Source organism: Salmo salar, chromosome ssa15 (genome assembly GCF_905237065.1).
Source record: "Salmo salar chromosome ssa15, Ssal_v3.1, whole genome shotgun sequence".
NCBI lineage: Eukaryota > Metazoa > Chordata > Actinopteri > Salmoniformes > Salmonidae > Salmo > Salmo salar.
The window spans coordinates 64,586,875-64,658,963 of record NC_059456.1 but is presented as its reverse complement, the minus strand read 5'-3'; the positions used below and the strand labels follow the sequence as shown (position 1 = coordinate 64,658,963).

The window sequence follows — 72,089 nt, the reverse complement described above, 5'->3', positions numbered from 1 at the left end:
AGCCTTCACTCTTCTGGGAAGGCTTTCCACTAGATGGTGGAACATTGCTGCGGGGAATTGCTTCCATTCAGCCACAAGAGCATTAGTGATGTCCGACACTGATGTTGGGTGATTAGGCTTGGCTTGCAGTCGGTGTTCCAGTTCATCCCAAAGGTGGGGTTGAGGGGGTTGGGGTCAAGGCTCTGCGCAGGCTAGTCAAGTTCTTCCACACCAATCTCCACAAAACATTTCTGCATGGACCTCGCTTTGTGCGCTAGGGCATTGCCATGCTGAAAAAGAAAAGGGCCCTTCCCCAAACTGTTGCCACAAAGTTGGATGCACAGAATCATCTAGAATGTCATTTTGTGCTGTAGTGTTAAGATTTCCCTTCACTGGAACTAAGGGGCCTAGCCCAAACCATGAAAAGCAGGCCAGACCATTAATCCTCCTCCACCAAACTTTACAGTTGGCACTATGCATTCGGGCAGGTAGCGTTCTCCTGGAATCTGCCAAACCCAGATTCGTCCGTTGGACTGCCAGATGGTGAAGCGTGATTCATCACTCCAGAAAATGCATTTCCTCTGCTCCAGAGTCCAATGGCGGCGAGCTTTACACCCCTCCAGCTGACGCATGGCATTGTGCATGGTGATGTTAGGCTTGTGTGCGGCTGCTTGGCTATGGAAACCTTTTTCATGTTATTGTGCTGACGTTGCTTCCAGAGGTAGTTTGGAACTCGGTACTGAGTGTTGCAACAGACGATTTTTATGAGCTACGCACTTCAGGACTCAGTGGTCCCGTTCTGTGAGCTTGTGACCTACCCCTTCGGCTGAGGCGTTGTTGCTCCTAGACATTTGCACTTCACAAAAACAGCACTTACAGTTGACCGTGGCAGCTCTAGCAGGGCATACATTTCACGAACTGACTTGTTGGAAAAGTGGCATCCTATGACAGTGCCACGTTGAGTAAATCTATTCTACTACCAATGTTTGTTTATGGAGATTGCATGGCTGTGTGCTCGATTTTATACACCTGTCAGCAACGGGTATGGTTGACATAGCCAAATCCACTAACTTGAAGGGGTGTCCGCATACATTTGAACATATTGTTTGTCTACCTGACATTCTGTATGTTGGAAGACGTGTGCTGAAAGTTTTGGAAAAATAGGATACAAATCTGAATTTGTTTCCAACCCCCAATTTCACCACTGTAGAATGACCCATATTGTGTGTGTGTGTGTGTGTGTGTGTGTGTGTGTGTGTGTGTGTGTGTGTGTGTGTGTGTGTGTGTGTGTGTGTGTGTGTGTGTGTGTGTGTGTGTGTGTGTGTGTGTGCCTATTTTAGGCTTAGGGGTTTGGAGTTAGGGTTAAGGTTAGGGTTAGGGTTAGGGTTCAGGATTATGTTTGGGGTTAAGGGTTAGGGGAAATAGATTTGAATGGGAATAAAATGTTTTGGTGCCCATGAGGATAGTAAAACAAATGTATGTCTGTGCGACCTCACACGTATGCACACTCAATGAGGCCACCAGAATTCCAAGCCACCAGGGCTGACTTAGAGAGCTCAGCTGTGCTTACTCACACGCACGACTCGGGTTCCCTCCCTTCTCCTGCCATCAATTTTAACTGTAAATTTTAACCATAAATAAGAGCGAAGAATCAAGAGAGCCAAAGCAGTGATGACATGGGGAAGCCCCGCTAAACCCTAGTCAGTCAGCCCAGGCCCTACTCTGCTCCAGGGCTTAGTTCTCCTCCCATGGCCCTCACTCTCCTCCCGCGGCCCGGCGCAGGTGCACTCCCTCTGGGGAGAAAGCCAGACCTGTTCCCTTGGCCTGGAGAGCAACCGCCCGCCCCTCCACTGTAAAAGCCCTTTATCTGTACTTCTTAGAACAGCTGGTTGCAGCTGCATGTGAACACTCCCACAGTAACCCTTTCTTTCCCCCCTCCCTCTCTTCATTCATCCTCACTTTTTCTTTCCCCTTTTCTCGCTTCAGATGAGTCTCTCTCCTCTGTTCAGTAATTCCATCTCTACTTCACTCTTTTCCTACTGTGCGGTCTTTCCTTCTTTCATTCCTTCCCAGACAATGAAAACACCCCCAGCATGTAGCTATGTCCTCTCTCTCTTTCTAGTCTCTATTCTCCCTTTTTTTCCCTCTCTCGCTCTCTCTCTCTTTGGTCTCTCTCGTTCTCTCTCAGCCCCTCCCTCTGTTTCTCTCTCTGGTCGGTCTCTCTCTCACTCTCTGTCAGCCCCTCCCTCTCTCTCCCTCTGTCTCTCTCTCTCTCTCTGGGGCCATTACAGTATGGCAGTCATTAGAAGCAGGGCAGAGGAGCAGTTAAAGCCAAGCGGGCACATTTATGACTTCCTCTGGGAGGAAGTGACTGGTCATCGAAATGCTTGCCCCACCTGTGTTACACAAATACACACACAATGTATGTATGTGTGTGCGTGTGTTTATCGATGCGTGCATGTGTGCACGTGTGTGTGAGTCACTTGTCTCCTCTATGAACCCATCATGCTGAACGGTAGTGGTCCCGGGCTACCGTACTCTACTATGAAGGAACACAAATGCACTTATACTGCAATGCACACAAACACACAAGTACACACACACAAACCCTTGATACACCCCCACACATCCCACATAGACACACTGGATGTGTAAAACAGCTGTCATCTATATCAATGCAAAAATGATTATGGGTGTCTTTGATCCATAATTGGATATACACACGTGCACGCACAAACGCGCATGCGTACACACTAATCCACTAACACACGACACCACACGGTAGCATGACTTTAATTTACTTTAATGGACCGTGAACACATTACTGCTTCACTCATTAGACCCCTCATTCTTTTCTCTTTTTTTTCGGTTTTTCTAATTTACAAGGAAACAATTCTGCTATTCCAACACAGATGTACAGTATGTCTTTTAACAAGATGATGGATGTGGTTATGATGTGGGTATGATGTGGGTGTAGAGATCAAGACCGCCAGATTGAACCCACCACAACAGAGCTGCAATGATGAGGTCCCTTCGACAAACATTCAGTACCGCACACCTGGCACACAGATGAAGGTTACCATCAATACCTTCTCAATAAAGAGTGAACCCATTTCTGGAGTACTGCCCAATGTGACCATACACCCCAGCTTCGATGCTCTCTCATAGACAGTGCCTAAACTAAAACGGTGTCTATCTTATCTGAATTCCCTGACTCTCCCAGCTCCTCTGCCTCCTCTTTCCCTCATAAAGAGAAGAGTAAAGGAGAGCCACTTCAAGCTTCTCCCTTATACTGGGAATCTCCTCTCACCCTCCCCCTTCTCCCCCTGGGCCAGTGGACCCCAGACACTTCCCTGAAGCTTATATCTCCGGAGCAACAGGAGAAAGAACTGACGGGTCACATTAGCTCAAGTGTCTGTTCAGAACCCTCACACCCCTCAGTCCTGCACCGCTCGCTTCCGCTAGCCAACGGGGGGGGGGCAGCTCACCCCCACCCCCATGGTTCATAAAGGGATTAAAATGCTTCGTAGGGTCAGCCCTAAGATCCTTATCACACACACTCTAACCTGGAGATCACTGACTGGAGCACAGCAATTACCTTAGCCCCCCCCCCCCCCCCACTCTCTTTCTCTCTCTCGTCCTCCTGCAGACAATGTTGATGGAGACACTTCAAATCGTTCTCCACCAATGTTTTAAAACACTGTAGAAATAACAATAAGTGTGTCACATTTTCCATAACCTCCAGAGAGAGGTAAAGGGTGAGAGAGAGAGAGAGAGAGAGAGAGAGAGAGAGAGAGAGAGAGAGAGAGATGGATGGGGAGAGAGGGAGATATATAGAGAGGGAGAGAGGGAGAGAGAGAGAGAGAGATGGATGGATGGGGAGAGAGGGAGATATATAGAGAGGGAGGAGAGAGAGAGAGAGAGAGAGAGAGAGAGATGGATGGATGGGGAGAGAGGGAGATATATAGAGAGGGAGAGAGAGAGAGAGAGAGAGAGAGAGAGAGAGAGAGATGGGAGAGAGAGGGGAGAGAGAGGGGAGAGAGGGAGAGGGAGATAGATGGGGAGAGAGGGAGATATATACAGAGAGAGAGGGGGAGATCACTCAACATGTTTATCCTATAAAGAGGAGGAAAGGTTTGATCTCCCGGGTAACGGGTGACTTCCCGCAGCAGACTGATTACCGCGTTAGGAAATATCCTGCCCACTGCTGATGACATCATTGCTCTGTGACGTATTCATACTGCCTGACGGCGTTACAACACAGTTCCACACTAGAACCTTGCCACTCTTAAGACCCATTAACCACAGGATTTGGTGTGTGAGCGTGCGTGTTTGCACCTGTGCGTGTTTCCACCTGTGTGTGTTTGCCCCTGTTAATGTGAGTGTGTGTGTGTGTTTGCGCCTGTGTGCAGCTTCTAGCCCTGAGAGAGCTCTGTGTCTGGGCCGTTGGTTGTGACCTCTATCTCCCTCTTATTATAACACACAGAGAGGAGAGCTGAGGAGGAGTCACTCTTTGTCCATAAACATGAGAGCTGGGTTTCACCTCAAGCTCCACTGCCTGTTATGAAGGAGCACTTCCCGTCTGAACCTCGGGGATTTACAGTACCACCACAGACCCACTGCATGCACGGGGCTCCCTGGAATGTTTCTCGCTGGCCAGACACAGAGCTAACACTCCAACTACCTGTACTCAAATCATCTCCTAGACAAATTATTAACATCAGCAAGAGATTTCTAGCTCAATGAAGCAATGTCTGCCATAAAGTGACAATACATCAGAATTCCACATATTGGAGTTGTATGCATAGATAGACAAGCTGTAATGGAAGCTGTATGTCAGTGGTGCTGGTGCTGTGGTGTCTGTCTCAACACATGTTGAGGAAGTTGGATAAAGGAGTGTACAATAACCAGCTCTACTTCCTCTTGATGTCACCACTCTGAGAGACATAGAACCACGGTCATTTAAAGTTTTCCCCTCTCTTTTCTCCTTTTCTCGTCTTTTTTACGTTCTTTAATTTAACGGCCGCAGCAACCACACCCTCTTCAACCAGCCAAGCCACCTCTTATTATAAGCTTAAGGAGATTCTATGCGCACACACACATGCACGGATGCACACACACACTTACATAAATGTACAAACACAGACAGATATAGACACAGACACAAACACACACACACACACAGACACAACACAAGAATTCCCAGTGTCTGTAAATGATTTGACTAATTTACCCCAATTCCAGAGCGGCATCCTCATTACACATGATGAGCATACTGGCACCTTCATTTAAAGAGCTTGTTGTTTATTTAGTTTAATTATAACCATTCACTTTCCAAATAAAATAGTTGAGAAAGGGAAGTTGTCCAACGTAAGTAGTCCAACTGCCTTCCCAAATAAACCCAAAACTGACACATCAAATTCGTATTTCACACTAAATCGACGTGATATTTCGACACTTGCTTACAGTTGTTGCTTTTACAAGATTCGATTTGGCTGTTTGTGCCAGTTGGAGAATCTGTTAGGCATTACAGCCTTCTGCTAACGCAATCTTCCGCAAGAACAACCAACACACACACACACACACACAGCATCTGGTCACAGGGCAGGATGGGTGGCTCCTGGCTTTCTTACTGTGCTTAATGCACACACACACACACTCCACTCTGCCTTTCAATCTCTTCTCCTCGCCCTCAGTGCTCCAGCACGGCCCATAAAGCAGTGTTCTGAGCCTTGTGTTTATTTGTTTTCCCAGCAGTGTGGTTGGTAACTGTGTCCCTGGCTTTGCTCTGTCGCACATCTGGCCTCTCTCTCTGGGGGTAAACGCTGCTCCATGCTGCCCTCCGTGGAAGACAAGGGCACTGGGCTCATTCTGACTTCCATTCACTAAAACTCAAGCTCCTTGCCTGCTGTGGAGGTATAAGAGACAGATCATGTGATGCATCCACCGCAAGGCACAGTTACCAAGATACAAGAGTAGCTGATGTGAAGGTTGTATACATGCCTATCATCACTATCCTATAATTTTCTCCAAGTCTGTCTCCAATTCAGAGATCGCTCTACTTGCTCATTCCCCCCCCAACCCTTCTCTCTACCTCTCTAACCTCATTCTGCTGTGTTTATGAGCAACCTCAGGGGTAAATTATGTCAGCAGCATACTCCTACACTGAAAATGGCCCATGTTCAGTCTCAGAGAGAGAGAAAGAGGGAGACATGATTTAGAAAGTCTTGTGTTGTTGGCCGCAACATTCCTGGCCTTGAATGTGTGCCGTTCGTCATTTCAGCCAAGCAAGAACACCCGCTGCTCCGTACATCTGGGTCTTTTGACAACTCGCCACATTGTCGAGTCCCACCCGCAGACTGTTTCATCACCACTCACAGCAAGTGTCGGGGACGGTCCAAGAGTGAGGAGACGATGTGCACGGCCAGATGTCAGTCTGTTTGGAGATCTATGGATGAACATAGAATTCTAGGACTTATAGAGCCAAGGGTATGGACCTTGATAAATAGTCCATGTGTTGTGTGGTAGCCTAGCAAAAACTGTGAGGATGCATTATTTTGCTTCTCTGTGGTATATTAGGTGCTTTAACTCGGTATGAAGCATTGAAACAGGTGGGTGGAAAAGAGGACAGCAGCAACGGTATGACTGTAATCACCTGAAGGCAGCAGTAGCTACATGAACCAACTATTATTTTTTTTCACTCTCAGTTAATTATTTCCTGTCCACAGAGGACCTAAAATATGCACTCTGACACAAGTGTGTGTGTGTGCGTGTGCCTGTACTTATGTACGTGCGTGCATGTGAGAAAGTGAGGAAGTGTTGACATGTTCTGTCTGGCGGTTGGGAAGGGTTGAAGCCCTAGAGTAAGGGGGCAGAGTTGGGGGTTGAAGACAGAACAGTAGAGAACACTGTTGGGAGTAAGCTATGACTAAAGTTTGGAGGAGGTCAGTGTATTCTGGTAGGTTTGAAGTTTCACGTTTTTTATGTCACATGCACAAGTAGAGTGAAATGCCTTTCTTGCAAGCTCTGAACCCAACAATGCAGTAATTAATAACAATATAATACTACAAATAACATGAAATAGAAGAAGACAACCGTAAGTAAGCATACTACAGTGCATTCGGAAAGTATTCAGACCCTTTGACCCAGCCTTATTCTAAAATTGATTTTAAAAAATGTCCCTCATCAATTTACACACAATACCCCATAATGACAAAGCAAAACAGGTTTTTACACATTTTTGCAAAAAAAAAAATGTTTATCTAAAATATCACATTTACAGTATTCAGACCCTTTAATCAGTACTTTGTTGATGCAGCCTCGAGTCTTTTTGGGTATGACGCTACAAGCTTGGCACACCTGTATTTGGATGGGGAGCGTCACCGCACAGATATTTTCATGTCTCTCTAGAGATGTTCGATCGGGTTCAAGTCCAGGCTCTGGCTGGGCCACTCAAGGACATTCAGAGACTTGTCCCGAAACCACTCCTGTGTTGTCTTGGCTGTGTGCTTAGGGTCGTAGTCCTGTTGGAAGGTCAACCTTCACCCCAGTCAGGTCCTGAGTGCTCTGAAAGACATTTTTATCAAGGATCTCTCTGTACATTGCTCTGTTCATCTTTCCCTCGATCCTGACTAGTCTCCCAGTTCCTGCCGCTGAAAAACACTCCCACAGCATGATGCTGGCACCACCATGCTTCACCGTAGGGATGGTGCAAGGTTTCCTCCAGATGTGACACTTGACATTGAGGCCAAAGAGTTAAATATTGGATTCATCAGACCAGAGAATCACCATTTAAGAATCATGGAGGCCACTGTGTTCTTCGGGACCTTCAATGCTGCAGAAATGTTTTGGTACCCTTCCACAGACCTGTGCCTCAACACAATCCTGTCTCGGAGCTCTACGGACAATTCCTTCGACCTCATGGCTTGGTTTTGCACTGACATGCACCATCATCTGTGGGACCTCATATACAAATCATGTCCAATCAATTGAATTTACCACAGGTGGAGTCCAATGAAGTTGTAGACACATCTCAAGGATGATAAATAGAAACAGGAAGCACCTAAGCTCAATTTCCAGTCTCATACCAAACAGTCTGAATACTTAAGATATTTCTGTTTTTTATTTTTAATACATTTGCAAAAATGTCTGAAAACCTGTTTTCGCTTTGTCTTTATGAGGTATTGTGTGTAGATTGATGAGGAAAACATTTAATTTGATCCATTTTAGAATAAGGCTGTAACATAACAAAATGTGAAAAAAGTCAAGGGGTCTGAAAACTTCCCGAACGCACTGTTTAAACAGGGTCAGTCAGTTCCAATACCATATTTACAATGTGCAAGGAAAATGGAGTGATATAGATATGTATAGGGGTAAGGTGACTAGGCATCAGGGTATATGATAAACAAAGTAGCAGCAGCGAATATGATGATTGTATGTGAGTGGGTGTGCGGGTGTGTAGAACCAGTATAAAATGTATGTGCATATTATGTGTGTGTGAGCAAATTTTGGAGTGACTGTTTGCGTGTGTGTTGGAGTGTGTGTGCTCGCAAGTGTATAGGGCCCTGTGAGTGTGCATAGAGACAATGTAAAAATAAAATACAAGGGTCAACTCAGTCCGTGTAGCCATTTTGTTAGCTATTTAGTGTGCTATTTTGCAGTCTTATGGCTTGGTTATAGAAGCTGTTCAGGAGCCTGTTAGTGACAGACTTGATCGGTTACCATGCGGAGGCAGAGAACATTCTATGGCTTGGGTGGCTGGAGTCTTTAATGATTTTCCGGGCCTTCCTTTCACAACGCCTGATATAGAGGTCCTGGAGGCAGGGTGCTTGGCCGCACTGATGTACTGGGCTTTCCGCATCACCCTTTATAGTGCCATGCCGATCGAGGACAGTGCTATTTACATACTTCTGGTTTGAGTGTGTGCGTGTGTTTGCATGCTTGTGTGTGTTTTGTTATATGGTGGTGCAAGCAGTGGTGGAAAAGTACCTAGTTATCATACTTGAGTAAAAGTAAAGATACCTCCATAGAAAATGACTCAAGTAAAAGTGAAAGTCACCCAGTAAAATACTACTTGAGTAAAAGTATTGGGTTTTAAATATACCTAAGTATCAAAAGTAAAAGTATAAATCATTTCAAATTCCTTATATTAAGCAAACCAGACGGCACCATTTTCTTGTTTTTTTATTTACGGATAGCCAGGGGCACACTCCAACAGTTAAACATCATTTACAAATGAAGCATTTGTGTTTAGTGATTCCGCTAGATCAGAGGCAGTAGGTAGGACCAGGGATGTTTGCTTTATAAGTGTGTGAATTGGACCCTTGTCCTGTCCTGCTAAGCATTCAAAATGTAAGTACTTTTGAGTGTCAAGGAAAATGAATGGAGTAAAAAGTACATTATTTTCTTTAGGAATGTGGTGAAGTAAAATCCAAAGTTGTCAAATATACTGCTCAAAAAAATAAAGGGAACACTTAAACAACACAATGTAACTCCAAGTCAATCACACTTCTGTGAAATCAAACTGTCCACTTAGGAAGCAACACTGATTGACAATAGATTTCACATGCTGTCTCAGCCTCCAGTATTTATGCTGCAGTAGTTTATGTGTCGGGGGGCTAGGGTCAGTCTGTTACATCTGGAGTATTTATCTTGTCTTATCCGGTGTCCTGTGTGTATTTAAATATGCTCTCTCTAATTCTCTCTTTCTCTCTTTCTGTCTTTCTCTCGGAGGACCTGAGCCCTAGGACCATGCCTCAGGACTACCTGGTATGATGACTCCTTGCTGTCCCCAGTCCACCTGGCCGTGCTGCTGCTCCAGTTTCAACTGTTCTGCCTGCGGCTATGGAACCCTGACCTGTTCACCGGACGTGCTTGTTGCACCCTCGACAACTACTATGATTATTATTATTTGACCATGCTGGTCATTTATGAACATTTTAACATTTTAACATCTTGACCATGTTCTGTTATAATATCCACCCTGCACAGCCAGAAGAGGACTGGCCACCCCTCATAGCCTGGTTCCTCTCTAGGTTTCTTCCTAGGTTTTTGGCCTTTCTAGGGAGTTTTTCCTAGGGAGTTTTTCCTAGCCACTGTGCTTCTTTCACATGCTTTGCTTGCTGTTTGGGGTTTTAGGCTGGGTTTCTGTACAGCACTTTGAGAATATCAGCTGATGTACGAAGGGCTATATAAAAATAAATTTGATTTGATTTGATTTGTGCAAATGGAATAGACAACAGGTGGAAATTATAGGCAATTAGCAAGACACCCCCAATAAAGGAGTGGTTCTGTAGGTGGTAACCACAGACCACTTCTCAGTTCCTATGCTTCCTGGCTGATGTTTTGGTCACTTTTGAATGCTGCCGGTGCTTTCACTCTAGTGGTAGCATGAGACGGAGTCTACAACCCACACAAGTGGCTCAGGTAGTGCAGCTCATCCAGGATGGCACATCAATGCGAGCTGTGGCAAGAAGGTTTGCTGTGTCCAGAGCATGGAGGCGCTACCAGGAGACAGGCCAGTACATCAGGAGACGTGGAGGAGGCCGTAGGAGGGCAACAACCCAGCAGCAGGACCGCTACCTCCACCTTTGTGCAAGGAGGAGCAGGAGGAACACTGCCAGAGCCCTGCAAAATGACCTCCAGCAGGCCACAAATGTGCATGTGTCTGCTCAAACGGTCAGAAACAGACTCCATGAGGGTGGTATGAGAGCCCGACGTCCACAGGTGGGGGTTGTGCTTACAGCCCAACACCGTGCAGGACATTTGGCATTTGCCAGAGATCACCAAGATTGGCAAATTCGCCACTGGCGCCCTGTGCTCTTCACAGATGAAAGCAGGTTCACACTGAGCACATGTGACAGACGTGACAGTCTGAGATGCCGTGGAGAACGTTCTGCTGCCTGCAACATCCTCCAGCATGACCGGTTTGGCGGTGGGTCAGTCATGGTGTGGGGTGGCATTTCTTTGGGGGGCCGCACAGCCCGCCACCTCATCAGGAGCATGCCCAGGCGTTGTAGGGAGGTCATACAGGCACGTGGAGGCCACACACACTACTGAGCCTCATTTTGACTTGTTTTAAGGACATTACATCAAAGTTGGATCAGCCTGTAGTGTGGTTTTCCACTTTAATTTTGAGTGTGACTCCAAATCCAGACCTCCATGGGTTGATAAATTGGATTTCCATTGATTATTTTTGTGTGATTTTGTTGTCAGTACATTCAACTATGTAAAGAAAAAAGTATTTAATAAGATTATTTCATTCATTCAGATCTAGGATGTGTTATTTTAGTGTTCCCTTTATTTTTTTGAGCAGTGTATAAATAGTAAAGTACAGATACCCCAAAAAATGATTTAAGTATTACTTTAAAGTATTTTTACTTAATTACTTTACACTACTGGGTGCATGGGGTTGATGTGAGAGCGACAGAGCTGTGGGAATAGAGGGGTGTGGGGACGGGGTCTGTTGGACTTTGAGGAGATAGAGTTTCTGTGCACAGCTGCTTTGGCCTGTAGATGGAGAGAAACATCTGTATTAATCTCAGTCCCAGGGGCAGCCCACTGAGCACAGGAATGAGAGAAGGAGCTGGGACTGGGTGAGAGAGTGTGTGTGCCTGCGTGCCATTTCAATCCTATTCCACATCCATCCTATTCCAACATTATCACTTCAGCACCACGTAATTGACCAACACTCCCACCCCATGTACCCCAAATCTGTATTTCTCTTCTTCTTTTTTTTTCATTTTGGTACATGAGAAAATTGATTTCCACCCACCTACCACCTGCTGTCCCTACTGCCACATTTACCTACCACATTCACATACAACGTTCCATATTCCTTAAAGCACAATGTAACATACATCAACACCAGTGATGTGATGCTAAGATATAAAATACATCAGAATCCCATGACTCCAACATGACTGTGGCGTGACAGCGAACGTTTCCGAGCATGCATTTGTGTGTTTGTGTATGTGTACAGCAGTGGAGTGACACAATGCTATCTCAATGCCAAACCCTCTAATAAATCCAAACAAATTGGCCAATTAGAGGATGTTTTTTTTCTCTCCAGGCCCACCTATTACCTAACCTCGCAAAGCAGCCTGATCTCGCGGGCTTCTATATACGGAAGCTTGTGAGAACAGGCCGCTTTGCGAGGCTACTTATTACCTGACACACCATAAAAACTAGACAATGGGCTGCCAACTCTGTGCCACCACCCAGGGGGCGGTGTGAGGGTGAGGGGGATGGCAGGGGGCAGATGGTGCCCTGTGGTGTCACCATGGTAACGGATTGGATAATTACCTATTGTTTGCTCTCATCAAGTCTCACACCCACACACAGGTCTAATATGAATCTAATCAACAAACAAGTTGTTTTATCTCATTAAAATGTGTTCTACGCATCTAGCCCTGGAGTTTTATTTCAGAGAACTTCAGAATTGTATTTAAATGTTTAAAAATGCTTTAGATTTCATTTGTTATTATGGGTTAAGAAAGGATGTAATTCAAATGCATCTACAGTATAAACACTAATCAAATGTATACTTATACTGCAAGTAAACGTTGAATGCTTTGTGTACATATTGACCCCAGGTCTATTGTTCCCAGGCTGACGTTCGAGCCAGCGGAGAGCAAGGAAACCAGAGGACTCAAATGATTGTTGTTGCTTTCTATTTCAAGTCCATTTAGTGATGTGTTTCAGACATCTGGTGCGGATTAACAGCAACAGAACATTTGGACAATTTAAACAGACTGCAGCGATACACCTTTTTTTTAAATAAGCTGGCATATTCTCACATATAAGTTTGTTCACGTTGGAGCCAAACTCAACACTTTATTTGATTTTACAACAGCCCCCCTCTAAGTGTGCAGAGCAGCTGACTTCCAGCAGGACTATTAGATACCCAGGGACCTATCAGTATGGCTCTAGTTACTGAGATGATATAAAGCAAAGCACCGTTTCATTTGTCTTTATCCACACATTGATACACTAACAAACACACATGCACCCACGCTCGACGCAGGAAGGCAGCACGCATGCAGACACACACACACACACACACACACACACACACACACACACACACACACACACACACACACACACACACACACACACACACACACACACACACACACACACACACACACACACACACACACACACACTTCCTCACCGCCTCAGGCTAGGGTAATCCATGCAGGATTGCATGACAACGGAGCAGAGCAGGAAGCCATGACTAACACACCTGATAACACATTACTGTAAGACAATAAAACCCAGTCGTGGAAAACAGGCCATGCAGGTGATGGCACTGTTTAATGATCTGAGAGATGCACATGGTAGACATGCAAGTCATCCTGCTGCCCTGTGGTGCGTGAGACCGAGCGGGTTATCTGTGTATGTGTGTGTGTGTGTGTGTCTGTATGCGTTTGACTTCGCCAGGCCAACTCAGCCTAGCCAAGCCGCCAAGAGCTTTGGATGGTTTGTTTAAGGGGAAATGCCTTAATTTACTGTGGACGAGGGCTAATGCACTTGGGACCGCCGGGATCAGATCAAATATATTACCCAAATGGGAGGTGTATGTGTGTGTGTGTGTGTGTGTGTGTGTGTGTGTGTGTGTGTGTGTGTGTGTGTGTGTGTGTGTGTGTGTGTGTGTGTGTGTGTGTGTGTGTGTGTGTGTGTGTGTGTGTGTGTGTGTGTGTGTGTGTGTGGTTATGTATGTGAGAAAGTGTGAAAGTGTTGACATGAGTCAGTGTGGAGTGGTAAGGAAGGGTGGGCAAAACATAAATCACTCCAGCTAAAAGGACTACACATTGGGCGAGAGAGAAAGAGAGAGAAAGAAAGACAGAATCTTGCCCATGTTAATTGTTTCATACTCTAAGCTAACGCTACAGAAAAACGCCATCCAATTTCACACAGAAGTGTGTTAGCGTGTCAGCGTGTTAGCGTGTCAGCGTGTTAGCGTGTCAGCGAGCGTTGCATGTTCAGCAGCACACACCCTGGGCTAGGGCGACCCATGTTGCGTGTAGCTGTGTACATTCTGCATGTATGCCGTAAGCCATTTACACAGCTGGCCTTTTAACTGAAGTGACTCAGACAGAGGAGAGGAGAGGACGTCCCTGGCCCTGGGGTCTGTCCCAAAGCAACACACCCACCCTGGGCCTGCACTGGAAACCACCAGCCGCAGAGCAGTTCAGATACACACCGACAACAGATCAACTTTAAGCCGGACCGCGAACAGCTTAAATATACAGTATACTGACATGATCAGCTATCAACTGACCCCAGAGCAGCTCAGATATACACTGACAGCACATCAGATATCAACTGGCCTCAGAATAGCTCAGTTACAAACTGAATATCACCATACCATATCATATAATGTATTTTATAGCCATTCAATAACTCTGAACACAAATCAGCTGCCCTGTGCACAACTCAAGCACTCAGCAGCACTTATCAATGATACAACATCAGTTCCATTCCATTATCACTTTATTTGAATGGCATATGCTCAAACAATCAGATCGTGCCAGTTCCAACTCTTTTGATAGGCAACAACTAGAACTGAAGGAGAGCTCTCTGTAGCGATGCATTTAAGCAGAGCAGTGTCATGAGTCTAAACCTTTTACTGTTCCCATCCTCTATGCTCACTTACAGACTCTCCTTACAAGATGTCTGTCACGAATCAGGGTCATGCGGAACCACCAAACCTCTTCAACGCCTCCCCCCCTTTTCACTCTTTCCTTTTGCTCTCATTCTCTCTCCCTCACTGGCACTTTGACGGGATTATCAGTGAAATCAGATACAATCTTGTTGTCATAATATTTAAAAGCTAAAATGCCACCCAGCTTACTTATAAAAAAGCTTCCCAAGCCACTTCCAAGGCAGTTGGAAGTCAATCTAACAGAGGCATCTCCGACATGATGCCATTTATGGAACCTGATTTACGAGGGGTTCAAATGGAAAAACACACAATGAATGACTGAAATAAAAAGCCATCAGTGTCTATGATTATAACTCTCTGTTCTCTTGTATTCGCTCTCTCTCTCTCATATAAAGGCGTATTAATCAGCATTATGATCTGGTGGCTTGGATCAAGCCTGGCTCAGGAAGAAGAGCCCTGACAAAGAAGCTCATTCACGAACAGGACCAACAGTGACATCATATCCAAATGATACAGTATACTTCGCAAAAGGTTATCACAGATCATTTGAATTTTGGTAAGAGGAACCCAACATGGCATGAGGGGAACCTAACCTGCCCTGTGGGGCGGAGAAACGGGCACTGTGCTGCTCAGTAACAATATCACCAGGCCTCAACCCCTCATAGTCACTGGGAGCTGAGTGGAAATGACTGGACATGAAGGCAAACATTACTTTTATTGGGGCTTCATTCACAAGCCACAAGTCAGAGAACAAGCATAGAAACCTATAGCGAGAAAGGGTCTTGATTACATAAGACGGGTTCAGTTATGAAATTATTCATTCGTTCGCTGCAAATCATTTCACTCTTTCGCTGATGTGAAACACCTTGATTTTGATTTAATGTCAGCCTTATGGATTACAGACTGAGAAAGGCCCATACAGTACATATCAGAGTCAGAAACAGTTTCTCCTCTCCTCTCTGCCTCTCACAGGCTCTCTCCTTGCCCTGCTGAAGTCTTAGGTTGCCTGAAATGGCACCCTATTCCCTCCATAATGCACTACATTTGGCCAGGGTCCTAGAGCGCTATTCAGGACCTGGTTAAAAGTAATGCACTATATAGGGATTGGGAACATGGTGCCTTTTCAGACATGTTAGGAAAAGAAAGAGGCCCTTGACTTTGCAAGGCTTTGTGGTCCCATCCAGCTGTGTCACAGCCTGTCCAAAATAGCGTCAATACAGCAGCTCCCTCTGTAATGGCATAGTGTGGCAGAGGAAACACTGTCACCTCCCTCTCCGTTGCCAAAACACTCCAACAATCATCCCTCCATCCCTCCAGGATTCTTCACGAACTTCAGCTCCCTCGGGCCGGGAAACCTCTTCTTGTTATCTTTGTTAACATTTGCCTCTTAACTTTGAGATTTCTATAACTGCCTGAAGTTGTACACTATATGAGTTCTCTAGCCAGATCCCCTGCAGCAGTGTCCTGTTCTTCTTCAAATGAATCGCAAATACTCATCTTGACCCTTAGTCATTCATGTAGTTGCTGTGATTGCATAATTTGTTGGCCAAATTGAGTTATGATGGTGTGTTTATCTTTCCATAAATCCCCTGGTGTTGCCTGCTAATGTTGCGATGATGGGCAGGCAGTAAAGCTTCGCTGGCTGTTGCTGCTGACAGTAATGGTAATCAGAAGACCGAGCAGCATCTCAGGGGGATTTCGCTAAGACTCACTGATTAGATAAGGAACGCGGTTATGAAACCTGGACACACTAAATCCACAGCCAACAGCTGGGAGAAAACATTTAGCAAATGCTTAGAGGGAAAATACATGGGCTATCAGACACATTGTCTGTAAGGTATTTTATTCACAGCATGTGTTAGAAAAACAACTGTGCTTGCCCAACTCTGATGTTAGAATCCAGACGGCTGTATATGGAACCTTGGGAATGTTATTTTGATGTTATTTTGTTGGAAATGCAAAACCGAGGAGAACAAGATTCACTTTGAACCTATCCTGTTGTTGACACTTGCTTATGCTCAAGATAACAACGGTGGACAAAGTGTCTGCAGGTTACAGCATCTGCAGGGTTGAACACCTGAACATTAACACAGTGGACAGCTGTTTGACTGAGACAGATGGAGACTAGACACTGGAATGTGATGCTCATGGATTCCTAGACTGGATCATTATCTCAATTGCAACACACTGTAAAGATGGACTACCTATTCTACAACTTGTATCTACATTTGATGGCTTTTCTCCTGCAGTGTATGCTATAGCACTATAAAGTGTTTCTGCAGGACAAAGACCCATGAAGTCCAATGTGCAAACGAAACAGAATGGTTGGTTTAATAAAAATAGAAAATGCATTACATTTTTTACTCCAGAGATTTGAGAAATCCCCAGTTGTCTTTTTAGACCAAGAATCTGTAGGGTAATAAGTCTTAAGACCCAGTGTTAAGTAATTAGATATAACCTAAACATGGACCTGGGAACATAAACAATGTCACTTGGTCTGTAAATCAATATTACCAACAGTTGAATGATTTGCACATACACTATATATACAAAAGTATGTGGACACCCCTTCAAATTAGTGGATTTTCAGCCACACCCATTGCTGACAGGTGTATAATATTGAGCACACAGCCATGCAATCTCTATAGACAAACATTGGCAGTAAAAGGCCTTACTGAAGAGCTCAGTGACTTTCAACGTGGCACCGTCATAGGATGCCACCATTCCAATAAGTCAGTTCGTCAAATTTCTGCCCTGTTAGAGCTGCCCCGGTCAACTGTAAGTGCTGTTATTGTGAAGTGGAAACGTCTAGGAGCAACAATGGCTCAGCCGCAAATTGGTAGGGCAAACAAGCTCACAGAGTGCTGAAGCGCGTAGTTTGTAAAAATTGTCTGTCCTCTGTAACACCACTCACTACCAAGTTCAAAACTGCCTCTGGAAGCAACGTCAGCACAATAACTGATAGTCGGCAGCTTCATGAAATGGATTTGCATTGCCGAGCAGCCGCACACAATCCTAAATAATCATGCGCAATGCCAAGCATCGGCTGGAGTGGTGTAAAGCTCAACGCCATTCAACTCGGAAGCAGTGGAAATGCGTTCTCTGGTGTAATGAATCACGCCTCACCATCTGGCAGTCCGAAGGACGAATATGGGTTTGGCGGGTGTCAGAAGAACACTACATGCCCCCAATGCATAGTGCCAACTGTGAAGTTTGGTGGAGGAGGAATAATGTTCTGGGTCTGTTTTCATGGTTCAGGCTAGGCCCCTTAGTTCCAGTGAAGGGAAATCTTAACGCTATAGCATACAATGACATTCGAGACGATTCTGTGCTTCCAAATTTGTGGCAACAGTTTGGGGAAGGCCCTTTCCTGTTTCAGCATGACAATGCCCCCATGCACAAAGTGAGGTCCATACAGAAATGGTTTGTTGAGATTGGTGTGGAAGAACTTGACTGGTCTGCACAGAGCCCTGATCTCAACCCCATCTAACACATTTGGGATGAATTGGAGCGCCGACTGTGAGCCAGGACAAATTGCCCAACATCAGTGCCCGACCTCACGAATGCTCTTGTGGCTGAATGGAAGCAAGTCCCCACAGCAATGTTCCAACATCTAGAGGAAAGCCTTCCTGTTATTGCAGCAAAGGGGGGACCAACTCCATATTTATGCCCATGATTTTGGAATGAGATCTTCCATGAAATCTACTTTTGATCATGTAGTTTCAAGTTTCACTCATGTTATTACATATTGTTGAATGTTTAATAAGATATGAGCAACTTGTTACTTATCATTTTCAAGGCTTGCGCTTATCTGTTTTCAAGAAATGAGATATCCACCAATAAGTGCAAGACTGCAGATGGTTAAGATTAAGACTGAAAATCGGATACTGCAGGGGAACAACATAATAAGCACAGATGGCAAGGGGTGACATACCTAAATTGACAAAGCTCATAACCATGTCTGCGTCGTTTAGGAAGTTGTTGTCCTGAAGAGTGGCTATCGGCGGCCCCTGGGTGGTGAAGATGGGTTTGTATGGGTAGGAGTACCCATCCTCTTTCCCCTCCGTGGACATGGCATTGTACAGGTCCAGCATGAACATCGGTGCCGCGTTGTGCTTCCCGTGGAGATGCGGCCGTGGCCGGTGCGGCAGCCCGAGGATCGAGAGGATTTCCCGCTGCATCTCCCGGCGCTCCTGGCTCTTCAGCCGCCGGTGGATGAAACTGGAGTGGACCTCGTTGTCCAGGGTAAAGTTCGAAAAGACCGTGTCCGCAAAAACGCAGTAGCCCCAAAGTAGGAACAAAGCAGGGACTCGTCTATCCAAAAATAAAACCATAATGATGCCGTGCGTAATTGCGCTGAGTGCTCACACCCAAGACTTAGAACAAGGACATTGAACTTCGCAACAGGTTTGTTCAATACCCGTATCATTGACGGCCCCTCATGTTGAGGGAAGAGTTCCCGATTGCAACATCAATTTCACTTCAACGTCCACTTTTATTGGATTGCCTTAAATCCACGGATCTGCACAATTTTAAATTTCGATCCTGTTCCCTTTACATCCAGCTACGCCGACCCCTTTCACTATCACTGGTTCACGCATAAAGTGCGAGGTTGACAAGACGTGTTGCAGCAAGTGCGACGAGCCGAGCTCAGCGAGCAAACTTTGAGGAGGTGGTTTATGCGCTGGGAGGAGCAGAGAGAGGGAGCGCTTTAATTGCTTTAGCCCAGACAATGTTCCTTCTCTCTCTCTCTCCATCTCCCTCTCTCTCTCTCTCTATCTCTGTGTGTGTGTGTGTGTGTGTGTGTGTGTGTGCGTGCGTGCGTGCGTGCGTGCATGCGAGCAAGTGAGAGGGGCTCCTTGGCTTGAAACTTGCCAAGGGGTGGGTGAAGGTACAAGAGATCTCTCAAGGTGTTTGTATGTTGTTAAATAATTGGATGGGGACATGCTTACCCTGACAACAGAAGCACAGTGTGACAAAAGACCTTGATGGCTTTGAAAAAGACCCTCCATCAGTGTCATGCTCTCCTTCTTTTGTTCCCTGGAAACGGTTTAAAGGATATTTCAGGATTTTGACAATGAAGCCCTTTATCTACTTCCCCAGAGTCAGATGAACTAGTACTAGTCGATACCATTTTTATGTTTCTGCGTGCAGTTTGAAGGCAGTTGACTAGCGTTAGTGCATTTGCTAACTAGCGTTAGCGCAATGACTGGAAGTCTATGGTAACTGCTAGCATGTTAGGATGGTAACTAGTTAGCATTGGCTCACGAAACTACCTCTTATCTTCCTTCATACTGGATGCAGAGACATGCAAATGTTATCCACGAGTTCATCTGACTCTGGTGAAATAGATGAATTGTTTCATTGCCAAAATCCTGAGGTATCCCTTTAATACCACCAATTACCTATGACAAGCACCTGATACTATTGTCTCTGTTTTATGGAGGGGTAATTATTTGCTCCTAGAGAAACTGCGTGGGTGATGTTGGCAAAGGTGTTCTGTGTTGCCTGATTCTGTGAGAGAGATCATAACATACCATACAATGTGTTCATATTGTAGGTGCACTCTACCAGGACCAGAACACCAATGACTGGTTTATTACAACTTTACTATCAAAACATTCAGTCAGAACCTCTGTGAGGTAGGATGAGACAAGTGGTACAGGGGAAATACATTTATATCCTACAGTCTGCCTGCCCAGTCACCCACATGCCCATGCCTTCTGAGTGTTTAGTTATGAGTGCCCCCTACTCCCTGTTGCCTTAGCCAGTGTAGAGGCAGGCAGGAAGTAGGTAACGACAGACAGCGCTGTGCGGTGCTCAGACACAGGGTTGAAGGGGACGGGGTGCAGATGTTTGGCAGCTGTTTCACCCCTTCCATGTGCCCCCCTGGCCACAGCACCTCTTAAACACCACACTTTAATGGAACGTTCCTGACCCTCTAGTGCACTCCACTCATGCCTTGACTGGGAGAGGGGCTTTCAGATGGCTCTTCCACCATTAATGGCCACTTCATGTTGAAAGGGCTTCTCCTCACAGTGGAACGGTAAACTTTTAGCTTCACAGAGAGACTCATTTTAATGGCTCTGTAAGGTTGAGATGTTTTAGGGCCACAGCTTGCCAGGTAATTTTATTACAGTCAAATTAGACTTCAATGGCACAGCGAGGTAGAACGGGGCCGACAGTCCCCCGGTCAACGCTGTAATTGCCGGTAGGAAAGAGAGGGAGAAAAGGGAGAGAGCATGGCTAGAGGTAGTTATAGGCCGAGCCCACCTCCCTGCCCATTAAATGTGCTTGTTCTCCATTTCATAACAGCCCCAATCCCTTTTTCCAATGACAATGCAATGTGGTTTGTCTGAGAACCTGCCCTGCGCTTGCTCCATGCCTGCCAGCACTCATTCCCTGTGTGTATCCGCAAGTCACTCTATTGCTATTGAATGGTCTTTCAGCGGTAGCCTGTAACATATAAACACTGCTATCCGGTCCCTCAGATAGAATCAGCTAATGGCCGCAGGTGTTTACATTACGGCGGTTTCCGACAGAAGACATGAAAGGGACTTGTTTTCAGTTAGAACCATAATCTCTCACTTTATACTGCAAGCTGGGGCCCCCTCGGTCCGTAGCCCCTCAGCCCTCCAGCCCCTGAGCCCTGGCCTCAGTCAGTACCCAGAGAGGGGCTGCCACTCTGGGGCAGGATAATAGGAACAGACCCCCCTTTGTTTGGGCCTCCATAGCTCTGGTGACAGTCACAGTAAACAGGGGGCACAGACTGAGGCCAGGCTGGGTGAGCTGCACTGAGGGGCCTTTGACCAGGGGAACTAAAGCAGAACAAAAAGGGTTTGAGCTCTCCGCCCTTTCACTGTCACATACACACACATTATGTATAAGTAATGTACACACAAAACCATACATTGTCACACACATGTACACACACAATGTGTACACAGACACACCCCCCCCCCCCACACACACACACACATACACATAGACAACTACTCCTATCCTTCAGGGCCTCAAAGTCATCCTCCTCCCTCAATCCTACCATGCAGTCAGTCAGTGCAGCTGTGTGAAGGCCATTATTGGGAGAAGACACACACACAGGGGGCCCTGGTCTAGTAGACCAATCAGTGGCGTAAATTGAGAGTGACGTGCCGGCGTATTATCATTAGCATTCTGAACAACTGAGCTGTACATTGAGAGTGACGTGCCGGCGTATTATCATTAGCATTCTGAACAACTGAGCTGTACATTAAACACTTATATTTTTAATGTACCATACCTGCAAGCCCTTTACAGTGCACTATGAAAGTATTCAGACCCGTTGACTTTTTCCACATTTTGTTATGTTACAGCCTTACACTAAAATTGATTCAATTAATGTTTTTCCTCATCAATCAACACACAACACCCCATAATGACAAAGCTAAAATATATTTTTTTGGAAAAACAGAAATACCTACATAAGTATTCAGACCCTTTGTTATGAGACATGAAATTGAGCTCAGGTGCATCCTATTTCAATTGATCATCCTTGAGATGTTTCTACAACTTGATTGGAGTCCACTTGTGGTAAATTTAGGTACACACCTGTCTATATAAGGTCCCACAGTTGACAGTGCATGTCAGAGCATAAACCAAGCCATGAGGTCAAAGGAATTTTCCGTAGAGCTCCAAGACATTATTGTGTTGAGGCACAGATCTGGAGAAGGGTACCAAAACATTTCTGCAGCATTGAAGGTCCCCAAGAACATAGTGGCCTCCATCATTCTTAAATGGACGAAGTTTGGAACCACCAAGACTATTCCTAGAGCTGGCCACCGGGTCAAACTGAGCAATTGGGGGAGAAGGGCCTTGGTCTGTGAGGTGACAAACAATCCGATGGTCACTCTGAGAGAGCTCCAGTGTTCCTCTGTGGAGATCGGAGAACCTTTCATAAGGAAAACTATCTCTGCAGCACTCCACCAATTAGGCCTTTATGGAAGCCACTTCTCAGTAAAAGGCACATGACAGTCCGCTTGGAGTTTTTCCAAAAGGCACTTAAAGCACTTTCAGACATTGAGAAACAAGATTCTCTGGTCTGATGAAACCAAGATTGAACTCTTTGGCCTGAATGCCAAGCGTCACGTCTGGAGGAAACCTGGCACAATCCCTACGGTGAAGCATGATGGTGGCAGCATCACGCTGAGGGGATGTTTTTCAGCGGCAGGGACTGGGAGACTAGCCAGGATCGAGGGAAAGATGAACGGAGCAAAGTATAGAGAGATCCTTGATGAAAACATGCTCCAGAGTGCTAATGGGGCGAAGGTTCACCTTCCAACAGGACAAAGCACACAGCCAAGACAACGCAGGAGTAGCTCCAGGACAAGTCTCTGAATGTTCTTGAGCCCGGACTTGAACCTGATCGAACATCTCTGGAGAGACATGAAAATAGCTGTGCAGCGACGCTCCCCATCCAAGCTGACAGAGCTTGAGAGGATCTGCAGAGAAGAATGGGAGAAAATCCCCAAATACAGGTGTGCCAGCATCATACCCATGAAGACTCTAGGCTCTAATCGCTGCCAAAGGTGCTTCAACAAAGTACTGAGTAAAGGGTCTGAATGCTTATGTAAATGTGATATTTAATTATATATTTATATATTTTTTAAATTGCAAAGATTTCGTAAAACCTGTTTTTGCTTTGTCATTATGGGGTATTGTGTGTAGATTGATGAGGGGAAAAAACTATTTAAACCATTTTAGAATAAGGTGTAATGTAACAAAATGTGGAAAAAGTCAAGGGGTCTGAATACTTTCTGAATGCACTGTATATGTTCTGATGCAATTAAAGTGAGGAAGTTTGTCTTTCAAAGTGTTTATAGGGATTTTGTCTAAACTATCTTTGTTTTAACAGACTAGTATTAATCTGTATTAGGATAAGAGAGCTCTCACTCAAGACCTTGCACTCAAGACCTTGCACTCAAGGACAGATAATTTACCAAACACACACACGCACAGCCTCACACACACATCCACACATTGTAAAAAACAACTCTCACTCTGATCTATGCCTGCCTGCACGAACGTACACCTCCTGTTTCCTACAGGTTGGAGCACGACAGCAGGTTCTGAGAGACAGACCACACAGCAGCTCTGTGAAACACCGCTGGAACACTCACACACTTTCTCGCACACACAAACACTCTCTTTCGCACACATACACACAATCTCACCCTCATCTGATCTCTCTTTTTCCTCTCTTCTTCTTGTTCCGCGAGGAGTCTGTGCTCTCTCTATCTCTCTCTCTCTCTCTCTCTCTCTGTCTGTCTCTCTCTGTCTCTCTCTGTCTCTCTCTCTCTCTCTCTGTCTGTCTCTCTCTCTCTCTCTCTCTCTCTCTCTCTCTCTCTCTCTCTCTCTCTCTCTCTCTCTCTCTCTCTCTCTCTCTCTCTCTCTCTCTCTCTATATATATATATATATATGTAAAGCCAGGATCGATGTATATATATATATATATATATATATGTATATATATATATATATATATATATATATATCTTTAACAGAGGAGAGATCAAAGGTAAGATTCATATTTATGTTGATTGTTACCTCGGAGAGCGCCGAGCGGCACTCCTTTGAAGGTGTGGGGGCATTGGTTTGGGGTCCAAACGAGCTGCCCTGTAGAGGGTACAGTAAAACCTGCTTTTGGGGTAAACTGACCCTCAAATGAAGCAGTGCGGAGTCGGGGGGAGGGTGGGTGCATTTTTCTCAACCCGTTTTGGCCCAGCCCGCCCACCCCTGTCTACATTCGCAGCACAGCCCCACTGCGTAAGCTTCACAGTGCACACAGTGGGGCTGAGGGAATGCAAATGTTCCCCTTCTGGTGTCAGACACTTCCAAGGGCATCTGCAACATATGAGACACAGCTGTGAAATGGCCAGCGTGAGAGAGAGAAGAAAATAAAACGTCTTTAAACTCATGTCCTTTGTGTTATCCATTCCCTAGGTGGATTTTTCCAAAACTGTGCTTAGCGTTACCGTAACAAAATAGGGACTTGAGACAAACTCACAGGTCTCCAAATGACACATGCTCATTTCCTGATGACGATGATGATGATGATGATGATGATGATGATCAGCTCATTAGATATACTACACCTGTAGTTCTCCTACTGTCATTCAGTACCTACAGTACTTTCCTCCTGTATCCTGTGTCTCTTCTCACCCTGTCAGTCTGCAGACGGATATAGGCCACACAGGAACACCACAGTAGTCTGGCTCTGATTTCTAGCACTCAGCAGCACTTCACACCCTAATCAGTTATGTTTTCTACTGTTGACAGGCACAGATAGCATTTATTTAAGCCTTACCCCTAATGCACCCACCACACAGAGTTATTGCTTATCCAAAGCAGGATATTATCACCCAGACATCCACTTACTCTGTCACTCTGTGTCATCAGCGCAGAGAATCGGCCTGATGACACTCTATTCTCTCCCCCGCTTTACCGCACACTCATCAGTGTGTCCATATCGGGATGCGAGGGGTTAATAATGGCCCCTCCGCCTCAGCGGAGTCCCCCATTTAGATCCTTGTCTCTATGGTGAGTGGGCCCTTGTTCTAATCAATCTGTAAGCCTGTGCTGGGCTGTCAATCAAAGCCCTGGGTGATTAGCGATCAGTCACTTCCTTTTTAGTGGAGCAGAAACACAGCCAGACCGGCCTCACTGGCCCGGGCAAAAAGCTGATGAGAAACAGGGTTAGAGGACCAGGGGAGGAGGGGTTAGAGAAGGAGTTGGACAGGGAGTTTGGGTGGGGGTGTTGGGTGGTGGTTGGGTCCAATGAGGCAGCTCTGTTTTCTATTTGTGAGGATTAGGCTGACAGATCTGTATTTGGTTTGTTTGGACCTCTAGCTTCAGCTAATCCCCCTCACCTGCAGTGGGTGCAGCCTCCTCCCTCCCTCCCTCCCTCCCTCCTCTCCTCTCCCTTTCCTCTGACCCTACAACCCCCCTCAACCCCCCCATGCTTCCCCCTTCACCCAGTACAAACACTCATCCCGAGACGCTGCACTCTGTCTCCTCAGGTTAGGGCCTCACACTCGACACAAATCTTTCTCAGGCCAAAGGAACCGGCGGGGATCCCTGCCTCTCTGAACCAGGGGGAAGAAAGAGGACCCCAACAACTTCTGGGCTTTCTCTCACAGATTATTCATTTTTTTTCATGGCGGGCGGGTGAGGAGTTGTTGCTTGTCACCTAGAGATAGCAATTACTTAGCTATTAAGAGCCATTACTGCGAAAGCAGCTTGTCATAGCCACTCAGGAGCGAGAGGGAGACCTCTGCTAAAGCAACGCATTAGGAGATATTCAGGGTCAGGTCAGGGGCAGAGACCTTTTTCCTTCCAAGTCCTGGCTCCCACACACTCCCAAACAAGCCCTAAGCATTCTGCGAGACCACCGTGCCCCTACAAACACACACAACATGCCAGCAAGTCATTTGATAAGGAGGAGACTCCAAAATGACCTAACGTTTCCAGAATTCAGAAGAGATTGTCTGTTATAACAACACAATGACATGGATTTCATGCCTCTAATTGCCAGATGAGAGGAATGGCCCCAGGCAAATATTAACTCATTTTAGCTGCAGTTTTTTTTTATTTCACAGCAGGCCTCAGAGAGAGAGAGAGAGAGAGAGAGAGAGAGAGAGAAAGAAAGAAAGAGGGAGAGAGAGAGAGATAGAGAGTGGGGTGTGGGGTTCTCTTTTAAGCGAGAAATTAAAGCTTCCCCCACTCAGCCCTGTGGTGTTGTGAGGTAGGCAGGAATTTGAGGCTCAGAGGTGGTTTCGCTGTAGGGGTCACAGAGGTACCGACAAATGTTTGGAGGGTCTTGGGGTGGAGCGCATGCAGTCTGCAGATGGTGGAGCGATGGCACAGTATGGAGCGACACACACACACACACACACACACACACACACACACACACACACACACACACACACACACACACACACACACAGACACACACACACACACACACACATTCCTGGTAACACACTCCTAATGAGAAGCAATTATGGCATCTCACAGAAAATTACAGGCATTTCCTGATGTGTCGGACAGCACCACTGTCGCTTTGTGTTTCACTGACAACACACGTTCTCAGACACTTCAACAGCTGTTTAGAGTGTGTGGGTGTCTGCTAAAGATCATTATGTGCACAGCCTTAATACAAATAAGGCACCCAGAAACAAATTACGGACAACACATGCACAATTTTCAATGAGCATATGCCAAAATCAAAGTCCTCAATTTCTCAATTTCAGTCAGACTAGATTAGCCAATGATGTGTATCTGCCCACACTCTGTAAGAACACACACACACACACACACACACACACACACACACACACACACACACACACACACACACACACACACACACACACACACACACACCCGCATACACAGGAAGGAATATTGGACAAGTTGCAGCAGGCCCGTGTCAGGAGGTGCTAATAAGGTTTAGTAGGTTGCTATGAGGTGCTAACTGGCCCACACACACTGGTCCTGGGCAAAGCTATCCATACTCATTTCATTCCAGTGTAGGTTTTATTTCATTCCTCCTCCACAAGAATGTAATCAAACATGTCCAAACACTTTGTCGAAGTTGACAAGTTCCGGGTTGGAGTGTTGGAAAATGTAGATATGACGAATTCAACAGGCCTATGTTTCCTTCTATACATCAGTGCTCGACTAGGGCAGAAGCTCGTTGGAGCTGAGTACCACACCTCAAATGTTCTACAGCTCCTGTTCCTCTTATTCGTTTCAAAGGTATCAAAAGTATTGTGGAGCTCCTGCATCCAAATGTAAACAGTATCAGCAAACAAAATGAGAACCGGTACCTATTTCAGTCCAAGTCAAGCACTGTGATACACAACATGAGGTACACAGACAACCCTAGCCGATGTGATACTTGCCTATGCTAGGTATGAGCATATTATTCTAGACAATGTTCTTGCAGTTTTGTTGTTGTTGTTGTTTATTTTAAGGGGTGGATCGGCTTAATATTGCGGAAAGATTGTTGCTTCCATCAATGTAATTGTCTGCATCATTTCCAATCCCCCATATATTTTTTGGGGGAAATATATCCATAGACATGCACGCATGCATACATATACACATACATACATACACATACCTATATAGCTATACATACTTTTTTAAGAATATACCTTTAATATTCCCTGCAAACCCTACCACCCGTCCCCCAAATCACTTAGGCTTCTACCTTCCGTTTATACCTTCAGTTTATTTGTGCAGTTTTTACTACCTAGGCCTATCGGCTTAGTGGCTCAACAGAGTTTGAAGAGGAGACATTTTATGTGGCGATATATATCCTTGTGAAAAAAATGACAGGATTGTTTGAATCGGTTTGAATTTGTGGTCCACAGATTTTCCCATTAATAACTGGTGTACTTTAGTTAGACTATAGGCTAGACCTACCACCAAGGTTCATTTTCTCTATTCTGATTCTCAGCCAGGAACTTTTAATCTCCATTGAAAAGGTGATTCTAGAGATAATGATCAGTCTGTCTAATGATGAAGCTCCAGTTTTGTTCCTACCCAACCGATCCAAGTGGGTCAATGTAAGGTAAGCTACTCACTTTGTTACTATAATGTAAAGATTTCGGGCCTTTTTCTTATCCATACAGTGCATTCGGAAAGTATTCAGATGCCTTTACTTTTGTCACATTACAACTATATTCTAAAATGTATTAAATCATTTTTCTTCCTCATCAATCGACACACAATACTCCATAATGACAAAGTGAAAACAGGTTTTTAGACATTTTTGCACATTTATTACAAATATATTTAATATTTACAAACAGACCCTTTGCTATGAGACTCGAAATTGAGCTCAGGTGCATCCTGTTTCCATTGATCATCCTTGAGATGTTTTTCCAACTTGATTGGAGTCCACCTGTGGTAAAATCAATTGATTGGACAGAATTTGGAAAGGGACACACCTATCTACAGTACATAAGGTCCCACAGTTGACAGCGCATGTCAGAGAAAAAAACAAGCCGTAGTGCTCCGAGACAGGATTGTGTAGAGGCACAGACCTGGGGAAGGGTACCAAAACATTTCTGCAGCAGTGAAGTTTCCCAAGAACACAGGTGGCCTCCATCATTCTTAAATGGATTAAGTTTGGAACCACCAAGAAAGACTCTTCCGAGACCGGGCAACCCAGCCAAACTGAGCAATCGGAGGAGAAGGGCCTTGGTCAGTGAGGTGTCCAAGAACTTGTTGGTCACTCTGACGGAGCTCCAGAGTTCCTCTGTGGAGATGGGAGAACCTTCCAGAAGGTCAATCATCTCTGCAGCACTCCACCAATCAGGCGTTTATGGTAGAGTGGCCAGACGGAAGCTATTTCTCAGTAAAAGGCACATGACAGCCTGCTTGGAGTTTGCCAAAAGGAACCTAAAGACTCTCAGACAATGAGAAACAAGATTTTCTGGTCTGATGAAACCAAGATTTAACTATTTGGCCTGAATGCCAAGCATCACATCTGGATGAAACCTGGCACCATCCCTACGGTGAAGCATGGTGGTGGCAGCATTATGCTGTGGGGATGATTTTCAAGGGCAGGGTCTGGGAGACTAGTCAGGATCGAGGGAAAGATGAACGGAACGAAGTACAGAGAGACCCTTGATGAAAACCTCCTCCAGAGCACTTAGGACCTCAGACTGGGGCGAAGATTCACCTTCCAACAGGACAATGATTCTAATCACACAGCCAAGACAACGCAGGAGTGACTTCGGGACAAGTCTCTGAATGTCCTTGAGTGGCCCAGCCAGAGCCCGGACATGAACCTGATCAAACATCTCTGGAGAGACCTGAAAATAGCTGTGCAGCAACGCTCCCCATCCAACCTGACAGAGCTTGAGAGGATCTGCTGAGAAAAATTGGAGAAACTCTCCAAATAGAGGTGTTCCAAGCTTGTAGTGTCATACCCAAGAAGACTCGAGGCTGTAATTGCTGCCAAAGATGCTTCAACAAAGTAGTGAGTAAAGGGTCTGAATACTTATGTAAATGTGATATTTCTGTTTTTAATTTTTAATACGTTTGCAAAATAAAAAGTAACTTTTTTAGCTTTGTCATTATGGGGTATTGTGTGTAGATTAATGAGGGGGGAAAAACATGTTTACTCCGTTTTAGAATAAGGCTGTAAAGTAACAAAATGTGGAAAAGGTCAAGCGGTCTGAATACTTTCCGAATGCACTGTATACCACTGTGTGGGTGGTTCTTAGACCCAACATACTCACTCTGTTTGACCTTTGCAAGATAAACATGTAAATCTATACAACCGATGTCTTATTTACGTTGTGTAAATATACCCAGTACATTTTAAATAAGCGTCATGTGGTGTAAATTGAACATTACACTAAATGTGAAAAGTCAGGTCCTGCAAGTGGTCTAAATTGTTAAACGCATTTGGAGGGAATAATTTCGTTTTTTGTTCTCTCAGTCTATATGAATGTTTGAGAGAGCTAAGAAGTCAAAAGGGATTTGTGGGGGAGTTAATGTGTCGATAGAATCACTTAAAGTTTTGATCCTTAATCCTTGAAGTTGAAATAACTTCCTGACTCTGAATAGTTGTCAGTTTGATAAAACATGTAAAAAGCACCAGCTACACACACACCAACACACACACACACATGCAAATCTGGCGGTTTGTGGAGGTCTTTAATGTGCACAGGCTGTGGAGACCTCATGCTTAGAACAAAGCGGACTGTCTGGTTGAGTCTACATCAAACCTTATAGCTTAAAGCCCATTTTGGCTTGGCTGTTTCAAATGTGATAATCCCACAGATTGGGAGGCAAAGGTTTCACAGAGGAAATGCAGTCGAGGTATGGGGGAGGATTTCTACTTCTCACAGGTAGCCCCCAGGGTTTAGGATTCTTCTAAGAAGGATCACAAAGACGACGGGCTCCTTTACAGAGCTGATCAAAGACACAAGACCAAATGTTCAGATTCCGTGAAGAATTCTTTCACAAATAATTTTTCTTCTTCATTCCCAACTTGAGTTTTAACAACGCTGTCGGCCTTCAAATGACTTCAGGAACTTCTGTCACCACGGTTCGGAGCGACTGTTCCTCATCTGTCCCCCCTCCTCCACCATCTACAAACTTGTGCAGAGCAACACGTGCTACAAAAAGGTCCATGTTATGTCAGCTAGCGAATGCACAAGAAAAGACATCCTTGCTGTAACAACCTACAGCACTTTGAGAAGTTGTTCTCTTTTTTTTCACAGGGACATCTATTACAATGACACACCGTTTTTTTTGGATCACTAAAAACAGTTGATTCCATTGTGAATGAAATCTCCTGCATGCTCAAGGTGGGGACTTCATCTCAGGTGATATGTGTTACCTGGAGGAGGACAGCACCAGGGTGGACTGTCAATCCATCTCCACTGTACGTCCCACTAACACTCTCCACTGTACGTTCCCCCCAACATCGTAGCATTGCCACAGTATGGTCAAGTCCCTGTTGAATAAGCATATAGTGTTAGATATTTGTTATGCAGTAACATCATCCGCCATCTATGTCCGCAACACTAAACTTCTCCCATTTCAATAACATAACAGAGATCCATAGTCTCCTATCCCAAACCGATTAAATCCTGTGTTCACCTCTCTGGCCACAATCTCCAAGTTCAACCCATGTACTAATCACTCGGTTTAACAGCATAATTGTTCAGAAAACAAAACAACCTCAAGCTGTTTACTTGTATTCTGTCTACTGTTTGTGTGTTGCATAAATCAAATGTTAACCAAACTGCCAGATTGATATCTCATTATCAGCTTTAGCTTGAAAGCTAACATCATCTTGCTATGTTGATAATTGTGTTTCTTTTATTGTGTTTCTAAATTGTTATCTCAGGCTACTCCAGCTTTATCTAATGTTGGTGGGAATCAAGAGTATCCTTTATAATTATGTTAGAACTCCTATTTCATCAATATTGTAAAGAGTTTGTGAGACTTTCTTCCTCTCAGAACTATCTCTGTAAGTCCTCTAACTTTTATCTACTGGTGAGGAAGAGTCCATCAGTCATGTTTGTGTTCACCTTGACCCATTCTCCAGACATTGTGTCACCTGCTAAGATTGTTTTGATAGTGGAGAAGGATGCCTCCTTCCAGATACTGCTAGACGATGTCTTTTGCACCAAGCTATCTCCTTGCATCTCGATCACAGTATGTCCAACATACGCCCCTTTTTTCAATTTTCGCCTAAAAGGACATACCCAAATCTAACTGCCTGTAGCTCAGGACCTGAAGCAAGGATATGCATATTATTGATTCCATTTGAAAGGAAACACTTTGAAGTTTGTGGAAATGTTAAATTAATGTAGGAGAACATAACACATTAGATCTGGTAAAAGATAATACAAAGAAAAAAAACATGCTTTTTTTGTACTTTTTTTCTATCATCATCTTTGAAACGCAAGAGGAAGGCCATAATGTGTTATGCAATATAGATTTTGGCCACTAGATGGCAGCAGTGTATGTGCAAAGTTTTAGACTGATCCAATGAACCATTGTATTTCTGTTCAAAATGTTGTCTCAAGACTGCCCAAATGTGCCTAATTGGTTTATTAATACATTTTCAAGTTCATAACTGTGCACTCTCCTCAAACAATGGCATGGTATTCTTTCACTGTAATAGCTACTGTAAATTGCACAATGCAGTTAGATTAATAAGAATTTAACCTTTCTACCAATGTGTCTATGTCCTGGGAAATGTTCTTGTTACTTACAACTTCATGCTATTCACATTAGCCTACGTTAGCTCAACCATCCCGCGGGGGACCCACCAATCCTGTAGAGGTTTTAACTCATGGTTTCTCTGTTCTCATGGTTGCTTTAAACTGAATGTGTTAATCATACCTATTCTGAATCTGTTTTGTGTGTGTGTCAGGGTAAAGGTGTCCCAGATGTGAACAGCAGGCTGATGGTGTGAAAGTTTGGGACACCCTGCACATCCCCATTTTTGCTCTGGTGGATGCTGACCCTTATAGTAATACTACTCATCCTATCACACACCGGCAGAGGGGTTGCGTGTCCTGCTAAGCCCACAGACCCCTCCCTATCTGATGTGTCATGGTAGTTGGAATGGGTATTGTTTGTGTCAACGTGTTCTAGCCTAGTGGAATCATCACACTGGGGCCCCTGGACTCAATGACATCGACTGTCCCTCTCCATACAGCACCTCTCTGCTCCCCTCCTCTCTCCTCACATCGCATGGCAAGTCGCATGTGTAATGCTTTGTTCTATCTCCCCTTAGCTACATGTCTCAAAGGATAATTGCTCTGGTATGGTAGTGATTGTAGTCTCTCTCTCTCTCTCTCTCACTCTCTCTCTCTCTCTCTCTCTCTCTCTCTCTCTCTCTTCTCTCTCTCTCTCTCTCTCTCTCTCCTCCCTCTCGTCTCTCTCTCTCTTCTCTCTCTCTCTCCCAGGCATTGAGATCATGTGCATCTACAAGTACAGATCAGTGATGAGTCCTCCCATGCCTATGTATTTCTGTACATTATCAAACATGGCCTGTGCAGTGTCTAACAGCTAACATGTTTCCTTTGATCACGTGCAACTACGTCAGCTATTTTAATTGGCTGATGCTTTCACTTAACCTTGAACATAAACTTTTTTTATTGTTTGCAAGTATGGCCCCCCCCCCCCACTGCACAATTCATGATCAAAAACATCCACATCTTCTGCTGTTTGGACATAAATGGAGGGAGCGTTTACTATGTTTCAGGGTATTTCCTTCGTTTCAGTTGTAGCAACAGAATTATTATTTTTATCTTAGTATTGTCATTTAGAAGACCATCATCCAAAGCAACTTAGAGTTACGGGGGCAGGAGAAAGAGTTTGTATTGCACCTCTCAACCCGCTCAGAGAATAGCTGAAAGCAAGGTGGGTTGTTTTGTGTCATAAACATGCCCCTAGTCTCCACTAACCTCCTCTGAAGAAACTGTAAGCTTGTAGTCCTTCACTCTTGTTTTATGACACGTAAGCGTCATTCTCTGAGTGTGTTTTTAGCAGTGGAGGCTCCTCAGAGGAGGAAGGGGAGGACCATCCTCCTCAGTGAATTTCATATTCATAAAAATAGTGAAACATTTCAAAAGTTATCCTTTTTAGATAAAGATATATAAAATATATTCACGTCACCAAATAATTGATTATAACACACTGTTTTGCTATGAAGGTCAACAATCGCCTCAACAGCCCTCTGTAGGGTAGAACCATGATATAGCCGGAGGACAGCTAGCTTCTGTCCTCCTCTGGCTACATTGACTTCAATACAAAACCTAGGAGGCTCATGTTTCTATCCCCCTTAGACTTACACAGTAATTATGACAACTTCTGGAGGACATCCTCTAACCTAACAGAGGTCTTGCAGCATGAACTGACATATATATTTTTACTATATTCTACATTGTAGAATAATAAGGAAGACATCAAAACTATTAAATAACACATGTAGTAACCAAAAAAGTGTTTAACAAATCAAAACATATTTTATATTTTAGATTCTTCTAAGTAGACACCCTTTGCCTTGATAACAGCTTTGCACACTCTTGGCATTCTCTCAACCAGCTTCATGAGGAATGCTTTTCCAACGGTCTTGAAGGAGTTCCCACGTAAGCCTAAATACTCAAGTAAAACGGAAATGCTCAGTACATTGTTCAGGGGCAAAGTAGCCTATCTGTACAGTGCATTTTCACAAAGCATGTGCAAAGTAGAATTTATTGATTGACCATTTTTTTCTCTCACAAAGCATGCGCAAGGTGTCAATTTAGGCTATTGTTAGATTTCTTTTCTTTCAGCAAGATATTAGGCTATTATTCAATAGGGCTAAATATTCAATAAATAAATTAATAACTGTTGAAGAAAAACGTAATTGTTCAATAAAAAAAGGGAATGGACAGTGCATTTTCAGGATTTGCTGGTTAGGGTCGGGTGTGGGCCTCAGATTTTCACTTTAACATAGTCAGGCAGTTGCGGATGGGTTATTTGCAATTGAAGGTCAGGGGGTGGACAAACAGCAGACCCGTGCATCACTAGTTTCCACAGACAGCCCAGTTCTGATCTTTTTCCAATTGTGAAAATGATCAGAATTGGGCTGCCTGTGTGAATGCAACCACAGACCTAGAATGTATTGATCTGGCTACCAGCTCTTTTGTGAAATAGATAAGATCACACCTTGTGGTCCAGGCACAACTCTGTTTGCTCATCCCTCCTCTTGCAAATCTCTCAAGAATGCATGTTTTGTCCTTGTTGCAGATGGAAATGATGCAACAGACCAGGGTGAAAGCTGAGATCCAGTCCCTGGGGTCCATAGCGTGTCTACCTGCCCAACAAGCTGTGCTATGGGGGCTGGATATGATCACACACTGCCACTCTGTGGTGAGATGTGGGAATTGATTTGGCTGGATTCAAGCACTCATGTATAGATGTGGTATAGTTACAGTGTGTTTATTTGTGTCTGGATACTAAAAGGTAAATGTGTATTGTCTGACGTTTCGCTGGTCTCCTGGTAGTATCGGCTGGTCTAGTTCTATGGGAGGTATTGCAGACTTTCCATAGAGGTTATGGTATCATCCTCAAACAAATCCTGTGGGAGTGCATTTAGACACTGTGACATACAGACACTGGCTGTTAGTAATTGTGCATCCAGCTTGGTGTGCCCACTGCGGCAGTAGGCAACCTTGTGGTTATAGAAGCGTGCCAGCAACCAGAGGGTTGCCGGTTTGAATATCGGCTCAGACAGTACAATCTGGTGCAGAGTGAACTGGCAACAGGAGGGTTGCTGGGATCATCCTAGATACCATTGCCTGCTATTGTGCCCTTTAGCAAGGAAATTAACCTCCTATAATTGCTCCAGGGGTGCTGCACTGCAGCACGATTTCTTCCATCCCCTCTGGGTGTGTGTCGGGGGTTGGGTTGTGAGCATAAAGACACATTTCCATTCTTTGTAACTTAATGGACAATAAAGTACTGTGCATCTTACCTTAGTCAAAGGTAATGACTCCACTCGGTGCCTGTTCTGTGAGTGTGGATATACCAGTCTTTCCTATCGTCATGTGGTCAGGAAAAACTCCTCCCTCCAGCACACATGTACATCATTTCTCATTTCACATTTTTGGGAAAATAATCTGCTGTGTTAGTTATCCTAATCTACTACGTTAGTTCTCCTAACGTAGTAGGTTAGGATAACCAATAACGGAGCGCTGATGTTACACCCATTGCTGTTAATCCACCCAAAAATGTTACACCCACTAATGTCACACCCATTGCTGTTGATCCACCCACTTCTTTTGCAATGCCCACTTTCAGACACACTCCAACTTGATGACAGCTTTGCACACTCTTGGCAAAAAGCACATCAGTCAATTCAAATCTTCAATTTACTTGCAGGAGATAGAATGCTACATTGTAGCTGGTCCCATCCCATCAGATAAACTGGCACACGTCAAGGCTACTGCATGCCTCAGTTCGGCTGGCACCTAGCCGAACCAAACAAGTATGCTTGCATAGTACACCCTTAAAAAACCTTTGCTTTAAAAAATTGGCAAAAGTACTATTTGTCCATTTTGAGGTGCCTTAGCCAGTATACACTTCCTTAAAATAGTCAGAATGAATCTATATAGATAACTCAAGAAATGTGTCATTAAAGTGGCAGTATGTCACATAGACATGTGAGTTATAGATCTATCATTCTACTTGAAAGCAAGTCGAAGAAGCAGTAGTTATGTTCTGTGTGCTTTTTCTATGCTTCCCAATCTTAAGTTTTGTTTTTGCTTCTTTTACTTTCGGTTTTGTACACTAGCTTCAAACAGCTGAAACAACAATATTTTTGTGTTACGCTCGTCGTTTCAATGAGGAGACCAAGGTGCAGCGTGGTAAGCGTACAGTACTTTCTTTATTAGATGAACACCAACAAAACACAAAACGTAACGTTCTGCAGGGCTAGACAGCACAATGCAAAAACAAGATTCCACAATTTCAGGTGGGAAAAAGGGCTGCCTAAGTATGATCCCCAATCAGAGACAACGATAAACAGCTGCCTCTGATTGGGAACCATACTAGGCCAACAAAGAAATATAAACATAGATTTGCCCACCCAAGTCACACCCTGACCTAACCAAATAGAGAATAAAACAGACTCTCTAAGGTCAGGGTGTGACATTTTGGTTATGGAAAATATATTTAACAGAGGCCGGTTTAGATGGTACAATGATTCTCTACACTATATTACCTTATTTTCTCACCTAAACTGAAATTAGGCAAACTATTAGAGTTTTAGCAACCAGGAAATGGCGCCGCCATTCCTGCATAGTGCAACTTTAATTTTGATGTTTTTGCCGAGGAGATCGTAGTCGATTTTGCATCTGACTAGGATGTTTGGTGCAGTATTTCTCAACTGCAAAAATGTGCATAATATGACAACAGGCACTTTATTGAAGAATCCCTTATGTTGACCAATCGCCGTCGAGGGGGCAAGGACTTAAAAAAAAATATTGTGCCGAACAGCCCCCCAAAAACTTGCCGAAGTCCAAAACGTGCAAAATCGTCACAAAATGTCGTCATAATATGCACAAACTTTTCTGAACTGTTTCAGCTGGGAAGTATGTTAACCTCACCAGGTGGCAGTGATTATTTCCTGTAACAAATTCTGCGTAAACCTATCAAAGTTTGAAACTTTTTCTCCGCAAACAAATGGCATTTCTGAGATTTTTAAATAGGTGAACTCGGCCACCAAAGGGATATATTTAAACCTCCAAATTCAAGGTTTACTTTCGTTCCACTTTACTTGGTCTGTCTCAAGTGTTGAGTGCCAATATTGCATGATCATCGCATCACTTACTAGGCTACTTACTAACATTTGACAAAGCTTGTTTTCGCCTATCTGTTTCACACACATTAATGTGCTTTCACAGCAGTAAAGATGTTGGAGGATTATACAACATGTAAGTTTATATTCGTACATCGGGGGAAGAAAATGACGTTGAAGACGCTTGTGGTCTTGTATAACAGCTGTAATAGACTGCTTACTGCTATCACTAAATGGTGGTGAGATGCAATAAGGCGATAAGGCCAGAGACGACGAGATACAATAGCCGCAAGTTCGAACTCTCCACAGGGCAAGGTATTTTATTTGAGGGAAATCATTCTACACTGTTGGTCCTGGAGGCAAATAACACATATGTGACAAAGTAGATGGTCAGTACAGGTGCATCAAAGCTGGGACCGAGAGACTGAAAAACAGCTTCTATCTCAAGGCCATCAGACTGTTAAACAGCCATCACTAACTCAGAGAGGCTGCTGCCTACATACACACTCAAATCATTGGCCACTTAAATGAATGGCTCACTAGTCACTTTAAATAATGCCACATTAATATTGTTTACCTATCTTACATTACTCATCTCATGTGTAATTTTTTTTTTAAATAAATAAAATGCATGAAATGAAATGTATGTATTCACTACTGTAAGTCGCTCTGGATAAGAGCGTCTGCTAAATGACAAAAAATGTAAATGTAAAAAAAAAAATGGTATATACTGTAAGTTATCTTATACCATCTACTGCATCTTGCCTATGCCTCTCGGCCATCGCTCATCCATATATTTATATGTACATATTCTTATTCCATCCCTTCACATTTGTGTGTATAAGGTAGTTGTTGTGGAATTGTTAGATTACTTGTGAGATATTACTGCATTGTCGGAACTAGAAGCACAAGCATTTCGCTATACTCGCGTTAACATCTGCTAACCATGTGTATGTGACCAATACAATTTGATTTGATTTGCGATGGTTATAAAAATGCATGTAAACCATTGTACATGTAAGTGTAGGCCTATACATCTATGTAATATAGCCTATATTAGTGGCTATTATTTATGTAACAGTGCCAGTTGCCAATGTGTCTGGTGATGCACACTCACTCACCCAAAACACACACAAGTTATCACACACACGCACACGCACACACACCTCATACTCACAAACACACACACACACTGTATTCAGACCTTTTCTCACTACTTTGTTGAAGCACCTTTGGCAGCAATTACATCCCTGAGTCTTCTTGGGTAAGACGCTACAAGGTTGGCACACCTGTATTTGGGGAGTTCCTCCCATTCTTCTCTGCAGAGCCTCTCAAGCTCTGTCAGGTTGGATCGGGAGCGTCACTGCAAAGCTATTTTTACGTCTCTCCAGAGATGTTCGAGTCCAGGCTCTGGCTGGATCACTCAAGGACATTCAGAGTCTTCCCTGTAGCTCAGTTGGTAGAGCATGGTGTTTGCAACACCAGGGTTGTGGGTTCGATTCCCACGGGGGGCCAGCACAGAAAAAAAATGTATGAAATTGTATGAAATGTATGCATTCACTACTGTAAGTCGCTCTGGATAAGAGCGTCTGCTAAATGACTAAAATGTAAAATGTAAAAAATGTCTTGGCTGTGTGCTTAGGTTCGTTGTCCTGTTGAAAGGTGGACCTTTGCCCCAGTCTGAGGTCCTCAGCGCTGTCGTGTCTTTGGGGGTACCATTAAACTGAAGATATGTTTATCAATTAGCTCCCTGTAATTATTATCACGCGATTAAACTGATTAATCGTTTAATTGTAATTAACTAGGAGGTCGGGGCACCAAGGAGAATATTCAGATTACAAAGCTGTAATTTTCCTAATATAACTTTCCTATACTATAATATTATATTCTATTATAGTATAGGCCGATTATCACCTAGTTTAAATGGTGTATTTACCTCTAGTCCAGTCTCATTCCAAAACGTCGTAAATTGTTGTATCAGCACGAACCCAGTCTTTACTAAAATCATCCATACATCAATTGTCTTAAAATCATTTATTTACTACACTAAGTAATTAACAGAAAAACATACAAACAGTAATTATCGTCAACAAAGGATTGGTATCGGAATGTGCCCTTGTGGGCTAAACAGGCTGGTCGGCCTGTTGAACAATGGGTCATAAATGGTCAGCTGAGAAGTTTACACAGAGTTCATTAACAATTGACAATTGAAGGCTCACTCATTCGGGAACAATTGCAATCAATATATATATTTACGCTCAGTGTGTTGTTCTGATTCTTATTGGAGAGTAGTTCTGTTGGGGAGTTTTGTCCGCGTTCTCTCTCTCTCTCTCTCTCGGTTAGAATGGATCTTTCAGAGCGACATTCATTAATGTCGTCATCGAATGGTTGTTTCGTTGGTCTTCGCGTTCGATGATATAATTTACTTAGCTGCAGACTAATAATTAATATCAAAGACTTGTTCTTATTCTGTCAGTATCAATAGTCTAAAAGTTAACCACGTGGTATGGTTCACTTTCAGTAGAGTACTTGGATGGTCAAACCTCTGGCCATAGAGTGTAGGCCTGGTCTGTAGAAATGTAAATCAGGGAGTGTTTTATAGTGCCCATAGAACAGCTTGTCAAATGACGTCTGGTCCTGTATGGGTGTTGGGGGCATGCCTATGACTGAGTTAGATTTGGTTACAGAAATACAATTCTATCACATTACATCAGTACATAGCATCTCAATGTCTTACAAAAGCTTTATCCTTATCAATACATTCCATACACACATATGAGGCAAGTCTTAAACTGAGTCTATTATATAAACAGTTTTATGGTAATATGGCTATATTGTCTCTTCTGAGTATCACAAAATTGTACCAAGCGGATGAGTTCGTAGCTGGATTCTTCAACAATCTTCCATACCTTCTCCAGCACACACATGTCGCTCGGTTCTCCAATTCTATGAGTTGGAAGAATTTCCTTTGTCTCTCTATGAAACATGGGGTAGGAGATTCTCCTCAGAGGGTTTTTTACAACCCTGGGTTGGGGGGAAGGTAGGTTGGGTGATGGTACGAAGGGGAGGGGGTCAACTGTCCTTCCTGTACCCAAAGAGGCCAACGTCATGACAGCGCTCTGGAGCAGGTTTTCATCAAGGAACTCTTGGTACTTTGCTCCGTTCATCTTTGCCTCGATCCTGACTAGTCTCCCAGTCCCTGCCGCTGAAAAACATCCCCACAGTATGATGCTGCCACCACCATGCTTCACTGTAGGAATGGTGCCAGGTTTCCTCCAGACATGACGTTTGGTATTCAGGCCAAAGAGCTAAATCTTGGTTTAATCAGACCAGAAAATCTTGTTTCTCATGGTCTGAGAGTCCTTTTGGTGCCTTTTGGCAAACTCAAAGCGGGCTGTCATGTGCCTTTTACTGAGGAGTGGCTTCCATCTGGCCACCCTACCATAAAGGCCTGACTGGTGGAGAGCAGCAGAGATGGTTGTCCTTCTAGAAGGTTCTCCCATCTCCACAGAGGAACTCTGGAGCTCTGTCAGAGTGACCATCGGGTTCTTGGTCACCTCACTGACCAAGGCCCTTCCCCCCTGACTGCTCAGTTTGGCTGGGTGGCCAGCTCTATGAATAGTCTTGGTGGTTCCAAACTTCTACCATTTAAGAATGATGGAGGCCACTGTGTTCTTGGGGACATTCAATGCTGCAGACATTTTTGGTACCTTTCCCCAGATCTGTGCCTCGACACAATCCTGTCTTAGAGCTCTACGGACAATTCCTTCAACCTCATGGCTTGGTTTTTACTCTGACATGCACTGTCAACTGTGCGACATTATATAGACAGGTGTATGCCTTTCCAAATCATGTCCAATCAATTGAATTTACCACAGGTGGAGTTGTAAAAACATCTCAAGTTGTAAAAACATCTCAAGGATGATCAAAAAGAACAGAAAAGATGAAAAGAAGAGGGAAGAAATAAACCCAACAACAACTTTCTCTTCATAATTCATCCAACAAAATATTAAAGAGCACAGAGCTCAATTTCAAAAAATGTATTTGTAATAAATGTGCAAAAATGTGTAAAAAACTGTTTTTAAATATATGTCATTATGGGGTATTATGTGTAGATTTATGAGGATTTTGGAAAAAGTCAAGGGGTCTGAATACTTTTCGAATGCACTGTATAGTCTACGGGTTAACCGTCCAAGTTTCACCAGCCAAGTTTGGTGTGATCTCTCTTTTTTTGCTGCTTGTCAGAGAGAAAACAGGTTGTCAATTGCCACCCACTGACTTGACATTTATATTTACAATTCTGACATTTATTTTATTCTACGCAAATAAAAAAAGACAATATCCAAATGCAAATGTTTAGCTATTATTAATATCATGAATTTGACATACTATTTATAGGGCTAGGCGCTAGCTGCCACATAATAGGGCATCAGAAGTATTGACTACTTTATTAAGGAAATGCTGTAGCTATCTAGGTAACGTTAGCTATATGCTTCTGGATATGACTAGCTAGCTATCATTGTTAGTTCTATGGTGTTTGCTCTGAAAGGCAAATGAAAATCGATTGCTTTTTGAAGGAAGCCTGCAAATTGTTGCACAGTTTAATCTGAACTAAGCTATAGTTTTGTCAATCAAAACCATCCCCATCAAATTGGCCAGTGTTACCTAGTGTTGATTTTTCAGTGTAACATTCTAATGTTGATTTGGGTGATAAATGATCTCCGTGACTGTTACATTAACACTCATTGATGTAAAATAACCCCAGTGTTGGTGTTAATAACTAGAGTTGAGTTTGAGAATGTGAATGTGTCCGTTTTACTCTGTGGAGAGTAAAACATTCCCATCCAAACCATGCCCATCATTATCATATTACTCAGCCTGCTCTATTGCAGTTAGATTTTTAGGGGTTCAAGTGAAGTTGGGAAACCTATTGTAATTCTCTGAAATATTTTCGTTGATGGTAAAAAAACTAAACCATAGATTGATAACTTTTTTTCTAGACTGAACAAAAATGTAAACGCAGCATTTGTTGGCCCCATGTTTCATGAGCTGAAATAAAATATCCCCGAAATGTTCCATATGCACAAAAAGCTTATTTCTCTCAAATTTTGTGCACAAATTTCTTTACATCCCTTTTAGTGAGCATTTCTCCTTTGCCAAGATAATCCATCCACCTCACAGGTGTGGAATATCAAGAAGCTGATTAAACAGCATGATCATTACACAGGTGCACCTTGTGCTAAGGACAATAAAAGGCCACTCTAAAATGTGCAGTTTTGTCACACAACACAATGCCACAAGTTTTGAGGGAGTGTGCCATTGGCATGCTGACTGCAGGAATGTCCACCAGAATTTAATGTTCATTTCTCTACCATAAGCCACCTCCAATGTTGTTTTATAGAATTTGGCAGTACATCCAACCGGCCTCACAACCGCAGACCATGTGTAACCACACCAGCCCAGGACCTCCACATCCAGGTTTTTCACCTGCTGGATCATCTGAGACCAGCCACCCGGACAGCTGATGAAGATGTGGGTTTGCACAACCAAAGAATTTCTGCAAAAACTTTCAGACACCGTCTCAGGGAAGTTCATCTGAGTGCTTGTCATCCTCACCAGGGTCTTGACCTGACTGCAGTTTGGCCTCGTAACCAACTTCAATGGGCAAATGCTCACCTTCGATGGCCACTTGCACGCTGGAGACGTGTGCTCTTCACAAATTAATCCCGGTTTCAACTGTACCAGATGTCAGACAGCATGTATGACGTTGTGTGAGTGAGTGGTTTGCTGATATCAACGTTGTGAACAGAATGGTGGTTGGGTTATGGTATGGGCAGACATAAGCTACGGACAACAAACACTTTTGCATTTTATCACTGGCAATTTAAATGCACAGAGATACCGTGACTAGATCCTGATGCCCATTGTCGTGCCATTCATCCGCCACCATCACCTCATGTTTCAACATGATAATGCACTGTGTTCCAAATGTGTTCCAGCTGTCTTCCAGTTCCTGCCAATATCCAGAAACTTCGCACAGCCATTGAAGTGAAGTGGGACAACATTCCACAGGTCACAATCAATAGCCTGATCAACTCTATATAAAGGAGATGTATCGCGCTGCATGAGGCAAATGGTGGTCACACCAGATACTGACTGGTTTTCTGATCCACACCCTACCTTTTCTTTAAGGTATCTGTGACCAACAGATGCATATCTGTATTCCCAGTCATGTGAAATCCATAGATTAGGGCCAAATGAATGTATTTAAATTGACTGATTTCCTTACATGAAAAAGAAAAGGACAGCCGCATACTCTAGGAGCTCAGATGAAATAATTTAATAATCTAATATCCAACGTTTCGACAGACTAGCTGTCTTCATGAGGGTATAATGATTTCCTTACGTGAACTGTAAAATATTTTTCATTGTTGCATGTTGAGTTTATATTATTGTTTAGTGTATTTTCATATTTTCCTCAGTGCACTAATAGGCCTACACAATTAAATCAAAGATGGATATATGTATTTAAGTTAAGCAAATGTCCTCCTGTTGTTGCCTGTAGAGTCAGAGCAGGGGGTCCAGCTACTCCCGGGCCACCCAATGCCCCATGCTGGCCAGCCGGTGTGCTCCAAATTCCCCTTCCTGGTGACTGAAATGGTGTAGAAGAACACCAACGTGGTGAGGGAGGCCCGCATCGAGCTGCCAGAGGACATACAGGACAGGAGTACAGTCCACACAGGTAAAAATGCAACCGGTCTTTTCCACTCAGTTGTGTAAGCAGTTATGTGTGTGTTAGGAAAGCTTGGTGTGGATAGTCACCTTTCAAGAAATCCCAGGACATTTGTCATACTACAACTATTCCAGTAGAACTATTAGTATAGGAAAAGCTACCTAGGTGAGGTGGAAGTGGTTTTGCTACTGTAGGAGTCTAGTTGATCACTCTTTTTAACAGTGTTTATCCCCTTTATTGATACAGAGAAGTCTGAGTCCAAGGTGTATCCCACTGTGGGTCCCGATCAATGCTGACAGGGCCGACCCAGGCACCCTGAAGAACATGCTGAAACAGTGCCCCCTAAGGTCTCTCACTTACTACGAGACAATCTGCACGAAGCTAAGCAGCTGCTCACATGTATCCTGGTACACTTGGGGCTACATATTATATTTTTGTGTAACGACTGTTTAGGCATCCCTGATTTTAGAAAGAGGCTGCATCCAAACTACAGCGACAAAGACCTTAGCCGTCGTATTTCTCTTGCAGCGTGTGCCAACTTCCACTACGACAAGTTCTTTGAGAAGAAGATTGACGCCAGGAAGAAAGATCACAGCTACCGGATGTTTAAGACGGTGAAAGGGCGCGCCACGTCCTTCCCATGGCAGACAACTACTCAGAGTCGCTTCTCATGAAGAGAGACGTGTCTGTGTTGTGCAGCAATGACTACCTAGGCATGAGCCGACGACCCAGCGTCTTCCAGGCCATCATGTGAGTGGGGCACGCAGGTCACAGGAACTGTAGATAGTTGATTAAGGATGGTTTAAGATGGATGGAGGTTGACTAGATGGACAGAGATCCTTGCCATAGGCATGCAGTTATAACACTGCATTCATCTTAGAAATGTGTAGTTCCACTCATAGTTTTCCAGACAAGACAACAATCTCTTATCAAAGGCCTCTCTTCTCTTTCTTTAGGGATACATTACAGAAGCACGGTGCGTGAGCAAGAGGAACACGGAACATCTCATGGACCAGTAAGTTCCATGTCGACTTGGAGTACGAGCTGGCCGACCTTCACAGCAAAGACGCTGCGCTGCTCTTCACTTCCCGCCACAGTGTTCACTCTGGGTAATATACTGCCAGGTACTGATACTGATTCTGACATGACTGATTCAAACGTAGTAGTTTTTCATACCCTTAGTCTTTCCGTGTTCTATAGTAGCTTCATTTTACATTCTATGACATGCTCATGGACAAAATTAGCTCTTAATTATCCGCATTAAAAACAGCAATTTTGCTTTTCCTGCTCCCAGGTTGTGAGATGTACTCTGATGCAGGGAACCATGCATCAGTGATGCAGGGTATAAGGAACAGCGGGGCTGTCATGCCCTGACCTGAGAGAGCCTTTTTTATGTCTCTATTTAGGTTTGGTCAGGGTGTGATTTGGGTGGGCATTCTATGTCCTTTTTTCTATGCTTTGTATTTCTTTGTTTTGGCCTGGTATGGCTCTCAATCAGGGACAGCTGTAAATCGTTGTCGCTGATTGGGAGTCATATTTAGGCAGCCTTTTTCCTTTAGGGTTTGGTGGGTAGTTATTTTCTGTTTTGTGAGTATACCTGACAGAACTGTTTGGCTGTCGTTTGTTTTTTCCGTGTTCTCTTATAATAATAAAGAAGATGAGCACGATACACGCTGCGCCTTGGTCTACTCCTTCAGATGGCCATTACAGGGGCCAAAAAGGGAATCTTCCATCACAACGACATCAAACATATAATAGAGCTGCTACGGAAGTCTGACCCTACCACCCGTATGATTGTGGCCTTTGAGACTGTGCACTCCATGGACGCAGATAGCAATGCAGATAGCCCGGTTAGCCAATGTGCGGGAGCACTGGTTGGTCGGCCCAATTGTGGTAATATGTACATGAATGTATAGTTAAAGTGACTATGCATATATGATAAAGAGTAACAGCAGCGTAAAGGTGTTGGGGGGGGCACACAATGCAAATAGTCCGGGTAGATATTTGATTACCTGTTCAGGAGTCTTATGGCTTGGGGGTAAAAACTGTTGAGAAGCCATTTTGTCCTAGACTTGGCACTCTGGTACCGCTTGCCATGCGGTAGTAGAGAGAACAGTCTATGACTGGGGTGGCTGGGGTTTTTGACAATTTTTTAGGGCCTTCCTCTGACACCGCCTGGTGTAGAGGTCCTGGAAGGCAAGCAGCTTAGCCCCAGTGACGTACTGGGCTGTGCGCACTACCCTCTGTAGTGCCTTGCGGTCAGAGGCCGAGCAATTGCCGTACCAGGCAGTGATGCAACCAGTCAGGATGCTCTCGATGTTGCAGCTGTAGAACCTTTTGAGGATCTCAGGACCCATACCAAATCTTTTTAGTTTTCGGAGGGGGAATAGGCTTTGTCGTGCCCTCTTCATGACTGTCTTGGTGTGTTCGGACCATTCTAGTTTGTTGTTGACGTGGACACCAAGGAACTTGGAGCTCTAAACCTGCTCCACTACAGCCCTGTCGATGAGAATGGGGGCGTGCTCGGTCCTCCTTTTCCTGTAGTCCACAATCATCTCCTTAGTCTTGGTTACGTTGAGGGATAGGTTGTTATTCTGGCACCACCCGGCCAGGTCTCTGACATCCTCCCTATAGGCTGTCTCGTCTTGAAAGTACTACTTAAGTAGTTTTGGGGGTTTTCTGTACTGAACTATTTATATTTTTGACAACTTTTACTTCACTACTGTACATACCGAAAGAAAATAATGACGTAAATGACGTAGGAGTGTGCCCCTGGCAAGAAAATAGTGCCGTCTGGTTTGCTTAATATAAGGTATTTGAAATGATTTATACTTTTGATATATTTTAGCAATTGCATTTACTATTTATACTTAAGTATATTTAAAACCAAATACTTAGACTTTTACTCAAGTAATATTTTACTGGGTGACTTTCCCTTTTACTTGAGTCATTTTCTATTAAGGTATCTATACTTTTACTTACTCAAGTATGACAATTGGGTACTTTTTCCACTGCTGTTTACTACTACAACCAACAAATATTTGATGTATTATTTTTTTCAATCCAAACAAATCATACACACATTAAATGAAAAGTCACAATACATTAAAAGCAATTTCCCTAATGTGTACTGCATATACAAAACTTGTCTATCTTCTAATCTGATTATGGGGATCTAAATTAGGTTGTTTTGTGGCTGTTTTCTAGGTGATGTGTGTCCTCTGGATGAGATGTGTGACGTGTCCCATAATTTTGGGGCTATTACGTTTGTGGACGAGGTACATGCTGTGGGGTTGTATGGGGCCATGGGAGGTATTGGAGACATGGATGGCATCATGCACAAGATGGACATCATCTCATGAACACTCGGTGAGATGACTTGGGGCTAGCTGATAATGATGCGATTTCATTTCTATAGGACCTTTATAGGTCACAAACCTTCATTCAGAAAGTGGATGAACATTTGAAAAATATGTTTAAAAAATATTGCAACAATTAATGGTTGATAACACTCTCCAAAAGAGAAAAAAAGCTCTAATATTGGTGTTATCAAATATTTAACTCACCCAGACTATCATATTAATTAAATACGTCTTTGCCTGGTTTATGCCTTACCTTACCTCATTTATTCTTTCCAGGTAGGGCGCTTGGTTTTGTTGGCGGCTACATCGTCGGTACCAACGCCCTGGTGGACACTGTGCTCTCCTACGCAGCAGGCTTCATCTTCACCTCGCTGCCCCCCATGCTGTTGGCCGGGGCCCGGGAGTCCATCCAGACCCTGAAGGGGGAGGAGGGCCGCATGCTGCGCAGGAAACACCAGAGGAATGTCAAGCTGCTGCACCAGATGCTGATGGACTCAGGCCACTGCCCCAGCCACATCATCCCTGTCAGGTTAAGACTGGCCTGTTAATCGAGATTCAAACCATGGAAACGAGAGACGAAAATTCTATCAACTTTGGCTGTTATATTTCATCCCTGAAGAAAGCATTTTGTATTATCACCTGATGATTAATCTTTGACCCCTTGTTCCAGGTGGTGGACGCTGCGAAGAATACAGAGGTGTGTGACATCATGATGTCTCGCTACAACATCTACGTGCAAGACATTAATTACCCCATGGTGGCCCGGGGAGAGGAGGGCCTCCACATCACACACACCAGATGAAGCAATACTTTTTTCGGTAAGCACACACCCCAATGAGTCTTTGTGGTTTTGAATCCAGTAGTTACAAATGTGATTGATTAAATATGAATGTTTTTCTTTCCACAGAGCATCTGGTGAAGGCCTGGAAGGAGGTAGGTCTGGAGCTGAAGCTTCACTCGTCCAGGGAGTGTAACTTCTACCAGCAGCCTCTAGATTTTGAGCTAATGACAGAGAGAGAGAGAAGTCCTTCATCGGCATGAGTAACATGATATCGACAAGGGCCTAACATTTTAACCCCAGAAACGATAGACCTATTCCCATATAAAATCTCTATTTTAAGATATTTGTTCTCTTATCTATGTATAATTCTATCATTTATGAAATATTCTTATTTACAAGTAAATGGTTGGGGAAAGTTATGCTTTGGCTATTATGTTGTTTTTGAGCAACTGGAAATTATATTATTTAACGTTATCGCAACCAAATATCAGCTTTGACAAACATTAAATATAACCTCTGCCACACCTCACCGGAGGGTTCAGCAAATCTGCAACCACTGTGAGAACACACTTTGTATAACTCTTTTCTCTACGCATTCTATAATGTTTTTCTGACATGGACTTGGATACAGTTGGTCCAAAGGAATAGAACCTACACGCATGCAATGTTTTTCAGAAGTTGCAAATGCACTTCTATGTCAATATGTCAGTCATTTTAGCTTCCCGTAGATGTTAACCTTGGTGTGCCTATTCCCTTAACAGCACCCTTGAGCCAACACCTAAATCATAGCAAAATCCCCCTCTTAACTGTGTTTCAACATGTTGAAGAATGTAGCATTGTGCCCCTTTCACACACTTCCATTTTACTCTGGGCCTTCAATAATTGCTCCTTTAACATTAGCAAAAGACTCTCAGGCGGAGCAGAACAAGTCACCTCTTGAATTGACGATACTCATTCACTGTTCTGATTCTAACTCATCTAGGTTTAGAAGGCTTCAAATGGAGAGTCAACACTCCAGCATACTACACAGTAGTGCTTAACCGATTCAGAAAACGTTTATGTCCTCAAAGAGGAAATTCATTCACAATACATACAGACCAAACACATAAAAATAACAAAGGATATTTATAAGCAAGTAGACTGGATAAGTGCAGGTTCATGACAGAAATGTCAAAAATGGCCTGCTTGAACAAGTGCCAAAGTGCTATTAGTCCAACATTTTATTAAGTTGCAGTATTGAATTTGAAATAAGAGTCCCTGGTTTTGACTTTTGGTTGCCTATACTTGCCGCCAGAGAGGAGGTGCTGGAATTTGGGGTGGAGTTGGTGGTAAGTGTCAAATACGATCATTGGCCTACTGGAGGGCTCTTGCACAGCCAATTCTTCTGTGCGACCTTGGCATAAGCTTGAGCTCAGCATGCAATTTCCATTTGTTCCTTAGTACTTTTACACTTCATATGCATAAGGCCACTTGGTCATGAGATCCTTTATAACTCGGGTCACTACTTGGGGTTCCATTTGACATACTATCAAAGTTTGTGAATATCATCATGATCGTAGCATATTCACACCGCATAGTGTAGCTGATCAGTACATTCAACATGCCTTTCTTCTTTCCACCAGAGGGAGCACCAGTGCACCTTATTTCAAGGAGTTGGGTTGCCTCATTTACTCTGAATGCAGCAATTGCAATGTGACACTAGACGGGAATAATGCAACATGCACCATCTCCTTGGTCTAAGGGTTAATCAATGTATTGAAGACATGCCATATAAACCATTTTCATGTTCATGTTAATTTGTCAGGATATAAATATGAAAGAAATAATCTAATTTCGTCTGTCCACATGTTCTAGTGTAGGGTTGAAGCCGTTTAACAACTTGAAAAAGTGCCATAGTTAAAGCCCTCTCTATTTATGAGGGTTACGTACATGCCAGAAGAGGCTGGTGGGAGGAGCTATAGGAGAACGGGCTCGTTGTAATGGCTGGAATGGAATACATGGAACGGTATCAAACACATCAACCACATCAACCATGCCCATTACAATGAGCCTGTCCTCATATAGCTCCTCCCACCAGCCTCCTCTGCTACACACTTAACATCTGCACATGACAAGAGCGTGTACATAATGGGGTGAGTGAGAGGGTTCAAAGCAACGCTCTCGACATGCAAAGCCAGGATCCTGCAAATCAAAGATATTCCTGCTGTTCCTGAGAGAGAGAGAGAGAGAGAATTACCATGAGCTCACATTATGAGAGTATTATGCTTCTCTGAGTGCACTAGTCAAGCGACCAGCACCACTTCATGCAAAGCCAGGCATTGTTGATCATAATGAGATTCTCATGCCACTGCAGCAGTGAGAGACTGTGTTTATATCCTCTTTTTAAATAATTTTTGCAGTCATCTGGTTATAATACACAGCAATATTCAGAGTGCATTTCATTATGATATGCATTTAAAATGAAAAAGTATGTATGTGGCTGCAAATGTGCGGTGAAGCAATGTTTTTAAATGGGGTTACTTTGAAATATGTATGACACTATGTATGGCATTTACCTAGTAATAACCATGTAATTTTCATGTTATGGTTTCAAAAGAGGCTGAATCAAAGCTGTTGAATCAAGTAAATGTTTGACTCCATCCCAAAACACGAACCCAATTTCAGTCTCTAATTTCCCGCTCCAGAATGTCATTCACAGAGTAAACTTTCCTGACTCTTAGTGCACTTGGCACTACGTTCTGCATTTGACCAAATTGTCTTAAACCTACATCATTCATCATAGATTAAATGCACACCCTGCAGTTCCTTATCAGGGCAGAACAGCGGCAGGACCCATGCCTCTGCACTGCACACTCTCTGGGGAGAAAACTGGGTGCATGCATGTGGGTGAGAAGACAACACGTGTGTGTGTGTGTGTGTGAGAGAGAGAGAGAGAGAGAGAGAATGCAGGTTCAGCTCTGCTCCCCTCCATTTTGCATTAATCCTGCGAGCGCTGCACATCTGTGTCTCCCCCACTCACGTGCACAGACAGATGAGCTGAATGGCTGGCTTCCCACTGCACTCACACAAACACACTCTTTCCCTCTCTCTCTTTAGCACACACACACATTCTCTTTCTCTCACACACAAAAACAGACACTGAGGGTGGTCCTGCGAATTCTTGCCACTGCAATCATCGTCTTTGTAGTCCTCAATGTGATGATAACAAAACACAAAATCCTGTGCTTCTTTTTCTGAAAGAAAGAGAGCAAAATATCTCTTCTGGCAAGACATACAGTACCAGTCAAAAGTTTGGACACACCTACTCATTCTCTACATTGTAGAATAGTGAGGACATCAAAACTATGAAATAACACATTTGGAATCATGTAGTAACAAAAAAGTGTTAAACAAATCAAAATATATTTTAGATTTTATATTCTTCAAAATAGCCACCCTTTACATTGATGACAGCTTTGCACACTCTTGGCATTCTCTCAACCAGATCCACCTGGAGTGCTTTCCAACAGTCTTGAAGGAGTTCCCACATGTGCTGAGCACGTGATGGCTACTTTTTCTTCACTCTTCACAACTTATCCCAAACCATCTCAACTTGGTTGAGGTTGGGTGATTGTGGAGTTCAAGTCATCTGATGCAGCACTCCATCACTCTCCTTCATGGTCAAAAATCCTTTACACAGCCTGGAGGTGTGTTTTGGGTCATTATCATGCTGAAAAACAAATTATAGTCCCACTAAGAGCAAACCAGATGGGATGGCGTATCGCTGCAGAATGCTGTGGTTGTCATGCTGCTTAAGTGTGCCTTGAATTCTAAATAAATCACAGACAGTGTCACCAGCAAAGCACCCCCACACCAAACCACCTCCTCCACCATGATTCACGGTGAGAACCACACATGTGGAAATCATCTGTTCACCTACCCTTCATCTCACAAAGACACGGCGGTTGGAACCAAAAGTAAAAAATTTGGACCAAAGGACAGATTTACACCTGTCTGATGTCCATTGCTCGTGTTTCTTGGCCCAAGCACATCTCTTCTTCTTATTGGTGTCCTTTAGTTGTGGTTTCTTTGCAGCAATTTGACCATGAAGGCCTGATTCACGCAGTCTCCTCTGAACAGTTGATGTTGAGATGTGTCTGTTACTTGAACTCTGTGAAGCATTCATTTGGACTGCAATTTCTGAGGCTGGTAACTCTAATGAACTTATCCTCTGCAGCAGAGGTAACTCTGGTTCCTGTGGCGGTCCTCATGAGAGCCAGTTTCATCATAGCGCTTGATGGTTTTTGCGACTACACTTGAAGAAACTTTCAAAGTTCTTGACATTTTCCGAATTGACTGACCTTCATGTCTAAAGTTATTTGAGCTGTTCTTGCCATAATATAGACTTGGTCTTTTACCAAATAGGGCTATATTCTGTATACCACCCCTACCTTGTCACAACACAACTGATTGTCTCAAACGCATTAAAAAGGAAAGAAATTCCACAAATTAACTTTTAACAAGGCACACCTGTTAATTGAAATGCATTCCAGGTGACTACTTCATGAAGCTGGTTGAGAGAATGTCAAGAGTGTGCAAAGCTGTCATCAAGGCAAAGTGTGGCTACTTTGCAGAATCTAAAATCTAAAATATATTTGGATTTGTTTAACGCTTTTTTGTTACTACATGATTCCATGTGTTATTTCATAGTTTAGATGTCTTCACTATTATTCTATAATGTAGAAAATAGTAAAAATAAAGCAAAACCCTGGAATGAGTAGGTGTGTCCAAACTTTTGACTGGTACTGTATGTGTAGGCCAGGTAGGTCAGTGTTTCTGAAAAGGTTAGGGGCTAAGATAATCAGGGCTTAAGCATTATATGAATGTAGCATTGGTGTTGTAAAGAAACTACACTATGGCTCTGATCACAGATAATGGATCCGACAGTGACAGAGGATAAAATCAGTGGGTAGGGGCAGGGTGTAGGCTATGTGAGAGGTAGAGGAAGGAAAAGCTGCAGACAGCATACAACACACTAGTAATTGCGTGGAATTCTATACAAAATGATCAAAGGAAAGCAGACAATTTAGGGGACTGTTCCCCCACCAACAGAATCCCAAATCAACCAAGCCCTTTTCAAAACCAGCATGACATGAGAATGGAGAGGATAAGGTTCAATGATATAACAGGATATAATCTCAAATATTGTGTTTTGGCAAGCATCCAGTAAAACAATCATTAAGGCTAAACTGTGGAACTGTGTTTAGTTCATATGCAAATATTTACATTGATATGACCACACATTGACCAAGAATAGAACCACCACTGCATACAAGCGACAAAAAAGAAAAGAGCAGGTAGTGGGCTTCAATTAATGATGCTGTATAGCTTACTTTTTTAACATCATAAATGAGTGAATAGACCTGTTTTAATAATGCAATTGAATAACGTATTTTCTGTAGGCCTAATTTCATCATTTTAAAAACGGTCAACATCATAAAACACTACCCAATAGGTTATTGATTACACAGTACTAGCCTATAGGAGGGATCATAAAACAAATTTAGCAATCTCCTTCTATGTCTTTAAATTGAAGCACCTCCCTCTTGAGTTTCTCCACTGTCAACTACATTTCTTCTGCATCGGAATGGCAAAAGGAGAACGTGTTCCAACTAGTGCGATTGTCAGTGTAGAAAGTTGATAGTGTATTAATGTCTGGTGTTATTATTTCAAAGGATTTTTTTTTTACTAGTATTTGCTTACCTGGGTGAGTGGATAAGTGGTGAGTAACCTACAAGGTCAGATGGACATTGGAGTAGGGAAATCAACGCTCCCGCTCTAAAGAAAGTGATGCATTAGAAGTATGTCATTATCGCAACATTTGAGATTTGATGTTTGAGGTTAACGCGTTAACAGTGTTTGCCCTGCGAAGTTATTCGTCACTCTGTGTACAATGTAGCGACATTTATGTATTACTTGCATGAATGTAACATGATATTTCGTTCGATATGACTAATGTGACGCCAAGTAAAAGCGTAGAATGGCTACAAGTAGAGTTGGAATCCGGGGGAAGTTCGCTGCTTTTGTTGGACTGCCGATCGCACGAACTTTATGAATCATCCCACATAGAAACGGCCATCAATTTGGCCATACCAGGCTTGATGCTGCGAAGGTTCAAGAAAGGCAACATACCCATCCGAACTATCATCCCAAACCACGAAGACAAGGAGAAATTCGTTAGACGTTGTAATACGGATACAGTGATTCTGTACGACGAGTGCACTGTGGACTGGCAGGATGGGGCCACTGGTTCGGTTCTGGGACTACTTCTTCAGAAACTATGGGACGACGGCTGTAAGGCATATTACCTGGAAGGCAAGTTAAATGTTTGCCATATTGTTTTTCAAGTTTTGGTAAATGTAGCCTATAGTAGTCATAACTTTCCTGGCACTGTAAGTAAAATAGGGTACAAATACATGTTTTTCTCATAAATATAAAGACAAACAACTCAAATGAATACATCTTAATTATATAGATAGTATTTATAATACATCTTAGTTTTGAATGTACATCATTATCTCTGAAACTTTGAGAAGTAGTGTGACTGAGAGTGTCAATTAAAATTCCAAAATGGCTGCGCCATGTTTTGCTACTACAGGAAAAGGGCAGGCATTTCATGAATGGTCTGCTGTGAAAGGGAGAACTATTGCCAATGCAGTTCTTAGTTATAGTATACATAACATGAAATTGTTATTTACTCAGCCCTGATCACGTTATTCATGTTACTCATAATAACCAAAATATATTATAGCCTATTACTTCATTAGACCACATATCACGAATTATATCAACTCTAATAAATCATATTTATTCCCAATCTCTGTGCAGTTGTTACACTTTGAATAGTAGAAAATAATTATATGAATATTTTGCTTGGCTGAGATGCATAGGATAGCACAGTGAACAAACACCATTATAACTCCTTGGATCTTTTGATCTTAGGGGGATTTGTGAAGTTTCAGACCGAGTACTCAGAGCACTGTGAGACCCTCCTGGACAGTTGCTGTCCCAGCTCCTCTCCACCGCTGTCCGTCCTAGGCTTTGGAAGTCTCCGGATCAGTTCCGATCTCTCCGATGGTGAGTCGGACCGCGAGCCGAGCAGCGCAACCGAGTCTGAGGAGAGTCCCCTTCCCAACAACCAACCTGCCTTCCCTGTCCAGATCCTCCCCTACCTTTACCTGGGCTGTGCCAAAGACTCCACCAACCTGGATGTGCTGGGCCAGTACAACATCAAGTACATCCTGAACGTCACGCCCAACCTCCCCAACATGTTTGAACATGACGGCCTCTTCAAGTACAAGCAGATCCCCATCTCTGACCACTGGAGTCAGAACCTGTCCCAGTTCTTTCCAGAGGCCATATCCTTCATCGGTGAGTAGCCGACTAGGTGGGAGAGAACATGATCGATCACATTGTGTTCCAAGAGTTAATATATTTGATGAATGAGGCCTATAGGAAATGATACACAGGCACATCTAGTATATGATGTCCCGTGTAGCTCAGTTGGTAGGGCATAGCGCGTGCAAAACCACTGTTGTGCGTTCAATTCCGGCAAGGGACCAGTATGAAAATGTATACATTTTTTTTCTCTCTGGATAAGAGTGTCTGCTAAATGACATAAATATCATACACTTCTGTTTATTACAGTGAGAAAGAGGAAGTTGGTTCCTAGCCACCTAATGTTCTTGTTTTACTTTAGTCATATTTTGATTATGATATGAATCATTATTATCTCTCAGTTCCTGGTATATTCATTGCATTGCTCATCACTGAAACCCCCTTGTGTGATGAACCTAGGGCTTTTACTTAGATTTTCAATTCCGGTTATCAATGTCCCAATTCAACATAACTTCTCAAAAAGAGAGCTGGAATGAAGTCCCTTGCTACTGAGCACTGACCTAGAGGAACTTCTTAGATCATTGCTAGTGTCGTATGTCTGTTATTTTAAGATGGGGAAAACAAATCTTTAAAAAAAACTTAAAAACATACTGAAACCCACAGCAGCACCTGAAACCTTCTTGTGTTAATGGTGATAGTTTGTCGGTGGGGTTAGTGGTAGAGGAAGGAAACATGGCTTCCACTCTCTGTGGCTGCCTGTGTTTGGTTATCAGGTCATGACTCTGACTCTGACACATCCTGGTTGTGGGTTAGGTTTAGTGCAGGGCGTTTCACCATACTTGTTTGCTTGCTTCTCTTGGCTCGAAAGAGGATATGTGGCCTGTTCTTGTGTAGATTGAAGTGGATGTTTACTGTAGAAATAATAAACCTCAATGTCAAAGGCGTACAGCAGCACATGATGAAGACGAGCTAGCTAAGTTGAGGACTGACAGCTCCGGGCATCAGTAGTCTGCATGTAGCACTGTCACAATAAAGCAGAGGATGTGAAAACATTCAGTGACACAGCCTTGGGTCATGCTCTGGGGTGTCACATAAAGTTAGCTTGAATTGTGTATGTAGTATTACACCTTTCAACAGCAACATAAATCATGAAGAATCTAAGAATTATGTTTTAATGTGACTCCATGATAGAGGGTTGTGGAATGGCTGCGATTAGCTCACGATACATAGTATTCCTTTTGATTAATGGAGGTGTGTCATTCAACAAAGATAAAGGTCTAATTACGGTCTCCCTTGATCCTTCTGAGCAAACAATAAGAAGTAGGCTTACATGTTACCTCTTCTGTGTTGGCCCATGTTACCTCTTCTTTGTTGGGCCCCACACCCTGAAAGTCTTAGGGCTATGTGTTCTGATCATACAGCCAGTGCTATTTAACCCGAACTGACCTTCTTCCTCACTTGTACCTGTAGATGAGGCTCGGTCCAAGCAGTGTGGCGTCCTGGTACACTGTCTGGCTGGCATCAGCCGCTCTGTCACCGTGACTGTGGCCTACCTGATGCAGAGGCTCAACCTGTCACTCAACGACGCCTACGACTTTGTCAAGAGGAAGAAGTCCAACATCTCACCCAACTTCAACTTCATGGGCCAGCTGCTGGACTTCGAGAGGACACTGGGGCTGCACAGCCCATGTGACAACCGCTCCTCGTCCAATGAGCAGCTCTACTTCACCACGCCGACCAATCACAATGTGTTCCAGCTGGACACGCTGGAGTCAACGTGAGGAAACGGAGAAGACGGGTTTGGTGGCCATGTTGTTTTATCAGTGTTGCCTGTCAGGAAAAAGAAAATACACCTGGCACTCCAGCTTGTGGAGACTGAGAAGACTCACCTGTCAAGCAAGTGATTTCAGTATGGATTTTCATAGAACACGGTGCCCGCCATTATGCTTAAAACAGTACATGCTCTGTCTGATGCCTTAAAGGGATACTTCAGGATTTTGGCAATGAGGCCCTTTATCTACTTCCCCAGAGTCAGATGAACTTGTGGATAACATTTTTATGTCTCTGTGTCAAGTATGAGGGAAGTTAGAGGACATTTTGTGAACCAATGCTAACAGTTACCATAGACTTTCAGTAATTGCGCTAACGTTAGTGAGCAATTGCGCTAACGCTAGTTAGCAACTTCCTTCAAACTGTACGCAGAGACATACAAATGGTATGGACAAGTTGATCTGAAGTCCCAAAAGTATCCCTTTAATGTTTTACTCAAGTAATCCAAAAGGCTTAGTGTGTATAATAGTGAATGATGGTATGCAATGGTTATTGCAAGAAATGTAATTATTATGAGGTGACTGTTATTTCATATTCACCCACTGGAAAGTGGATGTGTCAGTTGTTTTCAGAACAACTGTGGCTAATGTCTTGTTCTGAAGGGTGAGGTTGGCCAAGCAGAATGTGAATCATTGTTTTCTGGGACCAAAAGGAGATGTTTTGAATGGTACTCTTGCTGAGGGGCCTGGGCTACTTTAAGTTGGCCTTGAATGACTTTGTAACCTTCCTATTGATGACTGTTCTAGACGTTGTCATTTGCAGTTAACATCAGAAGGGAGTGTTCATTGAAAGCACTTGTCAGCTAATGTTATGTTATGTTCTCTACTTTGCTGTCATCTTCAGAGTAAATATTTGTGTTTTCTATTCCATAATGTAAGAATGCCATACATTATGTCAGAATGTTACAGTTTTACCTTTGTTGAATTGAGAGGGTCACCCTCTGCAAAATATTAAAGGTTGAAACACATTAGTTTTTTTTTTTTTTTTGCAAAGCTCTTGTAAATTGTGGTAATTATAATAACATTGCATTGTTTGCATGTAATCAAGATTAACTTCTGTATACTGTACCTCTTATGCCTGTTGTTCCTGTGGCCTTTACAATACCTTCTAAGTTAACACTTAACTGTCTTTAACCAAGGACCTGGGTATAGTATTGGATTGTCATTTGCCATGCTTGACATTAATGACTTGTATATCATAGTTATGATCCATAATGGACATTTTTACCTTGTTTTATTAAGTCATGTAAAAGTCATGTAAAGACACAATCTTCAGCCTGCAGCTACTCTTCCTGTGGCGGAACCATGTTAAAGGAAACACAGTGTGTTTTGATCTGTTCTGTATTTGCCAGTAATCGAAGTTGAATGTTTTAGCGAATATGAGAGAGAGGGAATGAAAGGAAACTCGTGATAATGATGCCAATTTTTTTCTTACCTCACGGAGAGACATTTTCAGGGATTTTTATACAACACATCTGTATCTTGTTATGGCATCTGAAACACATCAAAGGGCTGTGTTTATTTGGTATGGGTTTGTTAAAGATGTACATAAGATTCGCTTGGTAACGGGTGACCTTTTCTCTGAATCATGAAGGATGTGAAATTGACCGATTACAGTATGTACAGTGTATGTAAAACTAAATGTACAAGACATTTATGTACAAGTTTATACAACAAATATATTGTATATTTTTTACTTTCAAATGGGCTATGTATTCTTGTGTTATTACTGTCTTATTGTTATGCAGGTCTACTGCTGTGCCAAAGCTTAGGCTACTTTCAGTCAACACTCAGTCACTCAACATTTATATTGAAGAATATCAAGTCCAATGCAGTCAGCCACTATCTGGCTGTCTGTCTGTGTCATGTTGTCTTGTGCAGCACAAGGCCCAAGGCTGTAGGTGTGGTGAGATATCCGCTCTCTGTCCACTCTGATGCCTGGCTTCCTGTCTGTTGTGGCCATGCAGGGCGTCTAATGGAGAGAAGGACGGGTGGCAGGGCCAGATCTCTGAAACCACAACACAGCCACTTCCCTTCCCAGTCACTCACTCGGAGTCACCCTGCTCAGAGAGAAGGGGAAGATGAGACAGCATAGAGCTGGAACATGTCCATTGTGTGACAATTAAGGCCTATTTTACTTGATGACTAACATCCATACTAAGAAAGTTTTCTTTAAAGGATGTTAAGCTGGTGTCTCATTCTCAGAACGAACGTTTCAGTGTTTCTTCGGTAAATGCAGTAATACTTGTTTTGTTTTTCTCATATCCAAAAGCTGCTGTGTCTCGTTTGAAAAGAGGAAATGAGAGCTCGTCGCTACGTCCTCGGGTCCTGTTTGACGTTTGGGGAGGGTGATGTGGGGGTAACTTTTTACTGTGGATATGTTCACATTAGCACACACATAAACTCATGTCTCCTAAGAGAGCATATTGAATACTTTATGTTAATTATTTGCAAAAAAAATATGTTTTTGCCTGTTCACGGGTCCCCTTGTCATCGAAATATCCCTACCTCAGAGGTTTCATTACTAAGGACTGATGATTAGCTAGAGGCTAGCCCTCCACAAGCCTCAGCTCTTCCAAACCCTGGTCTGGTGCACCAGGGAGATTTATACATTCATCACACCTCTGATCCAGGCCAAAACAGCCATGATTCTCAGGCAATGCAATTCCTCTTTTTCAGAAGAAGCAGTTATGAACTGAGGCTAAGCCTATGATATCCGTAGCCCTGAGCTAAGCTGAGGAAAATGAGGTGCAACAGAAAATGACAGCAGAGTATCCGAGCTCACTATGGGGTTTTAAAATGGAGAACGCCAGGCATGGGTTGTTTCTTGTCCAGTTCCATCTTCATAAGTACAACACTGAAAAGGATGTAACATAACTAAATTAAATAACATCATTTTCTTTAAATGTCCCCAATGTCAAGAAAAAAATTCCTCATCTGCCATTGTCTTCTTTTGAAAGTAACACAGACCAGACTTGCCTAACAATACAACCCTGGTGTGTAAGGGTTTTCCTAGCATGACAACCTGGCAGACTGCATACCTGCAGGAAACACCTGTGATTATGTCTAAGAGCCACACACCCATATCTAGGCCAGTCAGAGGCCATGGAGCCAAACTGACCTTACGTGCAAGGAGAGATGTCTGACAGCCAGACGTCTGGCTGATGGTGCAGACATTGCAGCTTCAATCGAACAGCCAATGAGGTTTAGCGCTGAGGCACATCCGAAGTGATATAGGGCTGATTGAGATAGCTTCCACGGCAACGTAACACTGCAGGGGACAGTAGGTTACTTTCTAAATGTAATTCATTACTAATTACCTGTCCAAAAATGTAATCATTAATGTAACTTTTGGATTACATAAACTCAGTAATGTAATCTGATTACTTTCCCCTGAAGAGGCGTTAAAAGAAAAAAAAGGATCCATCAAACGCATTTGGTGTGTCACACTGGTTTCTGACTTGTGGTCTGACTCGCTCCGGTGGAACAGACTCACATTGTATGTTATTTCCGCAAACATCCTTTTTTACTTCAAAAGTAATCCAAGAAGTAATTAGCACATTTTTTAAAAGTATCTGTAATCTGATTATAATATTTCTGCTGGTAACATAACTGATTACAGTCAAAAATGTTTGTAATCAGAATACTTGTAATCAGTTACTCCCCAACCCTGGCAGGGGATAATGGGAAGTACCCTGCCCTGATCAGGAAGCAAAGTTAAAAATAAGTTATAGATCTGTCCACAAGTTTGAGGTGCTAGAATCTTCCTATAGCAACATATACAGTGTTAATTGGTAGATACTACAACACTTCCTATTTGGAAATTCCCTGACATCTGTTGTGTAAAAAGTATGCCTCGATTATAAAAATCATATACCACTTCATCCTGAGGCAGAGCTCATCTGTGGTATCGCATAATTCCCCATCAATCCATTGCCTCCTGCTTTCACAATTAATTTGGAATTCTCCAAAGCATTATGTACAACATACAGTTGAAGTCGGAAGTTTACATACACCTTAGCCAAATACATTTAAACTCAGTTTTTCACAATTCCTGACATTTAATCCTAGTAAATATTCCCTGTTTTAGGTCAGTTAGGATCACCACTGCATCTTAAGAATGTGAAATCTCAGAATAATAGTAGAGAGCATGATTTATTTCAGCTTTTCTTTCTTTCATCGCATTCCCAGTGGGTAGGAAGTTTACATACACTCAATTAGTATTTGGTAGCATTGCATTTAAATTGTTTAACTTGGGTCAAACGTTTCGGGTAGCCTTCCATAAGCTTCCCACAATAACTTGGGTGAATTTTGACCCATTCCTCCTGACAGAGCTGGTGTAACTGAGTCATGTTTGTAGGCCTCCCTGCTCGCACACGCTTTTTCAGTTCTGCCCACAAATTTTCTATAGGATTGAGGTCAGGTCTTTGTGATGGCCACTCCAATACCTTGACTTTGTTGTCCTTAAGCCATTTTGCCACAACTTTGGAAGTATGCTTGGGGTCATTGTCCATTTGGAGACCCATTTGCGACCAAGCTTTAACTTCCTGACTGATGTCTTGAGATGTTGCTTCAATATATCCACATAATTTTCCTACCTCATGATGGCATCTATTTTGTGAAGTGCACCAGCCCCTCCTGCAGCAAAGCACCCCCACAACATGATGCTGCCACCCCCGTGCTTCATGTTTGGGATGGTGTTCTTCGGCTAGCAAGCCTCCTCCTTTTTTTCTCCAAACATAACGATGGTCATTATGGCCAAACAGTTCTATTTTTGTTTCATCAGACCAGAGGACATTTCTCCAAAAAGTATGATCTTTGTCCCCATGTGCAGTTGCAAACCGTAGTCTGGCTTTTTTATGGCAGTTTTGGAGCAGTGGCTTCTTCCTTGCTGAGAGGCCTTTCAGGTTATGTCGATATAGGACTCGCTTTACTGTGGATATAGATACTTCTGTATCTGTTTCCTCCAGCATCTTCGCAAGGTCCTTTGCTGTTGTTCTGGGATTTTGCACCACAGTACGTTCATCTCTAGGAGACAGAACGCGTCTCCTTCATGAGCTGTATGATGGCTGCGTGGTCCCATGGTGTTTATAATTGCGTACTATTGTTTGTACAGATGAACGTGGTACTTTCAGACTCTTGGAAATTGCTCTCAAGGATGAACCAGACTTGTGTAGGTCTACATTTTTTTTTCAAGGGGTTCTTGGCTGATTTCTTTTGATTTTCCCATGATGTCAAGCAAAGAGGCACTGAGTTTGAAGGTAGGCCGAGAAATACATCCACAGGTACACCTCCAATTGACTCAAATGATGTCAATTAGCCTATCAGAAGCTTCTAAAGCCATGACATCATTTTCTGGAATTTTCCAAGCTGTTTAAAGGCACAATCAACTAGGTGTATGTAAAATTCTGACCCACTAGAATTGTGATACAGTGAATTATAAGTTAAATAATCTGTCTGTAAACAATTGTTGGAAAAATTACTTGTGTCATGCACAAAGTAGATATCCTAACCAACTTGCCAAAACTATAGTTTGTTAACAAGAAATTTGTGGAGTGGTTGAAAAACGAGTTTTAATGACTCCTACCTAAATGTATGTAAACTTCCGACTTCAACTGTATGTTTTCAAGGAATTCCTGTTGTATCATTCGCGATCCACTATTATTTGTACAATCGGATTAAACGTGAGAGAACAAATAATACAGTCGGGAAAGTATTCAGACCCCTTGACTTTTTCCATATTTTGTTACTACGTTTCAGCCTTGTTTTAAAATGGATAAAATAAAAATAAATGTCCTCATACAATATTCCATAATGACAAAGTGAAAACACGTTTTAGAAATTTCCGAATGCACTGAATACTTTCCAAATGCACTGTATATTCAAAAGTATGTGGAAACCCTTTCAAGTTTGTGCGTTTGACTATTTCAGCCACACCGTTGCTGACAGGTGTATAAAACTCGAGCACACAGCCATGCAATCTACATAGACAAACATTGGCAATAGAATGGCTTTACTGAAGAGCTCAGTGACTTTCATATTCTGCCCTGCTAGAGCTTCTCCGGTCAACTGTAAGTGCTGTTATTGTGAAGTGGAAACATCTAAAAGCAACAATGGCTCAGCCGAAAAGTGGTAGGCCACACAAGCTCACAGAACAGGACCACCAAGTGCAAAATCGTCTTTCCTTGGTTGCAGCACTTACTACTGAGTTACAAACTGCCTCTGGAAGCAACGTCAGCACAAGAACTGTTCGTCGGGAGCTTCATGAAACAGGTTTCCATGGCCGAGCAGCCACACAAAAGCCTAAGATCACCATGCGCAATGCCAGGCGTCAGCTGGAGTGGTGTAAAGCTTGCCACCATTGGACTCTGGAGCAGTGGAAATGCTTTCTCTGGAGTGATGAATCACGCTTCACCATCTGGCAGTCAGACGGTACATCATACAATGACATTCTAGACGATTTTGAGCTTCCAACTTTGTGGTAACAGTTTGGGGAAGGCCCTTTCCTGTTTCAGCATGACAATTCCTCCGTGAACAAAGCGAGGTCCATACAGAAATGGTTTGTCGAGATCGGTGTGGAAGAACTTGACTGGCCTGCACAGAGCCCTGACCTCAACCCCACTGAACACCTTTGAGGTGAATTGGAACACTGACTGCGAGCCAGGCCTAATCGCCCAATATCAGTGCCCGACCTCACTAATGCTCTTGTGGTTGAATGGAAGCAAGTCCCCACAGCAATATTCCATCGTCTAGTGGAAAGCCTTCCCAGAAAAGTGAGGGCCTTTATAGTAGCAAAGGGGGGATCCAACTCCATATTAATGCCCATTTTGGAATGAGATGTTCGACGACCAGGTATCTACATACTTTTGGTCATATAGTGTATGTTAGTGTAGGCTGCTAAGGTACTAGACTTTGTGTGAGAGCATTTAATGTGAATGGAAACATGATTTACTTCTGTGTGTCATGACATCATTGATTCATTAATTATCCATCTTGGCACATTAAAGCTTCTTAAGCAGGTATATTGCCTCTGTCCTGCCTTGTTTTGTGATGTTTCAGTCAATGTACTCAAAGAGATTAGTGGAGTATTTTTGTCATGTTGTTGTAATCACTAGCGAAGGGAAGCAGAGGTTAAATCACTGCTTGCTCAGCAGTGGTGGCACGGGAAGCAGATGTGCTCTGAGACTGACAGGGTTTTAGGGAGAGAGAGAGGAGGGGGAAAAGGAGATGGAGAGAGAAAGGCAGGGAGAGTGGGAGAAAGAGAGGGGGAAGGTGAAGGAGAGAGTCGACATTGTGACTGTACAGTATGTGTGTGACTGTGTGTGTTTGTATGTGAGCATGTGTGTGTGTGTGTGTGTGTGTGCGAGAAACATAGAGTGTGCGTGTGTGTGTTAGAGAGGGGAAAGAGACAGAGATCAGAAGCCCTTCATGCTGCTCCACACCTGCTGCTTGACTATAAGATAATCTCACAGCTGCCACTGACTCAATGGTACAAGCATGTCTGGAATAATTGACTTATTTGTTTATCCTTCGTTGAACCTGGAGAGTTTCCAAGCGATAAATCACATTTTAAAGTGAGGTCTGACCAATGGGATAATAGTACAGTAGATGTTCATTTTCAATCAGTCCCTCCAAGACTGACATTATAGAGTATTCCTAAAACCTATTCATTTTAGATCTATCACTTGTACACTAGTACAACAATGATCTGATATTCACTTCAGTCATGAAAATAAATGAGTAGAGAGCAGGAGTATGCTCTGTTCTTTCCCAGTTCTGTGTCAGACCATTGAGCTTTTCCAGTGTGAAAGAGAATCTCATTTGAATCTATGCCGTCATCACTGGGAGGATTTTTCCCTGGTCACACTTTGCCTGTGGATGGCAGACATTCTCAATGTAGAATAATCCTAATCTCACAGTTTGGAAAAGCAGGCAGAATTACATGTTTTTTTTCCCCCTGCCTCATGTTGATTTGGCCTATCTTAGTTAGCCAGGATAGAGATGTAGAGGCTGAATTAGGCCTTAAAGCTAGATGTGATCTGAAAGTAATCTTGTCAACATATTTGATGAACTGGGTCATACGGAACCAATCCTCACGTATGCTACTAGATACCAGGGAAATAATTCTCACCAATTGCCTGTGCACTGCCAATGAGGAAATAATACCAGTGGTCAAACAAAACAAAACCAGCAAGGAGTTGAACAGTCACATTTCTCCTGCCGATCAGATCACATCGTTTATATCAGCATTGTGTTTACATCCTTTAGCTTTCATTTCACAGAACTACACTCTTAGAAGTAAAGGTGCATGGAAGAACCTTTTGGGTTGCGTTTCTAGTTCTGAAAAGCGTGTTCGAGGAACCGCTGTGTAAAGGTGCCTTTACCGGAGCCTTTACATTTTTAACCGTTTTAATAATATATTGTAGAGGTGGCAGCCTATCAGATTGGAGGCCTGGCTTATTGGAGGCGTGGCTTTCAGATAGTTATTTTTCTCTACCCGTTAGTGTAACTGTCATTCCTGTTTATCATGTTAAATTTGTACACTGCAAATAATTTTGCATATTACATATTCTAATATAATATTAATACCATTGCTGATTACATACAGTAATAAAGTGGTAACTATTCCAATTTTGGGATTTTTATAGGCTCTTGAGGAACTCATACACCTCTGTTAGACTCACTGAAGCTACAAGACTGTCAGTTTTCAACCTTAACATGTGATGACAATACACCAGAACAGATTAACAGGAATTACATTTACGCTAACGGGTGGCCAAATAAAGATCTATCTTGAAGCAACACCACTACTAACCCCCGCCTCCACTCCAGGGTTCCTCCAGGATCCCTTTGCTACATTGAACCATTAAAGGTTCCTCCAAGAACCCCTTAATTAACCGAAGGGGCAAATAGAAACCATTGACCAGCAATGGTTCCTTGAGGAACTCCAGGGGTTCCTTGAGAATCTCCAGGGTTCCCCGAGTCACAACTAATTCTAAGACCGTATACATGCACCACATTGGAATGTAATGCACTGTCGTCACTATATTATTTCCTGTTCTTGGGGGATTACAGTTTAATTCCATTGAATCCATGAATCACATATAAGGCCATTAGCATCGCTTCCTCCACCTCCATCTCTGTAATGGAACGAGCCAAACTCTGGATTTAGCATTAGCGTGGACTCTCCCACACAGAGATGGAGGAGTGTGTTTGAAAATGGGGATGGCAGAACTAGGGTACATGGACACCTACATATCATGCTAGTGTTTTGTGTAACATCCCAGGGCTGTTTGAAAGTTATATAAACCTCTATTTATTTGTTTTTCAGAAATTCTTGTGATATTGTAGAGTCTAAGAATACAAATCTCCAAATTCAAAACACAGACTAGTCTCAACTAATTTTGCACATATGCTAAGGCCAATCACTGACACATATTCTTCTTTTCATCTCTATGTTTTTCCAGTGGTATCTCTGAGACACTCTCCGTTGATAATCAGCTGAGCTCTTTTGGAAACAAGCTTGATAACCTTCATGACAAAGACACAATACTGTGTAGATACATCAACACATAAGCCTACATTCAAATCAATCATGGGAAAGTGTTGATCATACAATTATGATATTCTTCATGTTCTTAGGAAAAGCTTGAATGGTACAAGGTTTTCATCAGCATATGATGAGGTGACGTGACTTGAATAACTTAATTTCTATAACGTTGTTCCACAGATCTTAATAATAGAGAATGAAAGCATTTTGTTCAGTAAGAGTTCTAAGTCTACTCTTTGCTACATTTTGAGTTAGGCCTAATACTTGGTGTCTATACTTAGCTTGTAGTTTAGTATGAATGTATTTTATTCACATCCTCAATGTATCTACTGTACAGTAGAGTAGAGTATAAATAGGGAAATTGTTTTATCACAGCATGCATCATCAATAACTTATAAGGACAGGACACGTAACAATGACAGACACATAATACCATTTAAAAAATAAATAAACACATAGAAACTAGAGTCTATTGACTGTCAATCTAAGTAACATAATACAAAAATCCCCATCAGAATCCATCCATTTAAACTAGAGATGCTGGTCTCCGTTTTCCTCTACAACCTCCAAAAGTCTCACGGGACTCGTCTGAACGTAACCGGTACCGGTTTAAAAAATAAATGGAAGTATGGAGGTAGTTTTGTGGCTACTCCAAAAAATGTGTTAAATCAAAGATAATTCGTAAAAATCCAAATAACTTCACAGATCTTTATTGTGAAGGGTTTAAACACTATTTATCATGCTTTTTCAATGAACCATAAACATTTAACCTGTTTGGGATAGGGGGCAGTATTTTCACGGCCAGATAAAAAACGTACCCGATTTAATCTGGTTACTACTCTTGCCCAGAAACTAGAATATGCATATAATTAGTAGATTTGGATAGAAAACACTCTAAAGTTTCTAAAACTGTTTGAATGGTGTCTGTGAGTATAACAGAACTCATATGGCAGGCCAAAACCTGAGAAAATTCCATACAGGAAGTGCCCTGTCTGACAATTTGTTCTCCTTCTAGGGCATCTCTATCAAAAATACAGCATCTCTGCTGTAACGTGACATTTTCTAAGGCTTCCATTGGCTCTAAGAAGGAGCCAGAAAGTGGAATGAGAGCTCTCCAGTCTCTGGGCGAAAAACAGCAGGAGTTTTTGTGAGTGGTCCTGCTGAGAACAATGACACTGGAGTGAACGTGCACGAGACCACTCCATGTTTTTCTTTCAGTGGTTGAATGAATACAACGTCGCCCGGTTGGAATATTATCGCTATTTTACGAGAAAAATAGCATAAAAATTAATTTTCAACAGCGTTTGACATGCTTCGAAGTGCGGTAATGGAATATTTTGAAATTTCTTGTCACGAAATGCGCCCGCGCGTCACCCTTCGGATAGTGACCTCAACGCACGAACAAAACGGAGCTATTTGGATATAACTATGGATTATTTCGAACCAAAACAACATTTGTTGTTGAAGTAGAAGTCCTGGGAGTGCATTCTGACGAAGAACAGCAAAGGTAATCCAATTTTTCTTATAGTACATCTGAGTTTGGTGAGGGCCAAACTTGGTGGTTGTCAAATTAGCTAGCCATGATGGCCGGGCTATGTACTCAGAATATTGCAAAATGTGCTTTCACCGAAAAGCTATTTTAAAATCTGACACCGCGATTGCATAAAGGAGTTCTGTATCTATAATTCTTAAAATAATTGTTATGTTTTTTGTCAACATTTATCGTGAGTAATTTAGTAAATTCACCGGAAGTCTTTGGTGGGTATGCTAGTTCTGAACATCACATGCTAATGTAAAAAGCTGGTTTGTGATATAAATATGAACTTGATTGAACAAAACATGCATGTATTGTATAACATAATGTCCTAGGAGTGTCATCTGATGAAGATCATCAAAGGTTAGTGCTGCATTTAGCTGGGGTTTTGGTTTTTGTGACATATATCCTTGCTTTGAAAATGGCTGTGTGATTATTTTTGGGAGGGTACTCTCCTGACATAATCTAATGTTTTGCTTTCGCTGTAAAGCCTTTTTGAAATCAGACAATGTGGTTAGATAAAGGAGAGTCTTGTCTTTAAAATGGTGTAAAATAGTCATATGTTTGAGAAATTGAAGTTATAGCATTTATGAGGTATTTGTAGTTCGCGCCACGCTATACCATTGATTATTCGTCTGTTCCTAACAGGTTTTTAATGAACATGCTCCTGTGGAACGGTCATTAAGACACTAACAGCTTACAGACGGTAGGCAATTAAGGTCACAGTTATGATAACTTAGGACACTAAAGAGGCCTTTCTACGGACTCTGAAAAACACGAAAAGAAAGATGCCAAGGGTCCCTGCTCACCCAGCCCGGTATCTCCTGTGCCTGCTCCACGCACACGGCCTCCAGTGTGTCTCTCCAGCCTGGTACGCCCTGTGCCTGCTCCACGCACCCAGTCTCCAGTGTGTCTCCCCAGCCTGGTAAGCCCTGTGCCGGCTCCACGCACCAGGCCTCCAGTGCGCCTTCCCAGTCCAGAGCTTCCGGCGACAGTACCCAGTCCAGAGCTTCCGGCGACAGTACCCAGTCCAGAGCTTCCGGCGACAGTATCCAGTCCAGAGATTCCGGCGACAGTTCCCAGTCCAGAGCTTCCGGCGACAGTTCCCAGTCCAGAGCTTCCGGCGACGTTTCACAGTCCGGAACCTCTTGAGACGGCCCACAGTCTGGAACCTCCTGAGACAGCTTACAGTCCGGAACCTCCTGAGACGGCTTACAGTCCGGGACCTCCTGAGACGGCTTATGGCACGAAGCCTCCAGTGGTGATCCATGGGCCGGAGCCTCCAGTGATGATCCATGGCCCAAAGCCTCCAGTGATGATCCATGGCCCGGAGCCTGCAGTGATGATCCATGGCACGAAGCCTCCAGTGGGGATCCATGGCACAAAGCCTCCAGTGATGATCCATGGCACGAAGCCTCCAGTGATGATCCATGGCACGAAGCCTACAGTGATGATCCATGGCACGAAGCCTCCAGTGATGATCCTTGGCACGAAGCCTGCAGTGATGATCCATGGCACGAAGCCTCCTGTGATGATCCATGGCCCGAAGCCTCCAGCGACGAGCCAAAGTCCGGAGTCTCCAGTGACGGTCCGCAGTCCGGAGTCTCCAGCGACAGGACGGATAGCTGATCGTCCTCGCAGTGGCAGACCATGTGTAACAACACCTGCACAGGATTGGTACATCCGAACATCACACCTGTGGGACAGGTACAGGATGGCAACAACATCTTCCCGAGTTACACCAGGAATGCACAATCCCTCTGTCAGTGCTCAGACTGTCCGCAATAGGCTGAGAGGGGCTGGACTAAGGGCTTGTAAGCCTGTTGTAAGGCAGGTCCTCACCAGACATCACCGGCAACAACGTCGCCTACGGGATTCGCATTTATCGTCGAAGGAATGAGCGTTACACCGAGGCCTGTACTCTGGAGTGGGATCGATTTGGAGGTGGAGGGTCCGTCATGGTCTGGGGCGGTGTGTCACAGCATCATCGAACTGAGCTTGATGTCATTGCAGGCAATCTCAACGCTGTGCATTACATGGAGGACATCCTCCTCCCTCATGTGGTACCCTTCCTGCAGGCTCATCCTGATATGACCCTCCAGCATGACAATGCCACCAGCCATACTGCTCATTCTGTGCGTGATTTCCTGCATGACAGGAATGTCAGTGTTCTGCCATGGCCAGCGAAGATCGGAGGGTGAGGGCTAGTGCCATTCCCCCCCAGAAATGTCCGGAAACTTGCCTTGGTGGAAGAGTGGGGTAACATCTCACAGCAAGAACTGGTAAATCTGGTGCAGTCCATGAGGAGGAGATGCACTGCAGTACTTAATGCAGCTGGTGGCCACACCAGCTACTGACTGTTACTTTTGATTTTGACCCCCCCTTTGTTCAGGGACACATTATTCCATTTCTGTTAGTCACATGTCTGTGGAACTTGTTCAGTTTATGTCTCAGTTGTTGAATCTTGTTATGTTCATACAAATATTTACACACGTTTCTTTTTTTGTTGAGTTTATATTTCCTGCGCTTTCTTACATCTCTTAGATATAGGACAGACACTTCAAAATCTTACTCCTTATTCATACTTTTTTTAATGTATTTTTTTGCCATTATGAATGTGTTATTCAATGCTATAGGCTATGGGTTATAGTAGCAAAGGCCAAATTCAATATTTAATGAAAAAATGCTTTATTCACTCATTTTTGATACATAAATGGTCCTAAATTTCAAAATCAAATAGCTAAATGATTCATGGTACGACCATCTTAAAACAATTCCATTTCAGCTTAGAAAAATTATTAGATTTGTAAAAAGTCATCAACATAAGGGCATTTTGTCTTTTTTTCCCACAATGTCATGGTGAAATGTTTTGTTGATTTCACGTTGAAATCACTTTAGTTGACAACTCAACCAAATGTAAGAACTGACGTCTGTGCCTATTGGGTCCTTATCTAACCAGGAAGTGTCTTATCTTTCCAGGAAGTCTCTTGAGATAAGAAAATATCTACTTTTCAAGAGAGATATGCCCCTATCTACTGTCATATCTCATTCCATTTACCAAAGCGAACACAAAATTGTTTCTGAGAAGTAGATCTCGATGTAGAGGGAAGAGAAGGGTGTGGTGGCCCTGAGAATAATGGGTCATGTAAAGTGAAGCCACATGGAATACGAGAGGCAGGGAGAGGATGCCATCTGCCAGAAGCCACTGTTTCCATGGCCAAATCCACCATCCCACCTGGGCCATGTACACTAACTCTGTACACACCAGGAACGGCAAAACAGAGTTCTCTAGTCAGATGATTACTGCAATTTTCCGTGGAAAAGTTCAGTGGGACAGTGGGGCCTCCTTGGAAAGCACCTAAATGTTAGATAGAGGGTAAGAATTTACAAGACAGGGTCGATC

The 72,089-nt window shown here is 43.2% G+C and overlaps 2 protein-coding genes and 2 pseudogenes across 2 annotated transcripts in view; 3 read left to right on the top strand and 1 right to left on the bottom strand.

Annotated features, from left to right (window-relative positions):
• Positions 1-19,317, bottom strand: part of LOC106571911 (bone morphogenetic protein 7) — a 46,900-nt gene extending 27,583 nt beyond the window's left edge. Inside the window, exon 1 of the mRNA XM_014145466.2 lies at positions 18,585-19,317. Within this exon, the coding sequence (XP_014000941.1) occupies positions 18,585-18,984 (400 nt within the window). The 5' untranslated portion in view covers positions 18,985-19,317. The remainder of the gene's footprint in view (positions 1-18,584) is intronic.
• Positions 19,318-31,738: 12,421 nt separating this feature from the next.
• Positions 31,739-35,072, top strand: LOC106571928 (meiotic recombination protein SPO11-like; annotated as a pseudogene).
• Positions 35,073-43,913: 8,841 nt separating this feature from the next.
• LOC106571927 (5-aminolevulinate synthase, nonspecific, mitochondrial-like) lies at positions 43,914-48,682 on the top strand (annotated as a pseudogene).
• A 5,311-nt stretch (positions 48,683-53,993) lies between these two features.
• LOC106571910 (dual specificity protein phosphatase 7) lies at positions 53,994-59,306 on the top strand. Its single transcript, XM_014145465.2, has 3 exons — positions 53,994-54,750; positions 55,378-55,806; positions 57,244-59,306. Exons 1-3 carry the CDS (start codon positions 54,384-54,386, stop codon positions 57,552-57,554), a joined length of 1,107 nt encoding a protein of 368 aa, XP_014000940.1. The 5' UTR covers positions 53,994-54,383; the 3' UTR covers positions 57,555-59,306.
• Positions 59,307-72,089: the final 12,783 nt, after the last annotated feature.

What these genes read in the sequence shown, in the direction of transcription:
- LOC106571910 (XM_014145465.2), top strand. Translation starts at nt 54,384, where the DNA reads ATGACTAATGTGACGCCAAGTAAAAGCGTAGAATGGCTACAAGTAGAG. An exon ending in TAAGGCATATTACCTGGAAG is followed by an intron (nt 54,751 to 55,377) that starts GCAAGTTAAATG and finishes TTTTGATCTTAG; the next exon opens with GGGGATTTGTGAAGTTTCAG. An exon ending in AGAGGCCATATCCTTCATCG is followed by an intron (nt 55,807 to 57,243) that starts GTGAGTAGCCGA and finishes TTGTACCTGTAG; the next exon opens with ATGAGGCTCGGTCCAAGCAG.